Source organism: Lathyrus oleraceus, chromosome 4 (genome assembly GCF_024323335.1).
Source record: "Lathyrus oleraceus cultivar Zhongwan6 chromosome 4, CAAS_Psat_ZW6_1.0, whole genome shotgun sequence".
In the NCBI taxonomy this organism is placed as follows: domain Eukaryota; kingdom Viridiplantae; phylum Streptophyta; class Magnoliopsida; order Fabales; family Fabaceae; genus Lathyrus; species Lathyrus oleraceus.
This window is the reverse complement of record NC_066582.1, coordinates 221,910,810-221,982,898: the sequence shown is the minus strand read 5'-3', so window position 1 is coordinate 221,982,898 and position 72,089 is coordinate 221,910,810.

The following is a 72,089-nucleotide window of genomic DNA, read 5'->3' as shown; positions in this document are numbered from 1 at the left end:
CTTTCTTCATCCTCTGCTGATATAACTGACTGTGGCACATGGTAGTCAATCTCTTCTCTTCAATGAAATTCAGCTGGTCATAACGACTCTGAACCCATTTAGTATCAGTCAACTTGGCTTCCATCAGGACTCTCATTGATGGGATCTCCACCTCTACAGGGAATACAGTCTCCAATCTTGACTTAGCGATCATATCATCAACGTACAACTCAATCTCCTTATGCATCATGTCATGGAACAAGGTAGTCATAGCTCGTTGATACGCGGCTCCGGCGTTCTTCAAACCGAAGGGCATCACTCGATAACAGAATGTTCCCCAAGGTGTGATGAATGTTGTCTTCTCCATATCCTCGGGTGCCAATCTTAATCTGATTATATCTGGAAAATCCGTCCATAAACGAGAAGACATTGAATTTAGCTGTATTGTCTACCAACATATCAATGTGTGATAGGGGGAAACCATCTTTTGGACTAGCTTTATTCAAGTCTCTATAGTCCACACACATCCGGACTTTTCCATCTTTCTTAGGGACGGGCACAATATTGGCCACCCAATGAGGATATATAGAAGTCACCAGGAACCCCGCATCAATTTGCTTCTGAACTTCTTCTTTGATCTTCACTGCCATATCAGGATGAGTTCTTCTGAGCTTCTGCTTTACAGCCATGCACTCAGGCTTTAGAGGTAGGAAATGTTGCACAATATCAGTATCTAGACCAGGCGTGTCTTCATATGACCAGGCAAAGACGTCAACATATTCTCGTAGCAACTTAATCAACCCCTTCTTAACAGATTCTTCCAGGAGTGCCCCAATCTTTACCTCTCGCACACAATCTTCAGACCCCAAGTTGACTGTTTCCAGATTCTCAAGATGCGGCTGAATGATCTTCTCTTCATGCTCAAGTAGCCGGGTGATCTCATCAGGAATCTCTTCAACATCATCTTCCTCTGCCTCAAATACAGGGAATTCAAAATTGGGAGATGGTGTTGGGTCATTATGTTCAATGGGTTTAGAAATCAACCTGCATAATGATTTTTGGATATGAAAAGCTTTAGAATTCAAATAAGGCAAATCATTATGCAGATGAAAAGATTGATTTTATTCTTATTTAGGGTTTTATGTGATCACCAATTTCATGCAAAAAGCGAAAAGGGAAAATAAATGGAAAAACAAACATTTAACATGAATTTATTGAATGAAAATATCATTGTGTTTATGCTGCCAACAATGTTATCACTCCTCCTTTTGGCATGGGAGAAGGGTTTTTAAACAAAGTGATCATTATGTTGACTTATGGATAACTGTTGGAATATCCACAACGACCCAATTGTTGCAGACCCCTCCAGGGATGATGAAATTGCCAGAATCCTCTGTATCTTCTTCTAAAACGGCAGCAACCTCCTCATCTAGACCAGTGTGGATGAAACCTCCACTCTTGAATAACCCTTGCTTGTTGAAAGTACCAGAAGAAAAACCTATGCCAGCCCGGGATTTGTTGTCTTCTAACTCAATCATTTTTCCTAAACCAGTGGTTGCACCACGCTCAATGGCCAACTTTGCATCTTTGTAGGAAGCAAATGAAGGAGTTCTCTTCTCAATAGGCTCAGATATAGATAAAGCTTGGAAAGGAGTTCCAATTTCAACCTCAGCATCTATATAAGAGAAGGAAGACAAATGGCTAACCAGGAGAGCCTTTTCTCCCCATACCACCACCAGCTTCTTATTCTTCACAAATTTCAATTTCTGGTGTAGGGTGGATGTCACAGCGCCTGCCTCGTCAATCCATGGTCTGCCTAAGAGACAACTATACGATGGGTGAATGTCCATAACCTGGAAGGTAATCTGAAAATCACTTGGTCTGATCTTGATTGGGAGATCAACTTCCCCAATCACAATTTTGCGAGACCCATCGAAAGCCTTCACAACTACTCCACTCGGCCTCATGGGAGATCCTTGATATGATAGTTTTGAGAGAGTGGACTTTGGCAATACGTTCAATGATGACCCAGTGTCCACCAGTACATTGGACATGGCGTCGTCTCTACAATTCATAGATATGTGTAAAGCCAAGTTGTGGTCTCTTCCCTCCTCAGGGAGATCAGAGTCACAAAAGCTCAGGTTGTTACAAGCAGTAATATTTGCAACAATGCTATCGAATTACTCCAAAGTGACATCGTGATCCACATATGCCACATCCAACACCTTCTGCAGAGCCTCTCGGTGTGGTTCTGAATTTAAGAGTAAGGATAACACAAATATTTTGGATGGCGTTTGTAGAAGTTGGTCTACAACATTGTACTCGCTCCTTTTGATGAGCCTCAGCATCTCATCACAGTCTTCTTTCACATTGCCACTCGGGCCAACAGAAGTAGGAGTTTTCAGTACGGAGAAGGGCTTAACAGCAAGTGCCGGATTCGGAGAATTCACAGCGTTCCCAATCGGGCGTTCAACAAAATCAACATTAATTTGAGGCTTCAGCGGCGCTGAAAACACACGGCCACTACGGGTCAAACCGCTAACATCGACAATATTCACAACAGAAGAAGAGGGCAAGGACACCTCTTTCCCATTCTCTACTGCTACGGCGTTGTAGCGATAGGGAGCTGCTTTTTCAGAAGAGTAAGGCATAGGACCAGCAGGCTTAATGATCAGAGCGGGAGAAGCCTTCTGCTTGCTACCATTGTACTTGATGATAACAGGCTCGGGTATCCGGAACACTGGGGAGATCACATTGACCTCAGGCTCATTTTCATCAACACTCCTGTTTTGAAGGATCTCAATGACTCTTTCGTTCAGCATTTCCTGAACATCCTTGCGCACCTGGCAACAACCTAATCGGTTAACAGAGCAGACTCGGCATCTATCATGGTCATGTTCATAATGACTGTAGTCACATAGCAAACGATGCATCTGGACCAGAGATTGTCGAATATGACTGACATACTTGACTTTGTATTTGCCAGGGCACCCCTGGACCATGTTAACAGATTTCCCCTGCTCGGGCAATGGGTTCTTCTTCACATTAGGGCCTACGTCCTCAAAACACAGAATTCCACACCTCATAAGGTCCTGAACCTTGGTCTTCAAAGGGTAACAATTCTCCACGTCGTGGCCGGGAGAACCAGAATGGTAAACACAATGTAACTCGGGCTTATACCACCATTGGGGGTTAGCAGGTATAGCCGGTGGGTCTCTCGGAGTAATCAACTTCCTCTCTATCAAAGATGGATATAACTCTGCGTACGTCATAGGAATAGGATCGAAGGTGACCCTTTTCCTCTCGTAACTTGTATTGGTCTGATTACTGTTTCGAGGCTGGTAGGCCTGCTGTTGCGGACGGAGCTGTTGTTGCTGATATTGTTGATTGTCTCTGAAAACAGGTGCTATATGAGCCACCTGGTGCTGGTTACCGGCGGGACGCTCGGTCTTCCTCATCACAGAGGGTCTTCTTGGTCTCTCATGGAAGGTCACAGCATGTGCCTCTCCATCTTTCTTCTTTGCAAACGCCCCATAACGTTTGGCAGAAGAGCCTTCTTCTCTGGTTAACCGTCCTTCACGGACCCCTTCTTCTAGATGCGCCCCCATATTTATCATCTCGGTGAAGTCAGAAGGAGTGCTAGCAATCATCCACTCATAATAAAAAGAACTTAAAGTCTTCAAAAAGATCTTAGTCATCTCTTTCTCTTCTAGCGGAGGCACGATCTGTGCTGCCACCTCTCGCCACCTCTGGGCATACTCCTTAAATGTTTCTTTATCCTTTTGGGACATGGCTCTCAATTGATCTCTATCGGGGGCCATATCCACGTTGTACTTGTACTGCTTGACGAAGGCCTCGCCAAAATCATTGAAGGATCGGATGTTCGCGCTGTTTAAACCCATGTACCAACGCAAAGCGGCACCAGACAGACTGTCCTGAAAGTAGTGGATGAGTAGTTGGTCATTATCGGTTTGAGTCGACATCTTCCTGGCATACATGACCAGGTGGCTGAGAGGACAAGTATTTCCTTTGTACTTTTCAAAGTCAGGGACCTTGAATTTCACAGGGATCTTCACATTTGGCACCAAGCAGAGTTCGGCAGCAGACTTGCCGAAAAGATCCTTCCCTCTGAGAGTTTTCAATTCCTTGCGAAGCTCAAGAAACTGATCGTTCATAGCATCCATCTTCTCATAAACATCTGGACCCTCAGACGGCTCAGAATGATAGATGGTATCGTCTACCCTGGGCAAAGTATGCACGACAGGAGGAGGAACAGCAAGGACCGGGCTAGATGCCGGCATAGAAGCAAAGGCTGGAACAAGACCCTCAGTCATGAAATTGGGAGGCATCCCCCACGGGAACCCGGTTGGCATGGTTGTTGGAACAAAGTGCGTACTGGCAGCGGGCACAGTAGAGGAGACAATCTCTGAGATAACTGTCCTCTGGGGAGGAGTTGAGGGTGTCAGAGAAGACTGGCTCTGGGCAGCCATGAGTGACTCCATTAGGGCAGTCAATCTGGCCACTTCCTCTTTCAGCTCGCGGTTCTCTTGCTCTAAGTGATCCATCAGTCTTGAAATGTTGGCTCTAGTGTAGTACCGGTGAGTCAACTTGTCTTCAAAATAAATGAAGGACACAGAGTTAGACCGCAGGGCAAGGGACCAGAAACAAAACCTGCTTATGCATATGATGCATGCAATGTTTGTGCATATGATTTGTTTTTTATTTCAAAGGAACTTTAGAGTTTTATTTGCAAATTCTGGAAATATTAAGCATTTTATCACATATGGAAATATCTCATCAAATAATATCAGGGAAAAGAAGTGCAGCATCGTCAATCATGTACAAGAGAAAAGGAAAATAATCATCCTATGGATCCCTAGAAACAATCATCTAGAGCTCGGGACACAGGTAGATAAGATGCGCGAAGCCTCTTCACCTCCCTCTCGTAGGCTGCCTCCATATCGGCCTTCTCTTTGGCGAGTCGATCATACCTCCCCTTCCAGAACTTAGAAGACTGAGGAAGTAGAGAAGTCCATACATCATCAGGGTCATCAATAACCTGATGCTCAAGAAACTCAATCAACGCATCCTTCTCCTTAATCTGCTGAAGCAACTCTTCACGTTCACGGATCCAGGCACGTGAACGGTCTTCGTCTCTCAACTCCTCTACTCCTTGATTAGGGAGGGTTGAAGGCCCAACCATAATCATAGGTGTAGGTCTCGGATACTCGTAAGGCATGAGATACTCAGACGCCCTCTTCCTAACCCAAACAGTGTAAGGCTCCAAAGCGATGCAATTCTTAGGACCCAACTCTTTCCTTCCTTTCCTATGAATCTTGCGCCAAGCGTGGACCATCCTAGCTTTCAAGCCTTGGGGATCTTTACCATCCTGAAAGAATACACCCTCTAACAGAATGTTATTGGGTTTATCCTTTAGGGGGAACCCAAGCTGCCGACGTGCCAAAACAGGATTGTAGTTAATCCCACCACATGTACCAAGAAGAGGTACATTAGAGAATTCGCCACAAGAGTCAATAATCTGCACACCATCATACACACGGTTATACCAAGAGATATCATCATTAGTGAGAGACATGAGTCTCGTGGACCACCGTAGACATCCCTTATTCTCCTTGAAAGCGACCGTCTAAGGTAAGTGAGAAATAAACCACTTATACAACAGAGGCAAACAACACACAATGGCGCCACCACCCTTTGCATTCCTCATATGCAAAGAGAAATAGGTATCGCCCAACAGAGTCGGAACGGGATTAAGAGTAGAGAAGATCCTAATAGAGTTCACATCCACAAACTTGTTGATGTTAGGGAATAACACCAGCCCATAGATGAGAAGTACAAATATGGCCTTAAAGGCGTCCTCACTCATGGCCTTTCCATACATAGTAGCTTGAGCAATGAGGAACTCAGAAGGGAGACCTTGAATTCCACCTTTGGTAGTCATATGAGCACCAACCAGAGATTCATCTATGTGTAACATGTCAGCTATCTCTTGAGAAGTAGGAATACTCTCCAAGCCACTGAACGACAACTGGTCTAGAATAGGTATACCCACAAGGTAAGCATACTCCTCAAGGGTAGGCAAAAGCTGGAAATCCGGAAATGTGAAGCAACGATACAAGGGATTGTAAAACTGCACCAATACACTCACCAATCCTTCATCCACCTGAGTAGTCAGAAGAGAAAGAAGCTTCCCAAAACGAGCCTTGAAACCCAAAGGATCTAATACATAGAATGTCAGATTCCTTAACTCTTTCAAATCTGGTTGCCTGAAGCTGTACTTCTTTGTATTCCTTCTTTGTCTTTCCATGTCTGAAAATTTTGCAAATAAACCCCTTAAGTTCCTTGAAAATTTTCTTATTTATTGATGATATGGATACAAATGGGTGCATGAATGCATGAATGCAACAATCACACTCAAGGATCAAGCAAAGCACACCAAACAAAGGTCACAGGATGGATCATGTTATCCTTAATATCAATCATCCATTTTGGTGGATTATGGTTTACACCTTATCAACACCCAAGTTCCATTGATATTAAGGATTCATGAACGGATCAACAATGAATCAAGGGTTTGTTGCAAGTCACGAGCATGGGGTTTAGGTTAAGAACCACCCAAAGGGAGTGTACTAAGGTTTAAACCTGCCAAACATGTTCTATAAAAGGTTCCCATAGTCATCATCCCATCTTTTGGATATTATCGGAGAAACGACTACTCGTATTCCAAAAAATATTCTCAAGAGAGACTCTTATGAGTGTAGTATCGCGTAACAATCGTATCAAATCTTACACTTGAACGACTTTCGCACTACATCCTAAGAATAGGCCAAGATGGGCTTGGTAAACTAAGGTCCTTGGCTTCTAAGGTCTATATTGGAAAAAGTAATGTCTAACCATAACTTACTTGTGTGACATTATTGATCCCAACATGACCTCCACCAAGTGAATGGACTTGCAAGTCAACTTGCTAAGGAATAACTTCACACAAGTCGACAAGACTATGCCATTCTCCTATCCTAAGTGCACTCGAGTCCGGGTATAGAACTCATCTCACAAAGATCATCAAGCATACAAGGAATTAATATTCAAATAATTCAATCATTACATACAATACAGTAATCCCAAATTGCACAAAAATATGTCACAAAACAAATACAATACAACTAGCATGAAAAGTCGGCAAAACCCACTAGGCAAATTCACTTCCCCAGCAGAGTCGCCACTTTTCTGTAGCGGGGTATTCGTTACCATTAGAGATATTGACTAAATCCAAGGTAAATCATGCAAGTCGAGTCGCCACCGCACTTCTATTTATCCAAAGGAATGGTTAGAAAGCGAACAAAAACCTAAAAGTTTTATCGAATCAAAAACTAGTAAAAATGTCAGAGATCTGGGTAAGGGGGTTGGTTATGCAATGGGAAGGTGTTAGGCACCCAAAGCATCCTAGGTACTCCTAGGGAGCCCTTTTCACATTTGTTGCAAAGGTGGTTGTTTTTTTTTTTGTGAAAATTTATTTGTGCAAATATGATTGAAGGGATGAGAAAAGAATATACAAATTTATTTACATTTTGTGTTTGAATGGATGAACCCATTGCCTACGTACCATCTTAAAAAAAGATTAGGATCAAAACCTCGTAGTTCGGGGTAAAAAAATTCAAAAAAAAGTTAGTGAATTGATTGGTCCAAAAACCTTAAGGTCTTTTGTTATCAAAGGGAGAAAACTCAACCTAAAACCACAAATCCACCATGTGAGGATAGCTTCAACATGCTAGTGAGGGGTTAATCCTATAACAAGCATGGAAGACTCATTGTCCATCACTAAGGATAAAGGTGAGTATTATATCTACCTCAAGGATAACTCAAACCTAATAGCTAATGGTTATAAAAAAAAAGGTTTGATTAAGAAGGTGGCCATTGAAACCACAAAAAGTATTTGAATGGGTTATATTTACCAATTAAAAGTATTTACAAAAATATGGTTAAAGTGGATTAAAAGGTTCAATTCAAAATAAGTGTTATGAAAAATAAGTTTGAAAATCAAAAACATAAGGCTTAGGTTTCTAATGTTGAAAACAAAAGTTATTGTTTGCACAAAAAGTTTTGGCTTGGGTTAGAATGGGGAGAAAAAAAGAAGGGTTAAATTCCTAAACATACAAGAGATAAGGGAAAAGAAAATAAAACCACATTGGGAGTTCCCCTCTTGAGATCATATTAATGATCCAAGTAGCTCCCATCCTTTGGAATAAGCAGTCACAAATAAATATCTCAAGCCATTAAGCACAGGTAATCGAAATAAACCTCCAGGGGGTATCCCACAAATAAAGTGGAACACCAGACCATCTCTGCAAGAGTCATGTGAGCCCTCACAAAAAAAACTCAACAAACAGGTTAGAGAAGAAAAATAGGGTAATCAAGGGTTGCCCCCAAATCAAAATGTAACCACATGAATCATGCCATTAAAATTCACAAAAAAAGCTCACAAAAAGCAACCAAGGGCAGGAGGCCTAAACCTCTTGTCAAACACATACATTAAAAGGGTATCAAAAAATTTCAGGTTGAAAGTATAAAGTAGTGGAAATAGGGCATACCTGATTGGGGAGGATCGATTGAAATTGAGTTGCACCCTTGAGGTTTGCAGAGCAATCTGAGGGTTTATATGAGAGGGAATTGGTTCTTTGCCGATGAGTTCCCTTCAGCCTCTGGAGGTTGCTCTGAACTCTGTTAGCTCTTCTCTCACTTTCTTTTTCCTGCCAGGGTAATAGGAATGGAATGTTTTTGTTTCACTGAAACTCTGAATTTATAACCTGGTTTTTGTGGACCTGTGGGCTCAAATGAGAGAGGCCCAAGTCCAATTTTTTTTTGTTATATTTTATTTATTTTTTTATTTATTTTTTTCGTTTATTTTTTTTTATTTCGTTTATTTTTTTTTTCTTTTTTTTTAGTAAACAAAAGTAAGAGAAACAATGATGTATAATTCAAGCATGCTTGGTGATCTCAAACCAATCTCAAGGAGTCCCACCCAAAGGCAAAGGGAACCAAGATGCTCATGATCCTTGAGGCTATGCAAATGCAATGTTATGATGCCATGAGGGATCTTAGGGTCAAAATTGGGGTATTACAATGAAAATAAAATAAATGGAAAAAAGTATGCTTAAAAGAACCACTTGAAATAAATAATTAAAATAAAATATTAACATTAAATAAAATATGAAAATAAAATTTTTAATAAATTAAATAAAACATTAAGGAAAGTAAAAAATATTTTTTGGTATTTTTATGAACAAATAAAATATTTTTATTAATTAAAAAACAAAACAGAAAAATAAAAATGGAAATAAGAAAAGAAATGAAAATAAAATGAATGTGTGTTAGTGGGCCTGGCAGGTGGTGTGTGGATAGCAGGCGGAAAAGGCCCAGCCCAGCGGTTATTCAGCATGTGACAACAAAAATAATGTGCATTTAATATAAATATGTGGACATTAAATCAATTGGTCCAGCATCACTTAAAACACTAAAGACAAAAAAAAGAACAAACGCCCAGGATCGATGCATGGCCGCGCGATCGGACGGTCTCGGTGACGCCACGTATGGCTCTTTCCATACAACGTGAAGATAGCCTTCAAAGCATGCTGGAAATGCGACACGAAGGTTATGCTCGCTCATCTTCCAACCACAATATCTCAAGCTACGGTTCACGGAACGGCAAGAGGTAAAAAGCAAACTTCTAGTACTAAATGAGTAGAGCGCAATGGTCTTTTATTTTATGCAAAATGGTGACTTTAACATGAAGAAAAATGAACAGCAAGGCAAGCATATGAACATGGACATGAGTGAAAATTCAAAATTACAAAGTTTAAGTTTAATGAACATGCTTCAATGGAGAGTCCATAAGACAAACATAGCATAATATTAACAACAAAAATTAGCATGAAACAAGCATGGCATAGTGGAAAAATACATGAAGTATGGATGGACATCATGAAATGAACATGGAAAGTATGATGAACAAGCAAAGTATTCATGGCCATGGAAGGTTGGAATAAAGAGATTACCTAGTGGAGAAAGTCCATTGCTTCTTGTTAGTGGAAGAATGGAAGGAAATGAGATGCTCTTCAATGGTGCTTCAAAGTTTGTGAAATAGAAAAGGAATGCAACATGAAATGAACCAAGCTTGCCTTGCCCCAAAGTTCTGCAGCCACTACCTCTCAGATTAGGGTTTTAGAAGCTTTAAATATGTAGGTCTAATGTGTCTGAATGGGCTCAAGTGGCTTGGCTTGGTTCATGACAAAAAGTGGGGTGGCATGACCAAACATAACTCTCTCAATTTTAATCCAAATGAAACAAACTTTATATCTCTAGAAAGCTTGGAACAAGAGGAACAACTTTCATGTTGGAGAAATTTTCAAATGGAGCTTGCATCTTGATGGAAAATTGGCTTAAAGTGGGTGCAAAAACCATAAAAACTTGCCTTAAATGGAAAGTCAACTATTTCCAAATTTAGTAACTTTTCCAACTCTTGATTAAATGATGAATCCATGATCCAACCTTGATCAAATTTCACATGTAGGCTCCCTTAGGCATGAATTCTGAGATTCCACTTTCAAAATGTCAGGAGTTGACTTTTCTGGCCCCGCAGTTGACTTTTCCCAAACTGTCTGATTCCCGATTCCAATGATCAATTGAAGCACCTCTGGCTCAAATAAATAGCCGATTTGTTGTGTGTAGACCCTTGTGGACATATGGAGGGCCATGGAAATGAGTCTCACCCAAGGAATCAGAAATAAACCGATTTTATGCAAAATCCTAGTTTTAGGGCAAAATGATCAGGAACTGATTGCACTGATTGCCAATGGATCTTTCTGTGATAATTGTGAATCTTCCTAGGCCAAGATGCCTCTTTAATCATGACATGAATGAGCCCATTCACTTCCAACCAAACATTGCTTGTTGCAGATAACCACAAAACCCTGATTCCTGATTAAATCCAGATGCACACTCTGAGAGCTTTGAATCTTCCACTGATGAACTGGGGACCATAATAAGACATATGGAACCCCTTGAGACTTGTATATTTGGAGAATGAAGTTCAATTCTCATTCTTGCCTAGTGTGGGCTTCTTCTGGTAAGGAGTGATCAATCAAACCCTGATTTCCCAAGTCACTGATGCAGTATGCAATGAGTATGACCTAGTATGATGCTAATGCAATGTGAAACACAATCCCATGCTTCCAAGGAAAATGAAGGGTAAATTTTAGGGTATTACAGCTGCCCCTATTCAATCAATTGGAGACCCGAAAGGAAGATAGCAGCGACTTTCGCACTTTTGAGGTATCGAGGGATTGAATACAATAAAAACCCGGAAATTTACACTGAAGTGAAGTGAAGTAACAATGCCTGTCAGAATCGGCAAGGAGGTGGTCTTGAACACAAATTCGTCCGGTACAGTGAGAATCGGTCTGAGTACCGAAAAAGAATGTAAGTCTGAATAACAAAATAAATGGTCACAGAGAAATAACCCATGGCCTAAATGCCGCTCATCAGTCTGACTACTGGAAATGACTTCGATCTGAGCATCGAAAGATATGAGATTATTAACATCGGTCTGAACACCGGTAAATTGGCCTGAATGCCACTTCGGTCTGAATACCGGGAGACTGGCCTGAATGCCACTTCGGTCTGAATACCGAAAAATTTGCCTGAATGCCACAAGTTGCATCGACCTGAATGTCAGAAACTTCTTCGATCTGAACATCGGGAAATTGGCCTGAATGCCACAAGTTGCATCGACCTGAGCGTCGGAAACTTCTTCGATCTGAACATCGGAAAGTTGGCCTGAATGCTACAAGTTGCATCGACCTGAATGTCGGAAACTTCTTCGATCTGAACATCGGAAAGTTGGCCTGAATGCCACAAGTTGCATCGACCTGAGCGTCGGAAACTTCTTCGATCTGAACATCGGAAAGTTGGCCTGAATGCCACTTCGGTCTGGATACCGGGAAATTTTCATGCCTGTCAGCATCGGCAGAAATAAGAAAAATGATAATTGAGGCGGCACGTGGGCCAACGACCTATGCTGGGGATAATAAGTCATGAACAACCTTCAGTTTGAGTACTGGAAACAAGCTTCTGGTTTATCATTTGGGATACCGAGAATGTTTTATGCTTCACATGCGTATGTTTGAATTTTTCAATGGCGTAATGCCCCATGAAAATGGAAATGCTACGCGATTTTGGAGGATGTAATGCAATATGATTCTACATGCAAGGGATGCGAAATGCTGGGGAGAATGCCAAGCCGAGGCAAGGAATTCTGCTGGGGAAATGATCACAATCTTCTTGACCCAAGCACTGCGGAGATGCACAACACCATGAACTTTGTGGGGAAATGACCGGCCACGCGGTGTTCTAGCAATAAGAAGATACCGAGACTCTGACCGAGGGGAGAATGGCACTGAGAGCTTGTTGCTGAGGAAAGCGACAATGGTTCTGGCAACCATAATCTGTGAGAGAGATGACTCAGAAGGGGAAGCAAACACCGATACGGTACCGAGATCCTGCTTCAAGGAAAGAGACCGTGGGTCTGGCGTCGACATCATCGATCTGACATCGAGCTCTGAGGAGCAGCGACTTCTGCTGAGAAGATACAGTTAGGCACTGTCAACTCCGCTAGGGATATACAGTCTGACACTGTCAACTCTACTGGGGAGTGTATAGTCTGAAACACATGCTTGGGGAAGCACCGTAGTGAGAACCTGCTGGGAATTGAAAAATCCAATGCTCGGGCCAGCTCTGCAGGGATAAGGTACCAAATACCACCTGTTGAAGAGAAACATCCGTGATCATCTGCTGGGAACCTCAAGGAAATGCCCCAAGTGTACCTGTTCTGAATAGACGATCCAAAGCACTTGAAATTTACAGCAATTTTAAATGTTTATTGAGCATGTTCCTGTAAAGCTCTTATGTTTCATGTTGCAATGTTTTATCAAAAATTCGGACGTCATTTTTGCAAACAAAACAGTAAAATGAAAATGAACACCGAGATATTATGAATAACATGATTTCATTGATTGAATGGCCTCTGAATAGACATTTACATCAGGAAACAATCCCTGGAAAGAGGTAATCGCACAAAAGATAAAAAGTCATGAACAACCTTCAATCTGAGTACTGGAAACAAGCTTCTGGTTTATCACTTGGGATACCGAGAATGTTTTATGCTTCACATGCGTATATTTGAATTTTTCAATGGCGTAATGCCCCATGAAAATGGAAATGCTACGCGATTTTGGAGGATGTAATGCAATATGATTCTACATGCAAGGGATGCGAAATGCTGGGGAGAATGCCAAGCCGAGGCAAGGACTTCTGCTGGGGAAATGATCACAACCTTCTTGACCCAAGCACTGCTGTTGGAGATGCACAACACCATGTACTTTGTGGGGAAATGACCGGCCACACGGTGTTCTAGCAATAAGAAGATACCGAGACTTTGACCGAGGGGAGAATGGCACTGAGAGCTTGTTGCTGAGGAAAGCGACAATGGTTTTGGCAACCATAATCTGTGAGAGAGATGACTCAGCAGGGGAAGCAAACACCGATACGGTACCGAGATCCCGCTTCAAGGAAAGAGACCGTGGGTCTGGCGTCGACATCATCGATCTGGCATCGAGCTCTGAGGAGCAGCGGCTTCTGCTGAGAAGATATAGTCAGGCACTATCAACTCCGCTGGGGATATACAGTCTGACACTATCAACTCTACTGGGGAGTGTATAGTCTGAAACACATGCTTGGGGAAGCACCGTAGTAAGAACCTGCTGAGAATTGAAGAATCCAATGCTCGGGCCAGCTCTGCAGGGATAAGGTACCAAATACCACCTGTTGAAGAGAAACATCCGTGATCATCTGTTGGGAACCTCAAGGAAATGCCCCAAGTGTACCTGTTCTGAGTAGACGATCCAAAGCACTTGAAATTTACAGTAATTTTAAATGTTTATTGAGCATGTTCCTGTAAAGCTCTTATGTTTCATGTTGCAATGGTTTATCAAAAATTCGGACGTCATTTTTGCAAACAAAACAGTAAAATGAAAATGAACACCGAGATATTATGAATAACATGATTTCATTAATTGAATGGCCTCTGAATAGGCATTTACATCAAGAAACAATCCCTGGAAAGAGGTAATCGCACAAAAGATAAAAAACAGAAATTAATCTAATGGCAATGTGAAATGGACTTCTATCGGGTTCCAATTCTGCTATGACTCGCTTGTCTTCAAGATCCTCCAGATGATCAACTATCTGAAAAAGTGATTGGACTGTTTCTTATCCTTCGAAAGTTTCCAGTTATCGACACGGGATGAACTTCAGAACTACTCAGAACGCAGTTATTCGCTTAATCCCTAATTTTTGCCTGGATCGCCCTTTCGGGTTTTCAATCCACCGGGATACCCATTTTTGCCTAAGTTGCCTTTTCAGGTTTTCAACTTAACGGGTGTACAATCATTTTTTAATCCCTAACTTTTGCCCGAACCTTTTTCATTTTCTTGGTTCGTCGGGATGCCCATTTTTTGCATAGACCACTCTTTTTATTGTCCAGCGGGTCTATTTTATGCGAAGTATTTTTTAATTGCGTCTGAGTTCACAAGGGAAGTGAAATCTTCACCATCCATAGTTGCAAGCATTAAGGCCCCACCATCGAAAATCTTGGTGATAATGTATGGTCCATCATAGTTAGGAGTCCACTTGCCCCTGTGATCTGTTTGAGGAGGAAGGATCCTTTCCAACACTAAATCTCCAACTTGGAAGCATCGAGGACGCACTTTCCGATCAAAGGCTCTCTTCATCCGACTCTGATACAATTGCCCATGACAGATGGCTGCCATTCGCTTCTCTTTGATAAGACCCAGCTCATTGAACCTTGTCCGAATCCATTCAGCTTCGTCTAACTTGACATCCAACAGGACTCTTAGAGAAGGAATCTCCACTTCAACAGGTAGGACTGCTTCCATACCATACACAAGGGAGTAATGGGTTGCCCCGGTCGACGTACGTACTGAAGTACGGTACCCATGCAAGGCGAAGGGTAGCATCTCATGCCAATCTCTGTACGTGACGACCATCTTCTGCAAAATCTTCTTTATGTTCTTATTTGCTGCCTCAACAACGCCGTTCATCTTCCAACCACAATATCTCAAGCTACGGTTCACGGAACGGCAAGAGGTAAAAAGCAAACTTCTAGTACTAAATGAGTAGAGCGCAATGGTCTTTTATTTTATGCAAAATGGTGACTTTAACATGAAGAAAAATGAACAGCAAGGCAAGCATATGAACATGGACATGAGTGAAAATTCAAAATTACAAAGTTTAAGTTTAATGAACATGCTTCAATGGAGAGTCCATAAGACAAACATAGCATAATATTAACAACAAAAATTAGCATGAAACAAGCATGGCATAGTGGAAAAATACATGAAGTATGGATGGACATCATGAAATGAACATGGAAAGTATGATGAACAAGCAAAGTATTCATGGCCATGGAAGGTTGGAATAAAGAGATTACCTAGTGGAGAAAGTCCACTGCTTCTTGTTAGTGGAGGAATGGAAGGAAATGAGATGCTCTTCAATGGTGCTTCAAAGTTTGTGAAATAGAAAAGGAATGCAACATGAAATGAACCAAGCTTGCCTTGCCCCAAAGTTCTGCAGCCACTACCTCTCAGATTAGGGTTTTAGAAGCTTTAAATATGTAGGTCTAATGTGTCTTAATGGGCTCAAGTGGCTTGGCTTGGTTCATGACAAAATAATGCAAAAAGTGGGGTGGCATGAGCAAGTTCTAAAAGTAGCAAAACTTAAGTGAGTGATCATAAAACAAATGGCCAAATGAGGAAAAGAGTGTGTTGGTTGGTTTGTGCAACATGACATGGTTTTTCTGGTGCAGCATGAAAACAACCCAACTAGGTGACTTTAAGGCATTGTAACTTGATGAATAAATGTCCAAATGGCAAGGCAATGCAAACAGTAGAAAGAGGGCATGGAACTTAACATTTTTCATGTTTAACACAACTTGAAATGGTGAGTGGAAAGAGGTGAAAAATGGCCATAAAGTTCAGGTCTCATGGCTGCAAAATGGTTGGGCCAGTTTGGCCTAAATGCTGTCAAAAAATTCAGCCTACGATACCAACTTTAGATGAGTGTATCTTCCAAACCAATGATCCAAATGGGGTGGTTCTAAAAAGGTGTGAAAGAGGACATATCAAGGTACAACTGTCATGAAGAAAGTGTTTTCAAAAGATGCCTTGAAGTGCAAGAAATCTGGCCCATAAGTCTTGACAAATTTTGCAAATTTTGGACTTAGAAAAATTTCTAAGTGTTCTAAAATAATGTCTTACTTTGACCAAACATAACTCTCTCAATTTTAATCCAAATGAAACAAACTTTATATATCTAGAAAGCTTGGAACAAGAGGAACAACTTTCATGTTTGAGAAATTTTCAAATGGAGCTTGAATCTTGATGGAAAATTGGCTTAAAGTGGGTGCAAAAACCATAAAAACTTGCCTTAAATGGAAAGTCAACTATTTCCAAATTTAGTAACTTTTCCAACTCTTGATTAAATGATGAATCCATGATCCAACCTTGATCAAATTTCACATGTAGGCTCCCTTAGGCATGAATTTTGAGATTCCACTTTCAAAATGTCAGGAGTTGACTTTTCTGGCCCCGCAGTTGACTTTTCCCAAACTGTCTGATTCCCGATTCCAATGATCAATTGAAGCACCTCTGGCTCAAATAAAGAGCTGATTTGTTGTGTGTAGACCCTTGTGGACATATGGAGGGCCATGGAAATGAGTCTCACCCAAGGAATCAGAAATAAACCGATTTTATGCAAAACCCTAGTTTTAGGGCAAAATGATCAGGAACTGATTGCACTGATTGCCAATGGATCTTTCTGTGATAATTGTGAATCTTCCTAGGCCAAGATGCCTCTTTAATCATGACATGAATGAGCCCATTCACTTCCAACCAAACATTGCTTATTGTAGATAGCCACAAAACCTTGATTCCTGATTAAATCCAGATGCACACTCTAAGAGCTTTGAATCTTCCACTGATGAACTAGGGACCATAATAAGACATATGGAACCCCTTGAGACTTGTATATTTGGAGAATGAAGTTCAATTCTCAGTCTTGCCTAGTGTGGGCTTCTTCTGGTAAGGAGTGATCAATCAAATCCTGATTTCCCAAGTCACTGATGCAGTATGCAATGAGTATGACCTAGTATGATCCTAATGCAATGTGAAACACAATCCCATGCTTCCAAGGAAAATGAAGGGTAAATTTTGGGGTATTACAGCTACGACGCTGATCTATGGGATATTGTCACAATTGGCTACACACCACCTGTGACAGACGCCAGAGTTGCTATTCCCAGAAGCAGAATGTCAGATGATCAGAAGCGTGAATTTAAAAACCATCACAAAGCCAGAACGATACTACTCAATGCTATTTCCTACAATGAATATGAAAAGATCACCAACAGGGGAACAACTAATGAAATATTTGACTCCCTGAGGATGACTCACGAAGGAAATTCTCAAGTCAAAGAAACAAAGGCTCTGGCTCTAATCCAGAAATATGAAGTCTTCAAAATGGAGGACGATGAAGCTGTAGAGGTAATGTGTTCTAGATTTCAAACTTTAATTGCAGGACTCAAAGTGCTGGATAAAGGATATACAACTGCGGATCATGTCAAAAAGATTGTTAGAAGCTTGCCAAAGAAATGGAGACCCATGGTCACAGCCTTAAAGCTATCAAAAGATCTGAACAATAATAGCCTTGAGGAACTCGTCAGTTCACTCAGAAGCCACGAGATAGAACTGGAGGAAGATGAACCTCAAAAGAAGATCAAGTCCGTAGCACTAAAATCCAGATCCGAAAGACGCAAACCAGATAGAAACAAAGCCTTCTAGGCCGAAGAAGAAGACAATGATGACTTTGAGAAGGAAGACTCTGACGACAAAGAAGAATAATCTCTTTTAACCAGAAGAGTAAAAAAACTCTGGAGAAAAAGGAATAATAACTTCAGAAGACCAAGACCCAAGGGGGATCGATCAGAATCAATTCCAGAGGTAAGTCTAACAAAGATATAACATGGCATGAATGTAAGGAAATAGGTCATTACAGAAACGAATGTCCCAGGTTGAAGAAAGAAATCTCTAGAAGAGAAAATTTCAAGAAAAGTTCATTCAGAACCAAAAAGGGACTGATGGCCACCTGGGACGACAATGGATCTGATTTCTCAGAATCAAACTCTGAAGAACAGGCAAATGTTTCACTATGGCTACCACCTCCAGAAATACATCAGATGGAGAATCTGAATCTGAAGAGGTATTTTCTGATCTTTCTCGCTCTGACCTTGAATCATACCTTTTTGAAACTCTAAACTCATACCAGAAACTTAAACAAAAATTTAAAGTTGTAAAAGAGGTTCTTGAAGAAACCATCGAAGAATGTGGTAAACTTGAGATGACAGTTTCAGAACTAAAAGATGAAAATCAAACTTTGATATTAGAAAGAGACTCCACAAATAAACAATGTTTAAAACTTGAAGAAGCGTTATCTAAAGCTCCACAAACTTCGAACACAATAATTTATGAAGATGAAAAATCTTTTCAAAAGTTTCTGAAAAATGGGGTAGAGAGAAGCAGAATGGCATCCATGATTTATGGAGTTAGTCAGAATAATAAAAGAGGAATTGGGTATGACCCTAGTGAAGATAAATCTTCCATAAATGACAAACCTAAATCTCCGTTTTCTTATCACTACACACATACACAAGCACAACATTTTGATAATGCTAGAAAACCCAAAGTTCTAAGAAACTCTGGGAAAACTAATCATAAAGGACCCAAAAGATTCTGGGTACCAAAGGATAAGATTATTTATGTTGTAGATATCTTATGCAACAGAGTTAAGACACCTGTCATGGTACCTGGACTCTGGATGCTCGCGACACATGACGGGAAGAAAGTATATGTTCCAAAGCCTGGAACTTAAAGATGTTGGCTTCGTAGGTTTCAGAGGAAATCAGAAAGGAAGGATCAGAGGCTCCAGAACTATTGGTAATGGAACTCTTCCCTCTATATCTGATGTTCTCTATGTAGAAGTATTAATGTATAACCTGTTATCAATAAGTCAATTAAGTGATAACGGCTATGATGTAGTCTTCAATCAAAAACATGTAAAGCAATTAATCAGAACAATGGAACATCCTATTCATTGGCAAGAGGAAAAACAATATTTACAAAGTAAATCTTTCAGACTTAAAAGAACAAAATGTAAAATGTCTGATGTCTGTTCATGAAGAGCAATGGGTATGGCATAGGCGCTTGGGCCACATTAGCATGAGAAAACTATCTCAGCTAAATAAACTCGAGTTAGTCAGAGGTCTACCCAAGCTGAAGTTTTCTTCAGATGCTCTATGCGAGGCATGTCAGAAAGGGAAATTTTCCAAAACATCTTTTAAAAAGAAAAATATTGTTTCCACCTCTAAGCCTCTAGAACTTCTTCACATTGACCTGTTTGGACCTGTTAAAACAACATCAGTCAATGGAAAGAAATATGGACTAGTTATTGTTGATGATTTTAGTCGCTGGACATGGGTAAAATTCCTAAAGCACAAGAGTGAGTCTCGCTCTGTATTCACTAGCTTCTGTTCCAAAATGCAAAACGAATTTGACTCCAAAATCATCAGAGTCAGAAGTGATCATGATGGAGAATTTGAAAATAATTTTTTTGAAGAACTATTCGATTCTAATGGAATATCTCATAATTTCTCCTGTCCTAGAACTCCACAACAAAATGGAGTTATAGAAAGGAAGAATAGGACACTCCAAGAGATGGCCAAAACCATGATCAATGAAACAAATGTGGCTAAGCACTTTTGGGCTGAAGCAGTAAATACAACATGTTATATTCAGAATAAAATCTCTATAAGACCTATTCTGGAGAAGACTCCCTATGAATTGTGTAAGGGAAGAAAACCCAACATTTCTTATTTTCATCCTTTTGGATGCTCTTGCTTTATTCTGAATACTAAAGAACATCTGAACAAGTTTGATTCAAAAGCACAAGAGCAATTGATTAGCTCTGAGCAGAGAGAATTTTCTCAAAAACACGAAGAACCCTAGTTCTTCAAAGTAAAATTAAATGGTGAATACTGAAAATAAATGCCAAGCAAGAGAGGGCTTTTGATAAATGGAACAAGATAAAGAGTGTGATAACTTGCTTGCTCAAGGTTGTAACTCGTATCTACTTGTTCGAATGAAGCTTTAGAAATCAACCATAGTGGATTTGGGAGCAAGGTTATAGAAGGATTTAGGATAAGGAAATGCTTCAAACACCTTTAGAGGATGCCGATGAAGGATTATGGGCAAAGAAATGGAAGTAAAAGAACTTGAATAAAAAAAAAGCTTGACTAGTTATTTTAGGTATCGGGCTTCAATGGTGGAAGGGTTTCTTTGGCTCTCAAAGCTTGAAAATGAAGGCAAAATCTTCCTATATTTATATGGAATGTGTTGGGATCCAAATACGTGTGAAATGGATATGAATTCGTGTGAATTGACTTGGAAAATTTCAGATCCCGATAGTGAGAAATGTTGGTGTCAAACTCGTGATTTTGAAGCTTCTCAAGTCGTTTTAAGTTGTCATCAGATGCGTTTGGTCACGGGAAATTCTTTTACACGTGTGAGAAGTGGTCCCAAGTGGATTTATGCAAGATTCAACATTATAGGTCACGGTGCCAAACAGAGTTAGGTCACCATGTTCAAGCTTAGGCCAAATCCAATCCACTCGTGCGTTTTCCAATTTTCTTTAAGCCAAATGATCACTTCATGGAGTAGAACATGATGTAAAAAGAATCAAGTATAAAAGAGATTTGAGGTCAAAGTTATATGCTTGTGAAGTTGAGGCCATGACCTGGTTTTTAGGCTGGGCAATTGGTCAAGCACTTTGCAGCATGCTAGGTCATTTTTAGGTCCTATGTTCATGATGCCCTAACTTTTGATTCCATCGTGAATTTTGAGCAAAACTTGGGACAAATGATCTTTGACATAAGTTTAACATAATGTAAAAAGAATGGGATCAAAAGAGTGCTTGGACTGAAAATGGTAAGGGTGAAAAGTAGGGGTCATGGCAAGGTTTTAGCCCATTTTGGCAACTTGGTCCTTTGCATAAATGATGTCTTTAATGGATGAGTTGATGTCCGAACCTTGAATAAAAGTTATAGAGGATCCTAAAAGGCATATTTGTCTCAAATAATCTTGGCAATTGGGTAAAAATTGAAGGAATTATGTAGTTTGGACCAAAGGCATGGCACACTTCCAAATTAGGTCAAACCATCTTGCACCCCTTTGTGAAAAATTGATGTCTTCTTGCATTTTAAACCATGATGATCATGGAATGAGCACTGCTTAATGAAATCTTCATTAGGGATTGAGTTATATGGGGCATGTCTTGAATATTGAGGGTTGTGGCATGGAAACCAACACATGATCCACCTTTGAATCAACATGATAAAACTTGCATTTCTTTTGATCAAAGACCTTGACCTTGCCTTGATTTGAAACATGATTACCTACTTGAGTAACAAGAACAAACAAGTTCCATCTCTTTATGAAGTTAGGGTTAGTTTATAAGTAAAACAAAGTAAAACCCTAGGGTTAAGATATCATACACAATGTGGCCATGCCTGTGATTCCATGACCAAATGCAATGGTAATGCATGATATGATTTGATGTATGCAAATGAATTATGCAAAAGGGAGGGTAAATTTTGGGGTACGACAGGAGCCTTGCTACTTTAGCCAATAATTCACAATCTTCCTCACTGTCATCTTTAGTTTGGTTGATTGGAAGTCCAAATTTACAATGGATTTATTTTCCCTGCATGTTATGAGCTTATTTTAGAATGCTTTTTGAAAAATGGAAAAAGAAAGAAACTTTTGCCAATTTATTTTTAGTGAAAAGTAAACTAAGAAAAAGGAAAATAACATGATTTTGAATGAAAAATACTTTCTTTTATTGATCACATAATGTTTCAAAAATAAGCAGGCCCTTACAAGCTACCCTCTTGTCTCGGGCGAAGACAAGGATTAGGAAAGCAAAATGCTTTATGTTTTTTCAGAAAAGACCATAAGGACCACAAAGGTCGTCCAATTGTTAAGCTTGAATCAGAGAGGACACTTGCGTACGAATCTGGGGTCTTATTTTCTATTGCAACTAGAATCATCAATAATTTCCATAATATGATCATTTTGAAAGCCCGCACTATTGAATTTAATAGGATTGAAACTCTTTTGCTTCCTCGAACCTGATTGATGTGCTAAAGGGTGATAACTAATGCCAAAGCGGTCATGTTTCTCAACCACATTAACAATCTAACCCCTATTAGAGAGAGGACCCTTCTCAAGGGTTTCCCTGACGCTTTGTACTGATGACAAAACCATTGTTGATGACTAGTCTTGATTGGAGATAACAGAACCAACATCTTCAAACTCTAAACAATGGAGTGGGACCTCAACTATCCCCTCCTTTGTCTCAATATATTTGAAAGACGATAATTCTTCGACCAACAAATCTTCCTCGCCACATACAATAACCAGCTTATCCTCGAACATGAATTTGAGCTTCTAGTGTAGTGTGGAAGCCACTGCCCCAACAACATGAATACCATGATCTACCTAATAAGTAGCTATAGGCTGGATTAATGTCCATTATCTAGAAAGTGATAGTGAAATGATGTGGCCCAACACATATGGGTAGATAAAACTCGCTAATGACATGTCTCCTAGAGGCATCAAATGCTCTCACGACCAACACACCGGATCTCATCTTGGGTCCCCTACTTGCAATTGACTTAATGTATATTTGGGAATTACATTAAGTGAAGAGTATGTATCCACTAGCACTCGAGAGAGTAAGGTATCTACACATGTGACTGATATGTTCAAAGCTTTATTACAGGCCTTCCCCTCAAGAGGTAGCTCAACCTCGTTAAATCCTAAATATCTGCTAGCAGTGATGTTGGCAACCACATCATCTAACTGATCAACTGTGATGTCCTGCATCACATGGGTAGTATTTAGAACCTTCAATAGAGCCTTTCTATGAGCCCTAAAACTCAACAATAAAGATAAGATTGCGATTTTAGACGGGCTCTGACCCAATTGGTCCATAATTTTGAAGTCACTTTCCTTTATTAACTTGAGGAATTCCTGACCTTCCTCTACAATTATACGCTTCTCGTGACCTTCAACTTGCTCTTGTTCATTCACCGTCTCTTTACCTTTAGAAGTTTAAACCTCTACAAATTTGCTAGTGGTACCCTTTGTTATAAATGGAACATGCATCACAACCGGAGTGGTAGGAGCATATGCCCTTGCCTGTGGAGGAGGAGTTGGAACAACCTTCCCCCTAGGAGGAACAACTGCTGGTGATTGAGCTGCCTTTGAAGTGTATTTGAGAGAAAATACACGACCACTGCGGGTCATGACTCCTATTCCATCTATGTTTACAATTTTAGCATCAAAGAATTATATTTCCTTGCTACCAACATATGCGGTAGTCTCGTATCTCCAAGGCAATGATTAGGTGTCTTGATAGGGGAAAGGACCAGGAACACAAATGTGGATTGGGTGGATCCTCCTTACAGGAGTTTCAACCTTCTTTTTATTGTATATAATTATTATTGGTTCAATAACATAAACTTCTTTAACAACTTTTGATCTGGTAAACTGCACAATTCCCTGGTTCAATAAATCTTAGACACATTCCTTTAACTCAACACAACTTTCAGGTTTTTCTTTACAAATAACACAATCATCGTGAAGACCTTATAGAAAACCATGTTCCCAGAGCTTCTCTAAAACTATTGACATGTGAGTCTTCACTTCTGCAACGCCTCTGACTGATTATGTACTTTCTTCCTCAATAACTACACTGACTGCCGGCTCATTATGAGTAGGTAGAAGATTCGTCTTTACATTAGGCTTTTCTTCTGAAAAAGACAAGATCTTATGGTCTATGTGATCCTGTATCTTAGCTTTGAGAGGCCAACAATCCTTGGTAGAATGGCCTACATGCCCTACATGGTAGGCATATGAAGCATTTGGATTATATGTGGCATGATAAGGAGGAATGACTGGTTGAATTTCTTTCGGTACAATAGGCCTCACATGGACAAAGTAAGGTACCAACTAAGCATAATGTACACAAGTTTTTTCGTATTGAGGATGTCTTCCATTCTGATTAAAATTCCCACGACAGTTCTGCCACTGGCCCTGACCCCTATTATTCTGAGATTGTTGATTCTGAGCAGCTTGAGCTTATGAAGGTTATTGATATTGAGGTTATTGAGCCTAAGAAGGCTGTTGAATATGATGCTGAGGTTGATATTGAAACGATTATTGCTGATACTGAGCGACATTAATATACGGATGTGAACAATACGACATGGGATCCATGGGAGCTTGGAACTGAGGATGGACATTTGCCATTACACCAATTGCCTCCCCTTCTTTCTTCTTTGAAAAACCACCCTGTTAGTTTTTGGCTACTGTTTGCTGACTAGCATTACCAGCAATATTCCCTGATTTTAGTTTGTTTTCAATTCTCTCTCCAATAGTCACTATATCAGCAATGTTGGAAGATAAACTACGAACCATCTTCCCAAAATAGAGACTGTAGCGGTAAATTCGTGACCATCAAGCTATGGATAAACTTGATGTCAATAAAACCAGAGTCGCCATCGTGCTTTTATTATTTTCAAAGGAAAATGGCAAAAGCACGAACAAAACCCAAGGATAAGAAGTTTTCAAATCAAAACTAATAAAATGCCAGAGATTACAAGTAAGAGGGTTGGTTACACAGAGGGAAGGTGTTAGCACCCAAAGTGTCCTAGGTACTCCTAGGGAGCCCTTTTTATGTGTGCATATATTTTTGGGTATAAATGATGTTTGATAAAATATATAGTGTAGGGATGAGAAAATAATTTATTGATTAAATTTTTGTGTTTGATAAGACCTTCGGTCTTGTGCGTACGTACCAACATGAAAATGAGGGATCAAAACCTCGTAGTTCGTGGTAAAAATTTGAAATAAGTTAGTGAATTGATTTTTAACACAAATTTAAGCAGAGGGCACAAAAGGCCAAAGTTTTGAATGAGGTTGTTAGTTCTTTTTGTCTTTTGAAATTTAAGTCAACATGGTTAAATTTATTCACATATTTGATTAAGAAAAGATTTTTAAAATTCATTGGCATAAGGCCAAAATTTCTAATTATTAAAACATGTAGTTTTGAAATCACAGGCAAATAAGGTTTTTGAAAAGAGGGAGAGATTTTGAAATTTAAGAAGTGGGAGGAGATGAAGAGGCTACCCTAATAAATTTTTTAAAAGTTAAGAGTTGAAAAGATATGACCAATGGGATGCAATCCAACAGACAAGAATTCCATATAGAAACCCATTTTCCTTTGGACTTTTACAAGAAATAAGAAATAAGCAATGAGCAATATCCAGACATCATGAAGATCAAGGCATCAAATAAAGATAGCCATATCCAAGCAAGTATTCCAATAGCTAGCAGTCCTCAGTGTCTTCCCATGTAGCAGCTGAAATATTCATTGATCAACTCAGAACAAAACATCAGACATAGACCATAACAAAATAACAATTAAGCACAAAGACAAAGTAGCAGATGAATCCATACGATCCCAAGTCTTGCATCAGATGAAAGTAACTATCAAAGATAGCCCAGTCTCCAAATGTTGGCATATGCCAAGTCCTTTAGGATAGAGAATTTTGCCTAATTCTAAGTCCAAAATTCAGATCAAGTCCCAACAGTCGATTTTTTTTAGGGTTTTTGTTGTTATTAGGTGTTTTAGGGCCCCAAGATCACAAACAAAATCAAAACACACAAACAATATATACAATCATAAGATATGGCTCAAATGAGCAAAGTGAAAAAGGACTTGGCATATGCAATCACAATATATACAATCACAAGATATGGCTCATATGAGAAAAGTGAAAAAGGACTTGGCATTATACGAAATGTAAATGGCAATGGATGATAAATGACTGAAATTTAACTTGCATAAAGTAAATGACTTTAAAGTAAAAACATAATGAATAAAAGCTAGTCAATGGTTAGTCAAATGTTAGTGTTGAGTTTTAATTGATTAAGTCATTCTTTGGAAAACACTCGACCATTCATTCACAAGTATGGATCCTTGAACCAAGACATCTCCCATGAAAGTAAAAAAGGTCAAGTCTCCACACAATGCAATGAAGAATGGGAGACTTACAATCTCACTTACTAGAATGCTATGCTTTGAGGGTCAAATTTAGCTCTATGTTAAGCAATCGTAATTAGACTTATGTAGAAGTCACAACTATCTGAGGCTGGGCAATAAAAATATAGGTGTTAATGCATGTTAGATTTGGTACAAAGAACCAAACTCCTAAAATATACCACACACTAAAAGAAAATAGGAGGGACCTATCTCAGTCAGACTCATATTGATTCATCTGATACAAAGTCATTGATGAATCAATTAACATTTAGACATTAGAGATTTCATTGGTCAAATGAGGGAATATGAAAGAATAGGGATGAAGATGAAGAGGGAAGGGGAAGTAGAAACTCATATTGACCATGACAGGAATTTCATTTGATCAAAACCATCCATTCATTTTGGGAGATGAAATGTACATTTCATCAATCCCCTAAACTCAATGGTTTTGATCAAACAAAAGTCAAATCAACCATAACCAAGGCCCAAACAGAAAGTCAAACATCACCAGACCATAAAAATGACTCAACATAATTTTTAAACATTTAATAAATTAAAAACCAATTTAAATATGAATTAAAATGCATTTTAATTTGGACAAAACCTCAAATCCCTTCAAAACACCAAATAAATGGTCAAGGGATTTATCCTAGGTTAAACAAGGTCAAAGGACCTTAGACCAAAAATTTCATGATTTTTAAAAAGTTAGAAGTATTTTTAAACAATTAAAAATATGCACAAAAACATTTAATTCATGAAAAATACCAAAATTAATCCAAAAATTAATTTTAATTCAGAATATAGAAGAGAAAAATATTTAAAGATTTTTGGTGAAAGTCCCATATTTTTTAGATTAAAAATGGATTTATTACGAATTAAACAAAGTAAGGCGATTAAGTAAAAAATCAGAAAATATGAAAAGTCAATGGCCATCAGATCTCCCTCATTAATTGAGGTGGAAGATCTGATGGCCAAGCGTGCGCTTCCATCAAACACCTCATTCAACGCATGTACACGTGTGGTATTCAAAAACAAGGGTCAGGATTAGAACGTGGATACATGATCAGATGGCCTGGGCAATGCCAACACACCACCGGAGTCCTAGCTCCGGTCATCTTCTCCGGTGGACCTCACCGAACTGGTCCATCATAAACCACCACCAAAATAAAAAGCAAGGACATGGTTTTAAAGGAAAAACGCCCTGGAGCTCAAATCTGACCTCAATTTCTTCCAATTCCAAAGATATTGAAAGATACATGGATTTGAATTTTGAGGATCATGAATCGAGTTGCTTTGATTTGACCTCAAAGTAACTCAATCTTTTTGCCTACATTGGTAGAACTTCAGCCAACCAAAATAAAAGATAATAGTGAAGAAATGAGAGAGAATCGAAAGCTCAAAGTTTCTGAAAAATCACCTTCGGGTAGCTTGAATCTGGCTTGATCTTAGTCTAAATTTGCTTGGTTCTTCCTCCTCTTGCTTGCAGTGACAAATTAATATGAAAAAGACAATGAATCCTTGGAGTTTGAATCTCAAAACAAAAGGTGAAATTAAAACTCGATTTCAAAGAAACCTTCAAGGAATTTTATGGTGTGAGGTTCTGGGATCACTTGGCAAAGCTTGGGCAAGGTGTATATGTTAATCTTGAGTCAATGCACTTGTTTATATAGGCAATGGAATTCACTTTTGCACCCTTTGAAATTTTGCCAAAATTAGAAACAATGGTGCGTAGATGCATGGGCAATGAATTAGGTCCAATAAATGATGCAATCCAAATTTAATTCATGCATAATGAATGCTGAGGTCATCACATGGAAGCATGCAAATAGAAATGATCATTTGAATTCAAAATATGCCAAAATAAACCCAACAAAGTAACCATACGCAAGTCCCTCAAATCTTGTCCAAATGAAGTGATCTTGGAATTTTTGGAAAGGTGACATCAAGGGGAACAACTTTTATGTTTAACACTTTTCCATTTGAATTTTGGATCATGATGAATTCTGAGGTGGAAGTTTGAGAAATCAAACATAATTGAAATTTTTCTAACTACCAAGTCAAATATCCATTTCTTCCATCTTGAATAACTTTTTCTATGAGTTTCAAATGGAAATGGTTCCTTCATCAAAGTTGTACTTATTTCATCCCTATTAAATTTTGTCATAAATTTGAAGTCATTTTAATTTGGAATGAGGGACTTATGCATTTTAAAAGTTGAGGAAATCTGTTTGTTCAATGGTAATGGTCGAAAATGACCTATAATGTTTCCTCTTGGCACATGCCCTTTCATGTTTAATTTGACATTTCTTAAAGAATAAAAGTTGGAGAGTACATCATGAAATTGATCATGGAACTTGGATGACCTTCATATTATAAAAAGTGAGCAAGTTATGGTCCTTAGAAGTTGACCTCCTAACTAGGGCACATACAAAATGACCTATAATCTTTCACCATAAAAAGTGAATTTCTAAGAAAAAATAGATCTTGATGTCAACATGAAAGTTGTTTGTAATGTCATAAGGAGTAAAGTTTATCTTGGAATAATTTTCATATGACAACAATTGTAGGAGATAGCGTCTAGTGAACCCCAGTTTTGACCAGTTGACTTTCTCTGGTCAACCTCTTTGAATCAACTTGCAAACTTGAAATTATCTTGATCTTTTGGACTCATGAAGGATAATATATGCATAATATGATATGAAATGAATTATCCCTTGATATACTGGACCAAATGTTGAAGAAACTTGCTGAGTAAGTTACCCAAGATACCCAGATGAATTAGGGTTTCCAAGGCAAACAAGCTTAAAACTCTTGATGATTTCTTGATCCAAATGATAAATGAAGATCACGGGGATCCATATATGATGTATAGAACTATTTTTCACCATCTCTTGATTGATCTCCTTACACTAAGGGTCTCAAACCCTTGCACATGGTAACATGGCTTCTTGGACAACTCAAGCCCTTATACTTTGGAAAATCTGGCACCTTGAACTTCTCGGGAAGAACCACATTAGATACCAAGCACATTTCTTTAGAATCCATACCATAAGTTGAGAAACCTTTAATTTCTCTTATCCTTTTATCCAACAACTAACAATCCTCCGACTTATTCGGACTTGCCCCAAGAATACCCTGACTAGTAGGTCGGAGATACATCTAATGATTCGGGAACTGAACAACTTAAGAAGATGCCTGAGCAAGAACTGATGGAGGAATTAACGGAGGGTACATCTGAGTTGGGTACATCAAACCAGGATCGACTTCCTGAGAACCAGGATTAATATCTTGAGAATACTGACCCCTAGGCTGAACATTAGGAGAAAAGGGTGCCCCAGAATGTGTAAGCTGGAGTGCAGTGTTGACATTCAACTATGGCATCATAGTAGCAGATGCCCCATGATAAGTAGTGAGCATACAATAATAAACATTCTAAATAGACTGATAAGGATTCTGAACAACAGGATGAACAACTTAAGGATGAATATGAAAGTGAAGGCGGAGCCTCAGTATTCAGTTTCAATGTCATCAGGAATTTCAGCAGCAACTGGCACAAAAGTCTGATGAGTCTGTCCCTGAGGAATTTCATGGTTGTCATCATCAACCACTTGAGGAGAATGATGAGTAGGCATGTCCTATGATAAGGAAACAAATTTCTCATTAGCAGGAGGCACAAAAAATGGTTGATGTGGAACAAAAGCACTTCCATTAACCATTTGAGGAATATAGTTTAGAGGCATCCCCCAAGGGTATGCAACAACTTGCCTACTTGGACCATCCTGAAAGATTGGCTGACTCACGACCGGTTGAATCACAGTCTCAACTGGGGTTTCAACATAAACAATAACATTAGTTGTAGCAACGGTATCATTAGTGACAACAACAACAGTAGGATTGACAGAAGTAGTAACATTCTAATCTTGAAGGTACTCCATAATAGCATCCATGTTTCCTTGGAACAAATCCATCTTTCCTTGGAACTGGGCCAAGGTTTCCTTGTAGGTAGCATTTTCATGTTCAATGTCTTCCATGATCTTTTATTTTTTTGCTCAAGTAAAGTACTTGTAGCAAGCCGTTGTCTTTTCTACAAAGAGGAAGATGGTGTAAGCATTTTGTTTTTTTGTAAAGGGATATGAATGCATGAATGAATAAGATGCATGCAAAAACGATTTTTTTTCCACATTTATAGGGAATCCCAATATTTTTGAATGTTCAACACAAACTAAATATTTTTGGATTCCATAGGATGGAACATGCTAAATTGGTTTTGATATGATGCTATGAGATGCAACATCATAGACCCAAAAGTCTAGAACATATGCATAATCTATCCACACTTCTCAACATAGGTTCAAAGGTCCAACGTATCGAGGTATGAAGAGGCTTGTTTTCCTGCATAAAACCCGTATACCCTAACAAGGTAGGTTCTAATACTTTATGAATATTCTTGGAGTCACAGATCCTGAGCCGAAAATATCGTTGTTGTCACAAAATAACTTCTGAGCCAACAATATCTTCAGGAGGATATACTCTAAGTGAGGCCAAACCTCAACTTTAAAAGTCATAGATTAACTAAAGGTCCCTAGAGTCATGGATCATCTTTGAAAGAATTATTTTCAATGCAAAATGACTTACGTGCCAATAAAACTCCAAAAGGAATCTACGCTAGGCGGGGTCTTCGTACCTTTCCATCAAGTCAACTACTTCCAACAAGTTAATACAAAGATCCCAATCTATCTCAAGTGAACTCTCAAAGCCCGGGTATTGGACTTCTCACTAAATATCATCACGAAACCCATCCCGCAAGAGAAATATAATATATATATCGAGGATATAACATATGAAGGCAGTAAATTATGTGATGATAATAATGTAGTAAGTAAAACAATAAAGATAGACACCAAAACAAACAGTGAAGCAAAAAAAACTAGGCTCGACCCATACTTGCCAAAGCAAGGACTCCCTAACAGAGTTGCCAGGTGAAACTACACAAAAAATACACGAGTGCATCACACGCTCGAAGATACAACCGAGTCGCCATCGAACTTTATTTATTCCCGAAAGAAAAGGAAAACATCGATAAAACCCCGGGGAAGAGAAAACGGGGTAAGGAAGCCCATTATGAAAGAGAAAGGTATTAACACCCCTCACATTCGTTGTAATCAACGAGAACCATTTTTCTTGTTCTTTGCTCAGATGGGTGTTACTATCTAAAGATTACTCACAAAAGGAAAAAGGGAAAAATAATGGAATAAACAAAGTGCTCGGTGAGAATCAGGGCCATCATGCCTAGGTATCCTTATAGTGCAATAAGGAATTCAGAGCTCCGTTGTTCATAGAACTAATGGTGGAAGGTGAAAGAAGTTATGATAAAGGTATGGTTGAACCAAAGGATAATGTTGTTTGAACCCATATGGTAGGTATGTGTAAGACCCCAATTTTGGCCCTAAGATCCCTCATGGCATCATAACATGTCATATCATTGCCTCAAGGATCATTGTACCTTTGCTTGCCTACTAGTGGGTGGGTTACCTTTTGAGAGTGGTTCTTGATCACCAAGCATGTTTTGCATTTGTATATCATTTCTTTTCATTTGTTTACTAACCAAAAGTACAAAAATATTGTCATCTAACCTTGTTACTTGCAGATGAAGCAAACTAGGTCAAACAGTCAAATCATTCATTGAGCCATAGATGGTGGCCATTCTGAAGAATTTGGGCACCATGATCATTCATTAAGAGTTCATATGAGTTGTGACATCATTTGGAATCAAGATCTCAAGTGGTAGAGGCTTGAAATTCATCAAAGCATTGTTCAGTCAACCAAAACCCTAGCAAAGTCAACTGTGGTCAACTGTGCATTTAATCAGGGATTTGAAGGTGTGAGATGGTTGGAAAGGTCTCATTCATGTCCATACAAGTCTCAATTAACATTTCAAAGATCATCATTGAAGAATTGGAGGTCAGACAAAAAGTTTCCAAAAATAGTAAGTGACCTGTAATTTCAAACTGCTAAAAATGGAAAGGTCTTCTCCTCAACTTTACATCATCAAGCAAGCTTCAAATCAAATTTTGTCCAACATGAAAGTTGAATATATTGCTCTTACCTTTCCAAAATGTCCAAGAACATCCATTTCTCATTTATGGTTGACAAATTATGATCAAATCATTTTCAAGAAAAGTTGAACTTCAAGGAGGCATAACTCTTGAACCATTTGGCCAATTCTTGTGATTCTTTTTTGAGCAAACTCCATTTGACATGCTTTATCATAATCCATCATCACATTTCATCAAAAATCATCACATCAAAAGTCCATTTTTCAAGTGAACCAATTTAAATTTTGGTGGGAAAAAAAGTGATTTTAAAAAGCAAGCACAATTTTCACTCCAAACCAATGCCAATCACTTCAAAACAGAAATTTGGACTTGCTGCAAGAGGAATTTCACTGTTCCATTGGTTCCATTTGAAAAAGGGCATTTTGGCATTTTTACATAACATGAGCATTTCACTAATCCAATTCATTTTTACCTAATCATGTTTAACAGTTGGATTAACGGGTACTATAAGACCTTAATCATAACAGAAAATTGGGATCAACAATTCATTCTCTCAGATCCAAACTCAAATTCACCAAAATTCTCTCAAATTTGTTCAAACTTTTTCAACTTTCTTCCATCGAATTTCATCATTCTTTTGGCTTGTGCTTGTGTTGATCATCATCTGCAGGTATAATTGAACATCTGTTGAAGCAAACATTGGAAGATCATTGAAGAATCGCATCTGTTGAAGCCTTGCACCTTCCATGGCATTTTGAGATTTCTTCGAACCTGAGCATTGTTGAGCTGCATACTTGACTTCATTCATCTTCTGCATCATCATAGGAGATCTGTTTTCATCTTCCAAGCCTTGAGAAGCTCGAATCCAGCTGCTGCATCATCATCAAGGTAAATTTCAATCGTTCCAATTCTTGAAATCTTGATGTGGCTTTTGTAGATCTCAGCATGTGTAGCATTCTGCAACTTAGATCGTTTAATTTCATTAAGTTTTGAGCAAGATATCTTGATTTGAAGTTTGGATTATGAAACTTGTTTCGCTCGATTCATCTGATGTAGTTAGATTTAGAACGAATTGATGCTGGATATGTGTTATGCATGTTGAGATGAATCGATCCATATAATTTTTGTTGATTTCTGTGATGAAAAGTTCATGTTGATGATGAACAGCAAGAACACGTGATGAATGCTTCAATTTCGTTTCCAGATTCTAATTAGATCCATTTCGCCTTCATTTTGCATGGATTTGGTGTTTATGAATCATGTGGCCAATCAGAGCGCGCCATGCACTTAAGTGAAACGCAGCGTTTCACTTAAGTGGCGCTCATTTTTGAATTACTCAGGGGTTCGATTCCCCGCTTCAGCATCCATTCCAATTGCCTTGCTTATTTTTCCACTTATCCATATCATGTTACATGCTTCCTTCCATGTTTTTTTATTTGTTTTCCACAATCAAAAAATCATAACTCATCCATTAATAATCCAATTTACATGCAATTTTTTCCACCATGATCCTCATCATGTCCTTTATTTTTTGATGATTTTTAATAAATTTGTGCACGTGTAGAAAAAATAATTGCCTAGGGTTTGTTTTCACATGTCATTTCTTGCACAATGCTTGCTATTTCTTTCATGAAATCATGATGCTTAATTGGAAATTCTTGAAATTTTACATGCATGATCTAGACTCACTCCTGGTCATTTTGGTATATGGTTTTCTATTTTTGCATTTCTGGATTGTGAGATATGATGTGATCTTTGGAGGTGTGACAATGTATGTCACACCATTTCTTGTTCATTGTTCTTGATTTTATTTTCCATGCTTATTGAACTTTAAATGACCTGGATTTTTGCATGTTGATACTTATGGATGTCTAGTTTGCATGTGATTTTTCCTGGAAGTTTTGAATGCATTTTCTATTTGTTTGAGATTTTCTCCCCTGTTTGACCAATTGTGAATCTTTTGTGAGTCATGATATCATATGATTTGTGAAATCCTTGGTGTTTATTGGATGACTTTGAAATTTGGCATGTGTATTATAGACATCTTGAAGGTTGCCATGGCTTTGATTTCATTCATTTATCATGTTTGGTCACTGTTTTATGATTGCTTGAAGTTGATGTATGATTTGTGGTCTTGTATGAGCTTGTATGAACATGCTTTGACTTGTTGATTTTAATTGACTTGCTTCCCTTTATCCAAATGCCATGATTTTTGGTGTGTTGCTCATTCAATGTGTTCTATTTAAGCATGATTTTTCCTGGAATTTATTGAGCCATTTTGGTATTGATATGCTTGTGTCCATTCTGTTTACATCATTGAGTTCTTAACTTGCCTAGTTTGACATGATTTGCTTATGAAATGCAATTGATGAATAGTTTTGATATGGGACCAATTGGAATTTGTTCCTAATTGATAAATATTGATTTTGATCAACTTTCATGTTCTGTTTTAAATTTTTTCTCCTCCTTTGACCTTAGGCTTTGGCCTAAGGGTTTACTTCTCACATTTGAATTTGATTTTCAGGTTGAAGAAGCAATTGCTTTAAGGAGATTAATTCAAGTTGATTGAGTTTGGTTTACTTGGTTGTGATGAACTAACTTGGTTTGTTTTGTAGGATTGTAGCTCATTTGATTTGAGTTTGTGCTTTGCACATGTGATTGATTGTGTTGACTGTTGGTTCTTATCTTGTCTGTTTTGACTTTGTGACTTGAATACTGATTATATTTGATTGATTTCAGGTACCATAGTTGCTTTAGTTCCTTTGTGAACTTGCTATTGCTTTGCTTGATAGCTTAAGCATTGAGGTAGAATCTCTTGTCTCCATGTAGTCTGGAAGACCTGGCTTGTTATTTAGCCAGGCACCTGTCTGAAGTCCTCCTTAAGAGGCAATGTTTGTGATTGTTTATTTTTTGTCCCCAAGCAGGTAAAGTCCTTTAATAAGGCAATTGGTAGACAAAAGAGATGTATAGTCCATCTCCTACTATTCTGTGTGTCACTCACCTTGCTCACACCACATGTGTTGATGCATAGTGAGTAAAAGCCCAAGATCTATCGAGTCATTAACTTGTGGAGAGAGTTCCAACTTTCTGAACTCCCACACCTTCTGATATTCAATGCTCTCCCTGACCAGGGATAAGAGCAATGAGGCACACCCCTCATATCCTTTCATCTGCTTCACCTTGGCTCTCAATGTCAAGGTTAAGAGCACCATTTACCCTATTCCAGTTGACTTTATAGTCCAACCCTTTGATTGAGCCTAATTGCTTGGTTATAGAGTGTGCTAAATGACTTTGTTTGATTGATTGCTTCATCTGTACATGTTTGCTTGCATACCTTTGTGCATTTATCATCATTAATTGTTCATTATTGCATGATCATCATTTCATATCTTTGTGACTTGTTTGAGTTTGCCCATTGAGGAATCAGCTATAAGTCCATTCTTTGGCCTCTGTTCCTATGATTTGGAAGGGATTGAGTGTAAGACCATTTCATTGGCCACTCATGTCCTCTTTGTTTAATGCTTCTGTTTGATTGTTGTATGTGAGGATGCAAGTGTAAGTCCATGTTGTTGGCATTTGTACTCCCATGATCATCTGTTGGAGATTAGAGTAAGCCCAGATAGATTGGCATCTGACATCCATTTTTTTTTGTTTTTGTTTTTTTTGTTTGTGTTTGTTGTATGTGAGGATACAATTGTAAGACCATGTCGTTGGCATTTGTACTCCTATGATCATCCTTTGGAGGTTGGTATAAGCCCAGATAGATTGGCATCTGACATCCATGATTTGTTTTGTTTTGTGAGATTGGAGTAAGACCATTTATTGGCTTCCGGTATCATTGTTGTGTTTTAGGAGATTGGTGTAAATCCATTTATTGGTATCCGATATCCGCTTTTGTTTGTGAGATTGGTATAAGTCCATTGATGGCATCCGGTATCATCTTGCTTTTATTTTTGCTTGTTTGTTTTGTTGCCTTATTCCAAAGGACACACTTGAATAATCTTCTATATGATTTCAAGAGGTGAACCTCTAGGAAGTTTTACACTCCTCCATTCACCCTTTTTGTTTCAAAATCCCTTTTCACTTGTTGACTTTTTAAACTTGTAAATACATGTTGTGCAAACATTCTCATCTCATTTCAAACTAGAAACCTGGACCCTAAGTCCTTGACTTTTCAAACTTCACTTTTCATAACACTTCTTTGAATTGAATCTTAATCATACCTTGACCATATTTTGTGAATACTCATAATCAATTAACTTCACCCATTCAATTGTTTTGGCTTTGTCCATTGTTAATATGTTTTCATACATTAGCCATAGGTTTCAATTACCATAGTGGTTGATGTAAATCTTACCTTATCCTTAGTGAGTTGATTGTAAGTCTTCCATACTTATTATAGGGTTAACCCCTCACTAGTATGTTGAAGCCATCCTCGCATGGTGGATTGTTGATTCAGGTTGAGTTTTCTCCCATTGGTAATGAAAAGCCTTAGTGCTCTTGTTTTAAAAATGAACTCACTAATTTTTGGAAATCTTTTAGCCGAACTACGGCGTTTTGATCCTTACCTTTGATGGAAGGTACGTAGGCAACGGGTTTATCCGTTCAAACACAAAAATAATAAAAATGTACATTCTTTTCTCATCTTCCCAATCATGTTTGCACAATATGTCATAAACAAATAAATATTTTCATTCAACAAGTGTGAAAAGGGCTCCCTAGGAGTACCTAGGACGTGATGGGTGCCTAACACCTTCCCATTGCGTAATTTACCCCTTACCCAGATTCTCTGATCTTTTCATTAGTTTTCTATGTGTAAAACTTCTTAGGCTTTTGTTCGCTTTTTAGCCAATCCTTTGGATAAATAAAAGTGCAGTGGCGACTCGATTCTTTGTATGCTTTGCTTATGGTTTAATCAATAAATCATATAGCGACGAATACACCGCTACAGTATGCCTGAACCAACGAGAAAAACTAGCATATTGGCCGAGAAAAACTCTTGAAACACATAGAAAACCGAAAAATGAAAGTAAAATACAACAAATGAAAAAAAATACTAGAATAAAAGATCAAACCAAACCCTTAAAAATGATAAAAATGCAAGTTATCAAATTCCCACATACTTGAATTATTATTTGTCCTAAATCAATTAACTCATATAAGAGGTATAAGGAAAAATCAACTATACATAACATTTTTGAATACATGCATGTACTTGGACTCACTCAAAATCCACAGGTCCATTAATCCTAAGTTTAAAGCATTTGAAGCTCGTTTATTTTAAAGGTTCTTATAAAAGCACATTTTTTTTATCGATATAAAAACACTTAACTAGATTCTCTCTTAAAGATCAAATATGCGCTATAAACTTGACTATAAACCTCCGTACCTACAGTTTCTCCTTTTAAATACAACCATGATTTTTCTAAGGAAATTTATATGATGCAACACAGAGATTCCAGTTAATGCAATGCTCACTTGAGATGAATTTTTTTTCAATCTTTATTTAGGGACCAATCAACTTTTGGAAAGGATAACCAAGTGAGTGATTCCACTTACTTTGACTAATCTCCATTTATTCATGATACACACACACACACACAAACACACACACACACACACACACACACACACACACACACACACACACATACACACACACACACACACACACACAAACACACACACACACACATACAAACACACACACACACACATTTTCCAGGTAGTAGGGTTCAACTCATTGTTGGATTGAGTAACCAGGCGAGGGTTACCCTACTTACTTAGTGAAGTTGCCTTTTGTTTCCTTTATTATTTTATTCATTTCTATTTTACAACTCAAGCACACAATATTAAAAATATCTCTTCTAGATTCATTGTGTTTTGATGAAGACAACCAATATCAAATAGAAGAAAAAATGAATACTTCAAATGATCAATGGAAGACAAAAGGGCAATGATGATCATAATAAAGGTTAATCAAGTATTTATCTTTAATATGTCATAATTCATATTCTATATTGCTTAAAAGCTTAAAAAACTAACATTCAATCTTAACCTAAAATGTTTTCAAATATTATTCATTGAAACCACTAAAGCAAAGCTATGAAAAATGTGATTTTTTCAAAGATATTAGGATGGTAATCGATTACTGCATCATGGTAATCGATTAGAAAAGTATTTTTTTTTTTTAAATTTAACGTTCAAGGGTGGTAACCGATTACCATGTATGTGTAATGCATTACCACATGAAAAATGCACTTTTCATGAACCAATGGCAGTGCAAGGTTTCTAATGCTTCATGGTACCTTTCCAAAGTGTTCTATATATCCATCAAGGTTTCTATGTTTGTATATAAACCGTTTTACATCATAAAACAAATTAACCTCTTGAAAAATTATATTTTACACAATTCAAGCAATATTTTCAAGTGTTCATAATTATTCAAGTGTTCATTAACATTTGAGAAGTCATGTCTTCACAATCTCCCCCTTTTTGATGATGACAACCCTAAAAAAATGAAAGTTCGACCCAAGCATGTTTCTCTAGCAAATGCTCCCCCTTAATTTATGATTTAAGGAGTCTTTTGAAATCTGCATTTTTCAAGTTCAACCAATTGTTAATGATTTCAAAATGAGAAATCATTAACAATTGCCTCCATAAGAAGCGATCATGGTGGAGAATTCCAGAATACTTCTTTTGAAGACTTTTGTGAAGATCAAGGAATATTTCACAACTTCTCGGCTCCAAGGACTCCTCAACAAAATGGAGTAGTTGAAAGAAAGAATAGGTCATTGGTGGAACTTGTAAAATGCAGATTTCAAAAGACTCCTTAAATCATAAATTAAGGGGGAGCATTTTCTAGATAAACATGCTTGGATCGAACTTTCATTTTTTTAGGGTTGTCATCATAAAAAAGGGGGAGATTGTGAAGACATGACTTCTCAAATGTTTTGATGATGACAAAATTGGCTACAAGTCTAAGATTGATTAACAAAAAGGATTGATCAATTTTCAAGCTCATGAAGGAAGTTTTCAACTAAATGATCAAGTCTCGATGAAACTCATGAAGATTCGTATTTCAAATGAATAGGTATAACACTTGACCTCTAGATGATTATACAAATGTTCAAAACATGTCTCATTCATGCCATAATCATTGGAAGTAATTTTATGCATCAAAGAAATCATAACACTTCATTTTTTAAGCTATTTTTCAAATCTGGGATGAAGTAACCGATTACCCATTTTAAGGTAATCGATTACTCTGTGAAAAATTCAAATATTTTTTCACGTTGGAGGCTAGTAACCGATTACCCATATTAAGGTAATCGAGTACATCTGAACCAGAGGCAAAAATCTGTGCATCTCTTCATGGAAACGTTTCTATTTTCTTTACCATGAACCATGGCATCCTTTGGGTAATTGCATCCATTTGAGGAGGTGTTTAGACAACATATATACATCATTTTTTTTCAGATTTCAAATTAACTTCCTTGAAAAACTTCAAATCAATTACTCATATTCTTTCAAACATTTTTTAAGTGTTCTTCCAACTTTTCTTAAGAGTGAAACCTTGCATAAACCTTCTTTTTAAGCATCATAGTTTCATTCCATACAAAGAACACTTGTATAATTGTTGTGAGAATTAAGTGTTACAAAGGAGAAGATCAATTGATAAATTGATATACTTCAAATTTTCAACTATTTCATCTTCTACAAAAATCCATAATTGTATCTCTTGATTATAACTTATTTTTAGGATTGTTAAGAATAAGTTTGTAAGGTTTTATCCTTGCTATCCGGTGTGTGGATGCAAGAGGTCCTTTTATGAGAATTTGAGTCTCGATTGGACTTTAAACATTATAAATCCAAAAGGGTTGTTCTTGGTGTGTTAGAATTAGATAGAAAGGCCTTAAGGTGTCTTGTCTAGGAATCTAACATTATAGTGAATTCTCTTTCGTGTTGAAAGGGGAGTGGAGTACTCTCGATCTGTGAGGGGAACCACTATACATCGTGGTGTTCTTTACTTTCTGCACTTTACCGCTTTTCATCACATACGCATCTCAAGAAAGTAAAAATCAATAAACCGTAAAAAATCCGGAAAATCGTCTAAGTGCCTCATTCACCCCCCTCTAAGGCACTCCTTAAACTTACAATTGGCATCAGAGCAGGTTATAGGTAACCTGTTACTAAAAGATCCGCATGGCTTCCGCAAGCACGAATCCGGTTTTCAAAGACGGTGAAAGTAGTAACAAACCACCACTTTTCTCTGGAGAATATTTTAATTTTTGGAAGATCCGTATGAAGGCACACCTAGAAGCCCAAAGAGAAGGCATATGGGAAGCTATTGAAGATGGTCCGCATAATCTTATGAGTATGGTCAAGGGCATTGGTACTCAAAAGATAAAGAGTTCGTATGATGAAGATGATAAGAAAAAAATCTTAAATGAAAAGAAAGCAGTAAACATTCTTCAGAGTGCTTTAAGCATGGACGAGTTCTTCCACATATCTTAATGCAAATCGGAGAAATAAATATGGGACACCTTAGTGGAGACACATAACAGCAGCGCCGAAGTAAAGAGATCAAGGTTGAATACATTAAGTCAAGAATATGAGATGTTTAGAATGCTGCCCGGAGAATCCATCGTGGCGCTACAAAAGAGATTTTTTCACTTGACTAACCACTTGATTGCTCTCAGATTTTTTTTTTAAAAATGACGATCTCAATCTTAAAGTGCTAAGATCATTGACTCGAGAATGGCAACCGAAGGTGACAGCTATCTCCGAAAAGAAAAGCCTTTCAACAATGACGTCCGCATCACTCTTTGGCAAACTTCAAGAACATGAGTTAGAAGTTGGTAGGCTTGAGAAACATGAAAGTCAAGAAAAGAAATCTAAAGGAATTGCCTTGAAGGTAGACTCAAGAGAAGATAAAGATGATGACGCATTGGAGGAAGATGAGAATTTCATGCTCCTTTTTAAAAGGCTTGGTAAGTTCTTTAACAAAAATGATAAATCCTTTAACGCTAAATATCATTTCAGGAAAAAGGAGACCACCACATCTATGCAAGATATAACATGCTACGAATGTGGAAAGCAAGGCTGCATAAAGCCAAAATGTCCTAAAATTTCAAAGAAAGGCGGATTCAAGAGCAAGAAGGATTTCAAGAACAAAAAGGCATATGTTGCATGGGAGGACAATGAAATTAGTTCTTCATTCGGATCGGATAGCGAGGAATGTGCAAACTTGGCGCTAATGGCTTCTCACCATTCGGATGAAGAAGAAGAGGTTAGTAATGATTTTTCTCTTTTTGATGATGATCCATAAGGTGCAATTAATGAATTAGTAAATGAATCCAAAATTATTTATAAAACTATATCATCTCAAAAGAAACAAATTTCTTCCTTGGAAGAAAAGATTGAAATTTTTGAAAAAGATTTTGAAAATGAAAAACAAAAGATGATTAGTGAAAAGAAGAATTTTGTATGTCTAAAGTGTGAGTCTCTCTCTTTCCAAATTGTCCAACTTAAAAGAGTCCTTGAAAGGTATGAAAAAGTACAAATTGGTTTGGATGGGGTTCTTAGTCAACAAAGGTACTCAAATGACAAAAGTGGACTTGGTTACTCCAAATTTTCTAAACCAAGTTCAAATAAAACTATCTTTGTTAGGCCTAAGGATCAATCTCCAAAAGAAAGAGTCAACACACCAAAAGTTGTGCATCAACGTCCTAAAAAGAAAAGGTTTACAAAGAAAAAGTCTTATGTTCCTAGATATAAAAGCAATTTTGAACCAACTTGTTTTTATTGTGGTATTATTGGCCATAAACCTAATGCTTGCTATGTTAGAAACTTTAGTGTAGCAAAGGGGCATTATGTATGGGTTGAGATAGGTACTAATTATGAAGGACCCAAAGAAATTTGGGTACCTAACAAAACTTAATTTTGTTTTATAGGTATGCTTGAAGGCCACATCAAATCTTTGGTATTTGGATAGTGGGTGCTCCAAGCATATGACTGGTGATGTGCACAAATTTTAAGATCTAATGCTTAAGGCTAAGGGTTATGTTACTTATGGAGATAACAACAAAGGAAGAATTCTTGGCATAGGCAAAGTAGGTGCACCAAATTTCATATCCATCGAAGATGTGCTATATGTCGAAGGACTAAAGCACAACCTCTTAAGCATAAGCCAACTTTGTGACAAAGGATTCAAAATAAGGTTCACAAAAGATGAATGTTTAATTCAAGACGAAGTCACACAAGAGGTAATGCTTATAGGTAAGCGAATTAATAACATTTTCATGATTTCCCTTGATGATGTTTCTTTGAAGGTTAAGTGTCTTATGGCAAATAACAACGACTCATGGTTATGGCATAAGATATTTGCTCACATTCACATGGATCACTTGAATAAGTTAGTAAAACATGACCTTGTCATTGGATTGCCAAAGATAAAATTCATCAAAGATAGACTTTGCGATGCTTGTCGAAAGGGGAAGCAAACCAAATCAACTTTCACATCCAAGAATGTGGTGCCCACTTCTTGGCCACTACAATTGTTACATATGGACTTATTTGGTCCATCAAGAACAAGAAGCTTCAGAGGTAACTTATATGCTTTAGTTATTGTCGATGATTATTCTAGATATACTTGGACACTCTTTTTAGTGCAGAAAAATGATGCATTCAAAGTGTTCCAGAAGTATGCAAAGCAAATTCAAAATGAGAAATCATTAACAATTGCCTCCATAAGAAGCGATCATGGTGGAGAATTCCAGAATACTTCTTTTGAAGACTTTTGTGAAGATCAAGGAATATTTCACAACTTCTCGGCTCCAAGGACTCCTCAACAAAATGGAGTAGTTGAAAGAAAGAATAGGTCATTGGTGGAACTTGTAAATGCAGATTTCAAAAGACTCCTTAAATCATAAATTAATGGGGAGCATTTGCTAGAGAAACATGCTTGGATCGAACTTTCATTTTTTTTGGGTTGTCATCATCAAAAAGGGGGAGATTGTGAAGACATGACTTCTCAAATGTTTTGATGACTACAATCTTCGCTACAAGTCTAAGATTGATTAACAAAAAGGATTGATCAATATTCAAGCTCATGAAGGAAGTTTTCAACTAAATGATCAAGTCACGATGAAACTCATGAAGATTCGTATTTCAAATGAATAGGTATAACACTTGACCTCTAGATGATTATACAAGTGTTCAAAACATGTCTCATTCATGCCATAATCATTGGAAGTAATTTTATGCATCAAAGAAATCATAACACTTCATTTTTTAAGCTATTTTTCAAATCTGGGATGAAGTAACCCATTACCCATTTTAAGGTAATCGATTACTCTGTGAAAAATTCAATAATTTTTTCACGGTGGAGGGAAGTAACCGATTACCCATATTAAGGTAATCGATTACCGCTGAACCAGAGGCAAAAGTCTGTGCATCTCTTCATGGAAACTTTTCTATTTTCTTTACCATGAACCATGGCATCCTTTGGGTAATTGCATCCATTTGAGGAGGTGTTTAGACAACATATATACATCATTTTTTTTTTCAGATTTCAAATTAACTTCCTTGCAAAAATTTCAAATCAATTACTCATATTCTTCCAAACATTTTTTAAGTGTTCTTCCAAATTTTCTTAAGAGTGAAACCTTGCATAAACCTTCTTTTTAAGCATCATAGTTTCATTCCATACAAAGAAAACTTGTATAATTGTTGTGAGAATTAAGTGTTACAAAGGATAAGATCAATTGATAAATTGATATACTTCAGATTTTCAACTATTTCATCTTCTACAAAAATTCAGAATTGTATCTCTTGATTACAACTTATTTTTAGGATTGTTAAAAATAAGTTTGTAAGGTTTTATCCTTGCTATCCGGTGTGTGGATGCAAGAGGTCCTTTTGTGAGAATTTGAGTCTCGAGTGGACTTTAAACATTATAAATCCAAAAGGGTTGTTCTTGGTGTGTTAGAATTAGATAGAAAGGCCTTAAGGTGTCTTGTCTAGGAATCTAACATTATAGTGAATTATCTTTCGTGTTGAAAGGGGAGTGGAGTACTCTCGATCTGTGAGGGGAACCACTATACATCGTGGTGTTCTTTACTTTCTGCACTTTACCGCTTTTCATCACATACGCATCTCAAGAAAGTAAAAATCAATAAACCGTAAAAAATCCGGAAAATCGTCTAAGTGCCTCATTCACCCCCCTCTAAGGCACTCCTTAAACTTACAATTGACATCAGAGCAGGTTATAGGTAACCTGTTCCTAAAAGATCCGCATGGCTTCCGCAAGCACGAATCCGGTTATCAAAGACGGTGGAAGTAGTAACAAACCACGACTTTTCTCTGGAGAATATTTTGATTTTTGGAAGATCCGTATGAAGGCACACCTAGAAGCCCAAGGAGAAGGCATATGGGAAGCTGTTGAAGATGGTCCGCATAATCCTATGAGTATGGTAAATGGCATTGGTACTCAAAAGATAAAGAGTTCGTATGATGAAGATGATAAGAAAAAAATCTTAAATGAAAAGAAAGCAGTAAACATTCTTCAGAGTGCTTTAAGCATGGACGAGTTCTTCCGCATATCTTAATGCAAATCGGAGAAATAAATATGGAATACCTTAGTGGAGACACATGACAACACCGCCGAAGTAAAGAGATCAAGGTTGAATACATTAACACAAGAATATGAGATGTTTAGAATGCTTCCCGGAGAATCCATCGTGGCGCTACAAAAGAGATTTGTTCACTTGACTAACCACTTGATTGCTCTCAGATTTTTTTATAAAAAATGACGATCTCAATCCTAAAGTGCTAAGATCATTGAATCGAGAAAGGCAACCGAAGGTGACAGCTATCTCCGAAAAGAAAAGCCTTTCAACAATGACGTCCGCATCACTCCTTGGCAAACATCAAGAACATGAGTTAGAACTTGGTAGGCTTGAGAAACATGAAAGTCAAGAAAAGAAATCTAAAGGAATTGCCTTGAAGGTAGACTCAAAAGAAGATAAAGATGATGACGCATTGGAGGAAGATGATAATTTCATGCTCCTTGTTAAAAGGCTTGGTAATTTCTTTAACAAAAATGATAAATCCTTTAACACTACAAAGAATAGACATTTCAGGAAAAAGGAGACCACCACATCTATGCAAGATATAACATGCTACGAATGTGGAAAGCAAGGCTGCATAAAGCCAGAATGTCCTAAAATTTCAAAGAAAGGCGGATTCAAGAGCAAGAAGGATTTCAAGAACAAAAAGGCATATGTTGCATGGGAGGACAATGAAATTAGTTCTTCATCCGGATCGGATAGCGAGGAATGTGCAAACTTGGCGCTAATGGCTTCTCACCATTCGGATGATGAAGAAGAGGTTAGTAATGATTTTTCTCTTTTTGATGATGATCCACAAGGTTCAATTAATGAATTAGTAAATGAATCCAAAATTATTTATAAAACTATAACATCTCAAAAGAAACAAATTTCTTCCTTGGAAGAAAAGATTGAAATTTTTGAAAAAGATTTTGAAAATGAAAAACAAAAGATGATTAGTGAAAAGAAGAATTTTGTATGTCTAAAGTGTGAGTCTCTCTCTTTCCAAATTGTCCGACTTAAAAGAGTCCTTGAAAGGTATGAAAAAGTACAAATTGGTTTGGAAGGGGTTCTTAGTCAACAAAGGTACTCAAATGACAAAAGTGGACTTGGTTACTCCAAATTTTCTAAACCAAGTTCAACTAAAACAATCTTTGTTAGGCCTAAGGATCAATCTCCAAAAGAAAGAGTCAACACACCAAACGTTGTGCATCAACGTCCTAAAAAGAAAAGGTTTACAAAGAAAAAGTCTTATGTTCCTAGATAAAAAAGAAATTTTGAACCAACTTGTTTTTATTGTGGTATTATTGGCCATAAACCTAATGCTTGCTATGTTAGAAAGTTTAGTGTAGAAAAGGGGCATTATGTATGGGTTCAGATAGGTACTAATTATGAAGGACCCAAAGAAATTTGGGTACCTAACAAAACTTAATTTTGTTTTGTAGGTATGCTTGAATGCCACATCAAATCTTTGGTATTTGGATAGTGGGTGCTCCAAGCATATGACTGGTGATGTGCACAAATTTTCAGATCTAATGCTTAAGGCTAAGGGTTATGTTACTTATGGAGATAACAACAAAGGAAGAATTCTTGGCATAGGCAAAGTAGGTGCACCAAATTTCATATCCATCGAAGATGTGCTATATGTCGAAGGACTAAAGCACAACCTCTTAAGCATAAGCCAACTTTGTGACAAAGGATTCAAAATAAGGTTCACAAAAGATGAATGTTTAATTCAAGACGAAGTCACACAAGAGGTAATGCTTATAGGTAAGCGAATTAATAACATTTTCATGATTTCCCTTGATGATGTTTCTTTGAAGGTTAAGTGTCTTATGGCAAATAACAACGACTCATGGTTATGGCATAAGAGATTTGCTCACATTCACATGGATCACTTGAATAAGTTAGTAAAACATGACCTTGTCATTGGATTGCCAAAGATAAAATTCATCAAAGATAGACTTTGCGATGCTTGTGGAAAGGGGAAGCAAACCAAATCAACTTTCACATCCAAGAATGTGGTGCCCACTTCTAGGCCACTACAATTGTTACATATGGACTTATTTGGTCCATCAAGAACAAGAAGCTTCGGAGGTAACTTATATGCTTCAGTTATTGTCGATGATTATTCTAGATATACTTGGACACTCTTTTTAGTGCAGAAAAATGATGCATTCAAAGCATTCCAGAAGTATGCAAAGCAAATTCAAAATGAGAAATCATTAACAATTGCCTCCATAAGAAGCGATCATGGTGGAGAATTCCAGAATACTTCTTTTGAAGACTTTTGTGAAGATCAAGGAATATTTCACAACTTCTCGGCTCCAAGGACTCCTCAACAAAATGGAGTAGTTTAAAGAAAGAATAGGTCATTGGTGGAACTTGTAAATGCAGATTTCAAAAGACTCCTTAAATCATAAATTAATGGGGAGCATTTGCTAGAGAAACATGCTTGGATCGAACTTTCATTTTTTTTGGGTTGTCATCATCAAAAAGGGGGAGATTGTGAAGACATGACTTCTTAAATGTTTTGATGACTACAAACTTCGCTACAAGTCTAAGATTGATTAACAAAAAGGATTGATCAATATTCAAGCTCATGAAGGAAGTTTTCAACTAAATGATCAAGTCACGATGAAAATCATGAAGATTCGTATTTCAAATGAATAGGTATAACACTTGACCTCTAGATGATTATACAAGTGTTCAAAACATGTCTCATTCATGCCATAATCATTGGAAGTAATTTTATGCATCAAAGAAATCATAACACTTCATTTTTTAAGCTATTTTTCAAATCTGGGATGAAGTAACCCATTACCCATTTTAAGGTAATCGATTACTCTGTGAAAAATTCAAATATTTTTTCACGTTGGAGGCAAGTAACCGATTACCCATATTAAGGTAATCGAGTACCGCTGAACCAGAGGCAAAAGTCTGTGCATCTCTTCATGGAAACTTTTCTATTTTCTTTACCATGAACCATGGAATCCTTTGGGTAATTGAATCCATTTGAGGAGGTGTTTAGACAACATATATACATCAGTTTTTTTCAGATTTCAAATTAACTTCCTTGCAAAAATTTCAAATCAATTACTCATATTCTTTCAAACATTTTTTAAGTGTTCTTCCAAATTTTCTTAAGAGTGAAACCTTGCATAAACCTTCTTTTTAAGCATCATAGTTTCATTCTATACAAAGAAAACTTGTATAATTGTTGTGAGAATTAAGTGTTACAAAGGATAAGATCAATTGATAAATTGATATACTTCAGATTTTCAACTATTTCATCTTCTACAAAAATTCAGAATTGTATCTCTTGATTACAACTTATTTTTAGGATTGTTAAGAATAAGTTTGTAAGGTTTTATCCTTGCTATCCGGTGTGTGGATGCAAGAGGTCTTTTTGTGAGAATTTGAGTCTCGAGTGGACTTTAAACATTATAAATCGAAAAGGGTTGTTCTTGGTGTGTTAGAATTAGATAGAAAGGCCTTAAGGTGTCTTGTCTAGGAATCTAACATTATAGTGAATTCTCTTTCGTGTTGAAAGGGGAGTGGAGTACTCTCGATCTGTGAGGGGAACCATTATACATCGTGGTGTTCTTTACTTTCTGCACTTTACCGCTTTTCATCACATACGCATCTCAAGAAAGTAAAAATCAATAAACCGTAAAAAATCCGGAAAATCGTCTAAGTGCCTCATTCACCCCCCTCTAAGGCACTCCTTAAACTTACAATTGGCATCAGAGCAGGTTATAGGTAACCTGTTCCTAAAAGATCCGCATGGCTTCCGCAAGCACGAATCCGGTTTTCAAAGACGGTGGAAGTAGTAACAAACCACCACTTTTCTCTGGAGAATATTTTGATTTTTGGAAGATCCGCATATAGGCACACATAGAAGCCCAAGGAGAAGGCATGTGGGAAGCCCATGAAGATGGTCCGCATAATCCTATGAGTGTGGTCAATGGCATTGGTACTTCAAAGATAAAGAGTTTGTATGATGAAGATGATAAGAAAAAAATCTTAAATGAAAAAAAGAAATAAACATTCTTCAAAGTGCTTTAAGCATGGACGAGTTCTTCCGCATATCTCAATGCAAATCGTAGAAACAAATATGGGACACCTTAGTGGAGACACATGAAGGCACCGCTGAAGTAAAGAGATCAAGGTTGAATACATTAAGTCAAGAATATGAGATGTTTAGAATACTGCCCGGAGAATCCATCGTGGCGCTACAAAAGAGATTTGTTCCCTTGACTAACCACTTAATTGCTCTCGGTTTTTTTTACAAATGACGATCTCAATCTTAAAGTGCTAAGATCATTGAATCGAGAAAGGCAACCGAAGGTGACGACTATCTCCGAAAAGAAAAGTCTTTCAACAATGACGTCCACATCACTCTTTGACAAACTTCAAGAACATGAGTTAGAACTTGGTTGGCTTGAGAAACATGAAAGTCAAGAAAAGAAATCTAAAGGAATTGCCTTGAAGGTAGACTCAAAAGAAGATAAAGATGATGACGCATTGGAGGAAGATGATAATTTCAAACTCCTTGTTAAAAGGCTTGGTAAGTTCTTTAACAAAAATGATAAATCCTTTAACACTACAAAGAATAGACATTTCAGGAAAAAGGAGACCACCACATCTATGCAAGATATAACATGCTACGAATGTGGGAAGCAAGGCTGCATAAAGCCAGAATGTCCTAAAATTTCAAAGAAAGGCGGATTCAAGAGCAAGAAGGATTTCAAGAACAAAAAGGCATATGTTGCATGGGAGGACAATGAAATTAGTTCTTCATCTGGATCGGATAGCGAGGAATGTGCAAACATGGCGCTAATGGCTTCTCATCATTCCGATGATGAAGAAGAGGTTAGTAATGATTTTTCTCTTTTTGATGATGATGCACAAGGTGCAATTAATGAATTATTAAATGAATCCAAAATTATTTATAAAACTATATCATCTCAAAAGAAACAAATTTCTTCCTTGGAAGAAAAGATTGAAATTTTTGAAAAAGATTTTGAAAATGAAAAACAAAAGATGATTAGTGAAAAGAAGAATTTTGTATGTCTAAAGTGTGAGTCTCTCTCTTTCCAAATTGTCCGACTTAAAAGAGTCCTTGAAAGGTATGAGAAAGTACAAATTGATTTGGAAGAGGTTCTTAGTCAACAAAGGTACTCAAATGACAAAAATGGACTTGGTTACTCCAAATTTTCTAAACCAAGATCAAATAAAACTATCTTTGTTAGGCCTAAGGATCAATCTCCAAAAGAAAGAGTCAACACACCAAAATTTGTGCATCAACATCCTAAAAAGAAAAGGTTTACAAGAAAAATTCATATGTTCCTAGATATAAAAGCAATTTTGAACCAACTTGTTTTTATTGTGGTATTATTGGCCATACACCTAATGCTTGCTATGTTAGAAACTTTAGTGTAGCAAAGGGGCATTATGTATGGGTTGAGAAAGGTACTAATTATAAAGGACCCAAAAAAATTTGGGTACATAACAAAACTTAATTTTGTTTTGTAGGTATGCTTGAATGCCACATCAAATCTTTGGTATTTGGATAGTGGGTGCTCCAAGCATATGACTGGTGATGTGCACAAATTTTCAGATCTAATGCTTAAGGCCAAGGGTTATGTTACTTTTGGAGATAACAACAAAGGAATAATTCTTGGCATAGGCAAAGTAGGTGCACCAAATTTCCTATCCATCGAAGATGTTCTATATGTCGAAGGACTAAAGCACAACCTCTTAAGCATAAGCCAACTTTGTGACAAAGGATTCAAAATAAGGTTCACAAAAGATGAATGTTTAATTGAAGACGAAGTCACACAAGAGGTAATGCTTATAGGTAAGCGAATTAATAACATTTTCATGATTTCCCTTGATGATGTTTCTTTGAAGGTTAAGTGTCTTGTGGCAAATAACAACGACTCATGGTTATGGCATAAGAGATTTGCTCACATTCACATGGATCACTTGAATAAGTTAGTAAAACATGACCTTGTCATTGGATTGCCAAAGATAAAATTCATCAAAGATAGACTTTGCGATGCTTGTGGAAAGGGGAAGCAAACCAAATCAACTTTCACATCCAAGAATGTGGTGCCCACTTCTAGGCCACTACAACTGTTACATATGGACTTATTTGGTCCATCAAGAACAAGAAGCTTCGGAGGTAACTTATATGCTTTAGTTATTGTCGATGATTATTCTAGATATACTTGGACACTCTTTTTAGTGCAGAAAAATGATGCATTCAGAGCATTCCAGAAGTATGCAAAGCAAATTCAAAATGAGAAATCATTAACAATTGCCTCCATAAGAAGCGATCATGGTGGAGAATTCCAGAATACTTCTTTTGAAGACTTTTGTGAAGATCAAGGAATATTTCACAACTTCTCGGCTCCAAGGACTCCTCAACAAAATGGAGTAGTTGAAAGAAAGAATAGGTCATTGGTGGAACTTGTAAATGCAGATTTCAAAAGACTCCTTAAATCATAAATTAATGGGGAGCATTTGCTAGAGAAACATGCTTGGATGGAACTTTCATTTTTTTTGGGTTGTCATCATCAAAAAGGGGGAGATTGTGAAGACATGACTTCTCAAATGTTTTGATGACTACAAACTTCGCTACAAGTCTAAGATTGATTAACAAAAAGGATTGATCAATATTCAAGCTCATGAAGGAAGTTTTCAACTAAATGATCAAGTCACGATGAAAGTCATGAAGATTCGTATTTCAAATGAATAGGTATAACACTTGACCTCCAGATGATTATACAAGTGTTCAAAACATGTCTCATTCATGCCATAATCATTGGAAGTAATTTTATGCATCAAAGAAATCATAACACTTCATTTTTTAAGCTATTTTTCAAATCTGGGATGAAGTAACCCATTACCCATTTTAAGGTAATCGATTACTCTGTGAAAAATTCAAATATTTTTTCACGTTGGAGGGAAGTAACCGATTACCCATATTAAGGTAATCGATTACCGCTGAACCAGAGGCAAAAGTCTGTGCATCTCTTCATGGAAACTTTTCTATTTTCTTTACCATGAACCATGGCATCCTTTGGGTAATTGCATCCATTTGAGGAGGTGTTTAGACAACATATATACATCAGTTTTTTTCAGATTTCAAATTAACTTCCTTGCAAAAATTTCAAATCAATTACTCATATTCTTTCAAACATTTTTTAAGTGTTCTTCCAAATTTTCTTAAGAGTGAAACCTTGCATAAACCTTCTTTTTAAGCATCATAGTTTCATTCCATACAAAGAAAACTTGTATAATTGTTGTGAGAATTAAGTGTTACAAAGGATAAGATCAATTGATAAATTGATATACTTCAGATTTTCAACTATTTCATCTTCTACAAAAATTCAGAATTGTATCTCTTGATTACAACTTATTTTTAGGATTGTTAAGAATAAGTTTGTAAGGTTTTATCCTTGCTATCCGGTGTGTGGATGCAAGAGGTCTTTTTGTGAGAATTTGTTTCTCGAGTGGACTTTAAACATTATAAATCCAAAAAGGTTGTTCTTGGTGTGTTAGAATTAGATAGAAAGGCCTTAAGGTGTCTTGTCTAGGAATCTAACATTATAGTGAATTCCCTTTCATGTTGAAAGGGGAGTGGAGTACTCTCGATCTGTGAGGGGAACCACTATACATTGTGGTGTTCTTTACTTTCCTCACTTTACCGCTTTTCATCACATAAGCATCTCAAGAAAGTAAAAATCAATAAACCATAAAAAATCCGGAAAATCGTATAAGTGCCTCATTCACCCCCCTCTAAGGCACTCCTTAAACTTACAATTGGCATCAGAGTAGGTTATAGGTAACCTGTTCCTAAAAGATCCGCATGGCTTCCGCAAGCACGAATCCGGTTTTCAAAGACGATGGAAGTAGTAACAAAGCACCACTTTTCTCTGGAGAATATTTTGATTTTTGGAAGATCCGCATGAAGGCACACCTAGAAGCCCAAGGAGAAGGCATATGGGAAGCCCATGAAGATGGTCCGCATAATCCTATGAGTGTGGTCAATGGCATTGGTACTCCGAAGATAAAGAGTTCGTATGATGAATGTAGCGGTGTATTCGTCGCTATATGATCTATCGCTTAAACCATAAGCTAGAGATACATTGAAATTTCGAGTCGCCACCGCACTTTTATTTATCCAAAGGACTGGCTAAAAAGCGAACAAAAGCCTAAGAAGTTTTACACGTAGAAAACTAATAAAAAGATCAGAGAGTCTGGGTAAGGGGTAAATTACGCAATGGGAAGGTGTTAGGCACCCACTACGTCCTAGGTACTCCTAGGGAGCCCTTTTCACACTTGTTGTATTAAATTGTTATTTGTTATGACATAAAGATTGTGCAAACATGATTGGGATGATGAGGAAAGAATGTACATTTTTTATTTTTGTGTTATTGGGTTTGAACGGATGAACCCGCTGCCTACGTACCTTCCATCAAAGGTAAGGATCAAAACGCCGTAGTTCGGCTAAAAGATTTCCAAAAGTTGGTGGATTCAGTTTTAAACACAAGCACTGAGGCTTTTCATTATCAATGGGAGAACACTCGACCAAAAACAACATCCACCATGCGAGGATAGCTTCGACGTACTAGAGGGGTTAGCCCTGTTTTCAGTACGGAAGTCTTACTGTCGACTCACTAAGGATAGGCAAGATTTACATCAACCACAATGATAATTGAAACCTATGGCTAATGCATGAAAAGATTAATAATGGACAAAGCCAAAACAAGTGAATGAGTGAAGTTAATTGATTGTGATTATGAAAAATGAAGTCAAAATATGATTAAGATTGATTCAAAAGAAGTATTATGAAATGGAGTTTGAAAAAGTCAAGGACTTGAGTCCAGGTTTTTAGTTTGAAAACATGAAGATGTTTGCACAACACTTATGTCAAGTTTGAAAGACAAAGTGTGAAAAGGTTTAGGACATAACGAATGATGAATGGATGGAGATGGATTGTAAAACTTCTTAGAAGGTTCACTTCTTGAAATCATATAGCAGATGATTCAAGGGTGTCCTTTGGAATAGCAATGGATAATAACGAACAAACAAAGAAGAAAGGCGGATACCGGATGCCAATCAATGGTCTTATACCAATCTCCTAAAATAAAACTGGATATCAGATGCCACTCAATGGTCTTACACTAATCTCCTCAAACAAAGAAAATAAAAGGCGGATACCGGATACCAATAGATGGATTTACACCAGTCTCCTAAAACAGAACAGGATATCAGATGCCACTCAATGGTCTTACACTAATCTCCACAGGCAAAGAAATAAAAGCGGATACCGGATACCAATAGATGGATTTACACCAGTCTCCTAAAACAAAACGGATATCAGAAGCCACTCAATGGACTTACACTAATCTCCTCAAAAGAAAACAAAGATGAAACATGGAAGTCAACTGCCAATCTGTCTGGACTTAGGTTAACTCCACAGATATGTTCATAGGAATACCAATGCCACATTACAGGGACTTACAATGGATCCTCACATACAAGAACAAAAGCAACAATATGATCACAGGAATGCAAATGCCAACTTACAGGGGCTTATAATTGCAACCTCACATACAACATCAAACAGATCATATTATGATCATAGGACAACAGATGCCAACTTACAGGGACTTATAACTGTATCCTCACATACAAACAGATAATCAGAAGATATGAGTGACCAATGAGGTCTTACACTCTATCCTTCCATATCATAGGAGCAAATGCCAAAGCAATGGACTTACAATTGTCCTCAATGGGCAAGCAACAATGATAAAAGTCACACAGACAAATGATATGATCATGCACTAATGGCAATTGATGATGATAAATGCATAACATACAGGCAAACAAGTGCACATGAAGCAATCAAACAATCAATGAATATCAGAAAGCACACTCTATAGCCAAAACAAGGGGGCTCACACAAGAGGGTTTGACTTTGAAAGTCCACTGTAATAGGTAAAGGTCGCTCTTAACCTTGCCATTGAGAGGCTAAGGTGAAGCAGATGAAAAGGAGATGAGGGGTGTGCCTCATTGCTTCTATCCCTGATCAGGGAGAGCATATCAGAAAGTGTGGGAGCTCAGAAAGTAGGAACTCTCTCCACATTATTGACTCGATTAGATCTTGGGTATTTATCTCAATGCTTCAACCATGTAATGGGAGCAAAGAGAGGACATACTGAATAGTGGGGGATAGATTGCTTATCCCTACCTTCCACCAATTGCCTTACTTGAAGGACTTTTCCTGCTTGGGACAATTTTAAACATACACAAGCATTGCCTCTTAAGGAGGACTTCAGACAGTTTGCCCGGTCAAATAACAGACCGGGTCTCCAGACTACATGAAGAAGAAAGGTTTATACCTCAAAAGCAATTGCTAAAAAGCAAAGCAAGCAACTAAAGCAACTAAAGTGTACCTGAAAAAGTCAAACTCATTAGTAAACAAGTCAACAATCAAAATCAAAAGAAAATGAACCAATAGTCAACCACAGAGGGACCAATTGTGCAAGGCACAAAGACTCAAGTATGTGAGTCACACCTACAAAACAAAGGTTAGCACAATATATAATTCAACTCAAACAAATTTGAATGGTCTTTGAGGCATTGGTGCTTAACCTGAAACAATAGCTCAATTGTAAGCTCAGAAGACCACTAGGACTAGCCTAGGGTCAAAGGTGAAAGAAAAAAGTCAAACAGCAAAGGAAAGTCAACCCAATTCATGTTCAAACATTTAATAAGTAATCTCAATTGGATTCATAATCAAATCATGCATCAATGTCATTTCATACATAAAAGAATGCAAAGCATGGCAATAAGAAGCACAAATAGGTCAACAGCAAGACCTCATTCAAAAGTCAACTCAAACAATCTCAAAAATCATGAAATAAATCACATTCAATCCTAACATCTATCATGGTAAGCATGTCAAATTTCATGGCATTTGGATGAGAGGAAGGCAGTCAATTAAAATCAAGAAGTCAAACCAAATTCAAGCATGCACAATGAAGGTCAACAAGCATGGGTCAACTTCAAAAAATCATATCAATTTGAAAACAGAAAAGAAATGAATGAGATTAACACCAATGCAAAGCTTGAGATGTCTAGTTATCACATATGAAATTTCATGGTCATACAATAAGATTTGAGAATTTCACAAAAGATATGGCAATGTGTATCACAAAAAGTCAACAAATGACTAAGCATGGAAGAAAATTCTCAAATAAATTGGAAACAGCATGGTAAATTCCAAGAAAATTCATACACAAACTAGACATGTGATAGATGATTCATGAAAAATTTCAAGCTCATTGGATACAACATGAGTATTTCACAATTGAAATGGCAAAGGGTATCAATTATGCATACATGTCAAGAAAATAATTATCAATTAAAATCCAGCCAATGGAAAATTAATTAAAAATCATGATTAAATAATAGACATCTTTGTGATCATCATGCAAAAAATTTCATAATTTTTGGAATTAAAATGAATGAGAAATTGATTTTTTGAAGTTGAGTGAAGTTTTTGAAGCAAACATGAACAAGTAACAAGGCATGGCAAGTCAACATAAGTTGACCGATGGCACAAATGTAAATATTGTCTTCATTGATCTAAACGCAGAGTTTAGGGAAAGAGAACCAAATGTTCTCATTGGTCCATTCGATGGAACAGTAATCTGACCAACAACATTCAAATGTTCTGGGTTTTCAAAAACCCTAGGGTTTATTGTATCAACAGCCATGGCATTCAACATCAATGTTCATCATCATATCGAAATTAAACATGGTAAACAGCAGGGGAGTGACACAACCATGTTCATGCATACCTAGATAGCAATAAACCAACACACATTCATGCAAAATTCTGGCAAGTTTTAAGGTTCAAACACAGCAGTATTCGTCATCATCTTCAAGAATCGACCATGAACAAAATCCCCAGAAAACAACAATCAAGCATGGCAATACACTCATTAAACATTGTACATCATAAATCCATTAACCATTTTCATCAAAACACACAAACAAACAAAGCAATGAGCAAAAACACACATGAGCATTAAACTTTAGATCAGCCTATCTTAATGAACACTGGACCATTTTTAACCATTTGAAGCTCATTGAAATCAGCGCAAAACAAGCTATCTAAGACATATCATAGCATGGTAAAAGGAGGAGGTCGATTACTTACTTGTTTTGGGAGAAAATCGAGCAACAGTGGTTGTTTGAAGGTTTCAAGCTCAAACAGCTGTTCTTTTGGCCTTGCAATGATGGAGAATGAAGTATGTTAGCTCAGCACCTCTTGAAAACTTCCAACACTTGACCTGCCATTGTTATGGCTTGAAGAAAAACCAGAGCACAATCCTTGCTTCCAGTTGGTGTTTTCTGGTGCAAAAAGTTTCCAAGTGGTGGTCAAAACACGGAGGAAGCAAGAATGCTTGAGGGTATTTGGAGCTTTTGGCAGAAAAATGTAAATCGAGCCAAAATAAGAAATGAGAGAATGAATATTTTCTGTGATGGCTGCTGAGTTTTTTCTTGTCTCTAGGGTTGCAAAATGCTCAGAATCATCCTTATATTGTCTGTTTTAAGTTAGTTAATCAAGTGCTAAGTTGGTTTTGTTTTTAATGAATCATTTGCCTTTTTGCTAATCTTTGCAAACATGGAAGTGGAGGGTGCAAAACCCTGGTCGAACTGGGCCTCAACAGGCTGTATACAGACCAATACTCTTGCTGTTTTTGGTTGTACATGAAAGGCTGTCCTTTGTTTTGCTCTTTTCAAGCCATTTGCAAAAAATAACAACTTGTGCAACTTTGGTCAAAATGAGGTGTAAAGGTGGTATGATGATGATTTAGGAATTGGAACAAGTCACAAATATGATTTAACACATTTCCCAATTGGCCAAATTAAGAAAAAGTCAAAGAATCAAAAAGTCAAACTTGAGTCAAACTTGATTTTAAATGAAATAGGTCCAAAAATGCCATTTTGAATGGTAGGGTTTTGATGAATGAAATTTATATTTTTGGAAAGAGGATGAAAAATGCGGTTTGTAGGAAAAAAACCCCACCAAATTTGGCCTTATGGTTTGTGAGTTATGGCTCTTTGAAGTTCACAAATTTCTGAAATTGAATTGATCATATCTTGACAACCACACATGGGATTTGAGAGTTCTTGGACTTTTTGAAAATGGGAGAACAAGATCTTCAACTTTCATGTTGGGCAAAAATTCATTTGAAGCTTGTATCATGATGTAAGTTTAGGATCAAGAAGTTTCCATTTTTGGCAGTTGAAATTACAGGTCCACTTTCTATTTCTGGAAAATTTTCTGATTGGCTTGATTTTCTTCCATGATGAGGTTGAACATGATAGATGAGGCTTATACAAGCATGAATGAGCTTCTTCAAATCAATTCTATCCATCAAAACCTTGATTAAATCAACAGTTGACCAAGTTTGACTTTTCTAGGGTTTTGGGTGACTGAAGCACTTCTGATGAATTCCAAACCCTAATCCCTTGAGATCTTGACTTCAAATGATGTCCCAAGTTGTATGAACTCTTGATTATTGATCATGGTGCCCAAATTCTGCAAGAATGGCCACCATCCATTGCTTTGACTGACTGTTGACCATCTTTGACCTAATTGCTGATGATTACTTTAACTGCAAGCAAAAAGGTTAGACTGACAATATTTTTGTACTGTTTGGTTAGTAAACATATGAAAGGCAAAGATATACAAATGCAAAGTATGCTTGGTGATCAAGAAACAGACCCACAAGGCAACCTACCCACTAGGAGGAAAGCTAGGGCATGCAGTGATCCTTGAGACAATGATATGAGATGATATGGGCCATGAGGAATCTTAGGGCCCAAAATTGGGGTCTTACAGATGCCCCTATTTAAGGTCATTCTAGCCGGAGAAGTGAAGTTTAGAAATCTTCATCTCGACGCGGTAGAATGGGCTTAAATAACAGAAATGAGACAAATTTTGGTCCCTAAGAGACCTCATGATGCAAATGTATGCATGCAAAAGACACAAATTCTGTGGGGAATATGATTCACACAGAGGAAAAGACGATCCATCGGAGTAGTACACTCACCAGGAACAGAGACTCTAACAAGACTCTATGGGGATAATAAAAGAAAAAGAAATGTGTGAACAAGACACGACTCCAAACTGGGGAAAAACAAAACTGACACAGCGTGAACGAGACACGACTCTGATTAGGGAATACGGAAAAAAGATTGGAGAACTCACTGGGGAGTGAAGGACTCACACTGGGAAAAGAATTCCAAATGGAAAATAAATCCATTGGAGAGACACAAGCTGACTCCTGAGGAGAAGCAAAAGAAAACTCCACTGGGGAAGTAACAAGCAAAATGAGATGCTACCGGTAAGGGTAACAAACTCAGGAAGGAACACCAAGGATACCGGGTTGTAGGTATGTAACAGGTGACCGACCAAAGACGTGAATTGGTGTGTGTTCCAAAACACTCATCATCCTGAAGAGAGCGAAAGCAAACTTGTTTATAGGATGGATATTCAATTCCACAAGGAATATGAATCTTACTCTGAGGGGAAAGCAACGAAGGATTGACCCAAGAGTGAACGAGACATATTATTCATTACCGGCAGACCGTGAATAATATACTCAAAAGGAAAATTATCCTGAACCGGTTACTGGGTTGTTTATAGGATAAGATCCGAAATCGTGAATTGGTTTGTGTTCCAAAACACTCATCATCCAAAACGCAAACTGGTTAAAGGATGGGCAAAAAGACGTGAATTGGTGTGTGTTCCAAAACACTCATCATCCGAAAGAAAGCTAGAACAGCAGACTTGTTTAAAGGATGGCTGAAAAACGTGAATTGGTGTGTGTTCCAAAACACTCATCATCCAAAACGCAAACTGGTTAAAGGATGGATAAAAAAGCGTGAATTGGTGTGTGTTCCAAAACACTCATCACCCTGAAGAAAGCTAGAACAGCAGACTTGTTAAAAGGATGGACAAAAAACGTGAATTGGTGTGTGTTCCAAAACACTCATCATCCAAAACGCAAACTGGTTAAAGGATGGATAAAAAAGCGTGAATTGGTGTGTGTTCCAAAACACTCATCACCCTGAAGAAAGCTAGAACAGCAGACTTGTTAAAAGGATGGACAAAAAACGTGAATTGGTGTGTGTTCCAAAACACTCATCATCCGAAAGAAAGCTAGAACAGCAGACTTGTTTAAAGGATGGCTGAAAAACGTGAATTGGTGTGTGTTCCAAAACACTCATCATCCGAAAGAAAGCTAGAACAGCAGACTTGTTTAAAGGATGGAGAAAAAACGTGAATTGGTGTGTGTTCCAAGACACTCATCATCCGAAAGAAAGCTAGAACAGCAGACTTGTTTAAAGGATGGAGAAAAAACGTGAATTGGTGTGTGTGCCAAAACACTCATCATCCGAAAGAAAGCTAGAACAGCAGACTTGTTTAAAGGATGGACAAAAAAGCGTGAATTGGTGTGTGTTCCAAGACACTCATCATCCAAAACGCAAACTGGTTAAAGGATGGATATTCGATTCTACAAAGAATGCGAATCTTGCTCAGCTGGGGAAAATCAACAAAGGATTCCAACTAAAGAGCGCATGAGACCTATTATTCATTACCGGCAGACCGTGAATAATATACTCGCAGGGAAGATTATCCTGAACCAGTTACTGGGTTGTTTAAGGATAAAAAACCGAAAAGAAAGGTATCGGGATACCAGAATAGGTATATAATGATGGCCAATCAAAAGGAGCAACAGACATTACCAACAAAAGGGTAAATGAGAGGCGATCTGCTGAGGATAAATTGCAAGCATCCGGCAATTATCGACAGGGACTAGCTGGGGATGCACTGGTAAACAACCAATGATCCGGGGAACAAATCACTAGCATACGGTGAAAAGACCCACTGGGGATAAAATTGCTAGCGTACGGCAATTATCCACAAAAGACTTGCTGAGAATATAAGTGCTGATCTGAGCAACTTATACAAGCAAAAGGAAAAATCAACATCAAAGACTAGATGAGGATAACCACAAAGAGAGGGTTGTCATCGGTTGGGATGAACAACAAGGTTAACTCTGCAAGGGGAGAAAACGGGGTTTACGACTACCGGTTTGTAGGTAGAAAACCGCAAAGATAGGACTTACGACTGCTGGTTTGTAGGCAGAAGGCCAAAAACTCTGGCTGGAGAATGAAAGGTGTATAACCACAAATTCTGTCAAGAAAGCCAGGAAAAGTAGGACTTACAACTGCTGGTTTGTAGGCAGAGGCCCAAAAAACATTCCGCTGGGGAACAACCCACTGGGAAACACAAGATATCTGACAAATAGCCAATTCGGGAACAATCCGAAAGGCAGACTAAATAAAGACATGTCCTAATGAGGATGTAACTCAAATAGGAAAATCCATCCCAATATATGTGTTGGGAGGAAACGGAAGGAACCGTCATCCACGAGGATATATCTCAGTGGGGAACTGTAGAAGAAAAGACAGACATTTTCTGCTTATGGGGTTGACTCTATATGGAGAGATTTTAAACACCCGACATCTGCTTGGGGAGATCTGTAAAGAGATCTATATCACCATAGCAGGAGACACGCCAAACAAAAGATATATGGCAAGAAATGCAACATGACTATCTGAATGTTTATGAATATGCATGAATATGCGTGATTTATGTTTGATGAATGCTGACAAAACAGACAATTCTAACACAAACAGGTTCAGGAACTAAACGTCCGGTATTATACTTCCAGGGGAAAAACCAACTGGAGAGCCAATCTGCGGAGATCTACATGCTGAGAAGCAAAGATCTGCGGGTACTGCTGAAGAAGCAGCGAATCATAGATATCAGGAAACAACCCAATCAGGGTACAGAAAGTCACAACGGGCATAACAGCCACCAAGACAAATCTGTAGGGGAACAGGAGAAATCCCAAAGTATCTGCAGGGGATCCCCAGTGTTAACTGAAAAACAAAGAGTGCATAAGCACAAACTGCTGTAGAAGCAAATCCACATAACTCCGCTGGGGGAACAACCCACTGAGGGAGAATGATATCATCCAGATAGAATCTAACTGCATAAGCAACTCTACTGGGGAAAACTGTCGGCTGCTCTCTTGGGGAATGAACCACTGAGGGAGGACAGATCAAACAAATAGATTCTGCAACGAACCGCTCCACTTGGGGAGAATATACATAGCAAACTGATCACAACAAGTAGATTCTGCAATATAAGCCACTCTACTGGGGAACACAAACAGTCAGGAAATCAATCCACTCACTGGAGGCAAAAGCCATCATCCGACCATATCGGGGATTGAAAGAGTATTCAACAGGCGAAAATGCCACAACATACATTCTGCAGACTAAGCTGAGGAAAAGATGGTTGAAATATACCGGGATGTCAACCCAAACAACCACTGAGTAGGAAAATAAATCCTGCTCTGCTGAAGAGAATAACTCTGATGGAGAGATAGCAGCAAATCCACAGACGACTTCGCCGGGGAGAAGGTAAAGTACTGGGTATCAAACCACTGACTTACCGAGTCTTCAAAAGAAAACAAACGTGCTGAGGAAACAGACAAATCCTACTGGCACACTGCATGGGGAAAAAGCGGTAACAACTCCACTTGCAACCCTGGTGGGGATATTAATAACAGCTCTACTCGCGACTCCAAGGGGAGTATCAATCAATCAGTTATACTCATGACTGTGCTGAGGAGGCAAATAAAGTTTGGGGCATACGACCCACTGGAGAAAGTGACGGGGCACCAAGATGACAAACCATCAACCACCGAAACTTCTCAAGAAAACACCCATGCTAGGGAAAAACTGCTGCTGGAGAAACGAAGTCTTCAACAACAAATTACTTGCGACTGTACTGGGGAACAGCCCCAACAACAACTCTATCTGAGGAACAGCCTCAACAAAGATCTGAAGAAAGAAGATACCACCAAACCAGGAATATGAACAAATGTCTTCTTACCTGTTGGAAATCATGCCACCCTCGGGAGAGCACTGAGATATTCTTGAGTATCCTTTCAATCTTGTGAATGTTCACTTTGTTTAAAACAAAAATTTTGAAAAATTTGATTTGTTTAAAACAATGACATTTTATCAATTTAAAACATGCAAAACATTTGTTGAATTGAAACAAATAAGAGTGCAAATAATTGGATAAAAAGCTCAAATTGATTTGATAGAATGGTAGCCTGCAAATGGCAAGACTCCATAGATCTGTACAAATTTGAAATCAGTGATATATATTGGAAGAGGGCTACATTGAACATAATGATCCTTTCTCTACCAATTTGAATCTCGATGTATCCGAAGCTTCAGTTGACGACGAATCGAGAATCTTCTGACGAAATGACGACTGATGAACAGAAAGTCTTGTCAGGATGCAGTTACTTGCCAAATCCCTAATTTTTGCCTAGATTGCCCCAGGGTGAGGTACTCAATCTAGCGGGATGCAAATATTCTCTTTTTTTCAAATCTCTAATTTTTGCCTGGATTACCCTTGCGGGTTCTCCACCGAGACGCTCATTTTTGCCTAAGCCGCCCTTTCGGGTTTTCAACTTAGCGAGCTATTCTGTTTTTTCATTTGTTTTTTCATTTGCATATACTTTTTTTTTTAGGCAAAGTATCTCTTAACTGCATCTGAATTCACAGGACGAGTGAAATCCTCCCCATCCATTGTTGTAAGCATCAAAGCTCCGCCTGAAAAGGCTCTCTTAACAACATATGGACCCTCGTAGTTTGGAGTCCACTTGCCCCTGGAATCGGGCGCGAAAGACAAAACTTTCTTGAGCACGAGGTCACCTTCTCGGAACACACGAGGCTTGACCTTCTTGTCGAATGCTTTCTTCATTCTTTGCTGATATAGCTGACCATGACACATGGCAGTCAATCTCTTCTCTTCAATCAAATTCAACTGGTCGTAACGACTCTGAATCCATTCAGCATCAGTCAACTAGGGACTTAAGGGTATAATTTTTCTTTTTTCCTTTGGAAAAATTTTGCTGATTTTTGATTTTTTCATTCTTTTTCACCCTCTTCTTTTTTCTTCTTTTTTTTTTTTTTTTTTTTTTTTTTTTTTTTTTTTTAATCCCCAGTTTAACTGTCTTGCTGATTCTTATGATACAGTTGAATGAGCTTCTTTGGTGCTCAAGAAGGCTGGGAAATCTCGTCAGGAATCCCCTTCAACATCATCTTCCTCTGCCTCAGATACAAGGACTTCAAGATTGGGAGATGGCGTTGGATCATTATGTTCAATGGGTTTAGAAATCCCTGCATAATGATTCTGGATAATGAAAAGCTTTTGAATATTTAAACAAGCAAATCAGTTATGCAGATGAAAAAGCTGTTTTTGTTTTTCATGGTTTTTTGTGATCACTGATTTCATTACGAAAAGCAAAAAGTGAAAACAAATGGAAAAACAAATGTTTGACAATGCATTAATTGAATGAAAACATCATTGTATTAAAATGCTGCCAACAATGTCATCACTTCTCCTTTTGGCATGGGAGAAGGGTTTTGAACAAAGTGAACAAATCACGCTGACTTATGAATGACCGTAGGAACATCCACAGCGACCCAATTGTGGCAGACACCACCAGGAATGATGAAATTGTTCAGATCTTCTGCATCCTCTTCTTTAATGATAGCAGCAGCCTCTTCTTCAGGTTGATCAGCATGGATGAATCCTCCACTTGTGAACAAACCTTGCTCCTTAAGTGCCCCAGAACCATAGCCAATGCCAGCCCGGGATCGGATAACCAGGAATAAATCCATCAAAAGGAATAAATCCATCAACAGGAATAAATCCATCAACAGTAATAACTCCATCAACAGGAATAAATCCATCAAAAGCACATAGGCTGGCAAAATCCTCCTTTGAGGTCACAGTTCTCTTGCTCAGGATGATCCATCAATCTGGCAGAGTTGGCTTTGGTATAATACCGGCAAAGAGCGTCTTCAAAATAAATGAAGATCGCAGGGTCAGACCACAGGACGGGAGACCGGAACAAAACACCTGTTTATGCAAATGATGCATGAAGTGTTTATGCATATGCTTGTTTTTATATCAAAGGAACCCGAGGGTTTTATTTGCACACTTTGAAATTTTAAGCATTTTGATCATACATGAGAATATCTCATCAGATATATCAGGTGAAAAAATTTTCCCGGTTTTTTCATGTTTTGAAATTTTTTGCAAATAAACTCCTTTGAGTTCCTTGAAAATTTTCTTCTTTTTTTTTCTGATGATATGAATGCGGATGAATGCGTGAATGCATGAATGCAACAAACACACTCAAGGATCAAGCAAGGCACGCCAAACAAAGGTCGTGGGAAAGCTCTATGTATCCCTAATATCAATCATCCATTTTGGTGGATTTAGGTTTTCACCTTATCGACACCCAAGTTCCATTGATATTAACGGTACATGAACCGGTTCAAACATCCTTAATATCAACCAGCCGCTTTGATGGATTTAGGTTTTACACCTGATCCGGGATCCATTGATATTAACAATGTTTGAACGACTCAACCACGAATCAAGGGTTTGTTGAGAGTCACGAGCATGGAGTCTCGGTTAAGAACCACCCAAAGGGAGTGTACTAGGGTTTAAACCTGCCAGACATGTTCTATCAGAGGTTCCCATAATCATCGTTCCATCTTTCGAATATTATCGGAGGAACGAATACTCGTATTCCAAGAATATTCTCAAGAGAAACTCTTATGAGTGTAGTATCGCGTAACAATCGTATCAGAACTGACATCTGAACGACCTCCGCACTACGGTCCTAAAAATAGGCCAAGATGGGTTTGGTAAACTAAGGTCCTTGGCTTCTGCGGCACATGATTGAAAGAATAATGCCTATCCACAAATAACTTGTGTGACATTATTAGTTCAACATGACCTCCACCAAGTGAATGGTCTCGCAAGTCAACTGGCTAAGGACTACTCCACACCAGTCAACAAGACTATGCCATTCTCCTATCCTAGAGTGCACTCGAGTTCGGGTATAGAACTCATCTCACAGATCACCAAAGCAAACAACAATTGTATATCAAGCAATTCACACATTACAATCAATACAGTGATCCCAAATTGTACAAAAATATGTCATATAACAAATAATAATATAGCACAACAAGGGTGAAAAGTAGGCACTACAACCAGGGATGTATGTTCTCCCCAGTGGAGTCGCCACTTTTCTGTGATATATCCCCAGCAGAGTCGCCACTTTTCTGTAGCGGTGTATTCGTCGCTATATGATCTATCGATTAAACCATAAGCTAGAGATACATTGAAATTTCGAGTCGCCACCGCACTTTTATTTATCCAAAGGACTGGCTAAAAAGCGAACAAAAGCCTAAGAAGTTTTACACGTAGAAAACTAATAAAAAGATCAGAGAGTCTGGGTAAGGGGTAAATTACGCAATGGGAAGGTGTTAGGCACCCACTACGTCCTAGGTACTCCTAGGGAGCCCTTTTCACACTTGTTGTATTAAATTGTTATTTGTTATGACATAAAGATTGTGCAAACATGATTGGGATGATGAGGAAAGAATGTACATTTTTTATTTTTGTGTTATTGGGTTTGAACGGATGAACCCGCTGCCTACGTACCTTCCATCAAAGGTAAGGATCAAAACGCCGTAGTTCGGCTAAAAGATTTCCAAAAGTTGGTGGATTCAGTTTTAAACACAAGCACTGAGGCTTTTCATTATCAATGGGAGAACACTCGACCAAAAACAACATCCACCATGCGAGGATAGCTTCGACGTACTAGAGGGGTTAGCCCTGTTTTCAGTACGGAAGTCTTACTGTCGACTCACTAAGGATAGGCAAGATTTACATCAACCACAATGATAATTGAAACCTATGGCTAATGCATGAAAAGATTAATAATGGACAAAGCCAAAACAAGTGAATGAGTGAAGTTAATTGATTGTGATTATGAAAAATGAAGTCAAAATATGATTAAGATTGATTCAAAAGAAGTATTATGAAATGGAGTTTGAAAAAGTCAAGGACTTGAGTCCAGGTTTTTAGTTTGAAAACATGAAGATGTTTGCACAACACTTATGTCAAGTTTGAAAGACAAAGTGTGAAAAGGTTTAGGACATAACGAATGATGAATGGATGGAGATGGATTGTAAAACTTCTTAGAAGGTTCACTTCTTGAAATCATATAGCAGATGATTCAAGGGTGTCCTTTGGAATAGCAATGGATAATAACGAACAAACAAAGAAGAAAGGCGGATACCGGATGCCAATCAATGGTCTTATACCAATCTCCTAAAATAAAACTGGATATCAGATGCCACTCAATGGTCTTACACTAATCTCCTCAAACAAAGAAAATAAAAGGCGGATACCGGATACCAATAGATGGATTTACACCAGTCTCCTAAAACAGAACAGGATATCAGATGCCACTCAATGGTCTTACACTAATCTCCACAGGCAAAGAAATAAAAGCGGATACCGGATACCAATAGATGGATTTACACCAGTCTCCTAAAACAAAACGGATATCAGAAGCCACTCAATGGACTTACACTAATCTCCTCAAAAGAAAACAAAGATGAAACATGGAAGTCAACTGCCAATCTGTCTGGACTTAGGTTAACTCCACAGATATGTTCATAGGAATACCAATGCCACATTACAGGGACTTACAATGGATCCTCACATACAAGAACAAAAGCAACAATATGATCACAGGAATGCAAATGCCAACTTACAGGGGCTTATAATTGCAACCTCACATACAACATCAAACAGATCATATTATGATCATAGGACAACAGATGCCAACTTACAGGGACTTATAACTGTATCCTCACATACAAACAGATAATCAGAAGATATGAGTGACCAATGAGGTCTTACACTCTATCCTTCCATATCATAGGAGCAAATGCCAAAGCAATGGACTTACAATTGTCCTCAATGGGCAAGCAACAATGATAAAAGTCACACAGACAAATGATATGATCATGCACTAATGGCAATTGATGATGATAAATGCATAACATACAGGCAAACAAGTGCACATGAAGCAATCAAACAATCAATGAATATCAGAAAGCACACTCTATAGCCAAAACAAGGGGGCTCACACAAGAGGGTTTGACTTTGAAAGTCCACTGTAATAGGTAAAGGTCGCTCTTAACCTTGCCATTGAGAGGCTAAGGTGAAGCAGATGAAAAGGAGATGAGGGGTGTGCCTCATTGCTTCTATCCCTGATCAGGGAGAGCATATCAGAAAGTGTGGGAGCTCAGAAAGTAGGAACTCTCTCCACATTATTGACTCGATTAGATCTTGGGTATTTATCTCAATGCTTCAACCATGTAATGGGAGCAAAGAGAGGACATACTGAATAGTGGGGGATAGATTGCTTATCCCTACCTTCCACCAATTGCCTTACTTGAAGGACTTTTCCTGCTTGGGACAATTTTAAACATACACAAGCATTGCCTCTTAAGGAGGACTTCAGACAGTTTGCCCGGTCAAATAACAGACCGGGTCTCCAGACTACATGAAGAAGAAAGGTTTATACCTCAAAAGCAATTGCTAAAAAGCAAAGCAAGCAACTAAAGCAACTAAAGTGTACCTGAAAAAGTCAAACTCATTAGTAAACAAGTCAACAATCAAAATCAAAAGAAAATGAACCAATAGTCAACCACAGAGGGACCAATTGTGCAAGGCACAAAGACTCAAGTATGTGAGTCACACCTACAAAACAAAGGTTAGCACAATATATAATTCAACTCAAACAAATTTGAATGGTCTTTGAGGCATTGGTGCTTAACCTGAAACAATAGCTCAATTGTAAGCTCAGAAGACCACTAGGACTAGCCTAGGGTCAAAGGTGAAAGAAAAAAGTCAAACAGCAAAGGAAAGTCAACCCAATTCATGTTCAAACATTTAATAAGTAATCTCAATTGGATTCATAATCAAATCATGCATCAATGTCATTTCATACATAAAAGAATGCAAAGCATGGCAATAAGAAGCACAAATAGGTCAACAGCAAGACCTCATTCAAAAGTCAACTCAAACAATCTCAAAAATCATGAAATAAATCACATTCAATCCTAACATCTATCATGGTAAGCATGTCAAATTTCATGGCATTTGGATGAGAGGAAGGCAGTCAATTAAAATCAAGAAGTCAAACCAAATTCAAGCATGCACAATGAAGGTCAACAAGCATGGGTCAACTTCAAAAAATCATATCAATTTGAAAACAGAAAAGAAATGAATGAGATTAACACCAATGCAAAGCTTGAGATGTCTAGTTATCACATATGAAATTTCATGGTCATACAATAAGATTTGAGAATTTCACAAAAGATATGGCAATGTGTATCACAAAAAGTCAACAAATGACTAAGCATGGAAGAAAATTCTCAAATAAATTGGAAACAGCATGGTAAATTCCAAGAAAATTCATACACAAACTAGACATGTGATAGATGATTCATGAAAAATTTCAAGCTCATTGGATACAACATGAGTATTTCACAATTGAAATGGCAAAGGGTATCAATTATGCATACATGTCAAGAAAATAATTATCAATTAAAATCCAGCCAATGGAAAATTAATTAAAAATCATGATTAAATAATAGACATCTTTGTGATCATCATGCAAAAAATTTCATAATTTTTGGAATTAAAATGAATGAGAAATTGATTTTTTGAAGTTGAGTGAAGTTTTTGAAGCAAACATGAACAAGTAACAAGGCATGGCAAGTCAACATAAGTTGACCGATGGCACAAATGTAAATATTGTCTTCATTGATCTAAACGCAGAGTTTAGGGAAAGAGAACCAAATGTTCTCATTGGTCCATTCGATGGAACAGTAATCTGACCAACAACATTCAAATGTTCTGGGTTTTCAAAAACCCTAGGGTTTATTGTATCAACAGCCATGGCATTCAACATCAATGTTCATCATCATATCGAAATTAAACATGGTAAACAGCAGGGGAGTGACACAACCATGTTCATGCATACCTAGATAGCAATAAACCAACACACATTCATGCAAAATTCTGGCAAGTTTTAAGGTTCAAACACAGCAGTATTCGTCATCATCTTCAAGAATCGACCATGAACAAAATCCCCAGAAAACAACAATCAAGCATGGCAATACACTCATTAAACATTGTACATCATAAATCCATTAACCATTTTCATCAAAACACACAAACAAACAAAGCAATGAGCAAAAACACACATGAGCATTAAACTTTAGATCAGCCTATCTTAATGAACACTGGACCATTTTTAACCATTTGAAGCTCATTGAAATCAGCGCAAAACAAGCTATCTAAGACATATCATAGCATGGTAAAAGGAGGAGGTCGATTACTTACTTGTTTTGGGAGAAAATCGAGCAACAGTGGTTGTTTGAAGGTTTCAAGCTCAAACAGCTGTTCTTTTGGCCTTGCAATGATGGAGAATGAAGTATGTTAGCTCAGCACCTCTTGAAAACTTCCAACACTTAACCTGCCATTGTTATGGCTTGAAGAAAAACCAGAGCACAATCCTTGCTTCCAGTTGGTGTTTTCTGGTGCAAAAAGTTTCCAAGTGGTGGTCAAAACACGGAGGAAGCAAGAATGCTTGAGGGTATTTGGAGCTTTTGGCAGAAAAATGTAAATCGAGCCAAAATAAGAAATGAGAGAATGAATATTTTCTGTGATGGCTGCTGAGTTTTTTCTTGTCTCTAGGGTTGCAAAATGCTCAGAATCATCCTTATATTGTCTGTTTTAAGTTAGTTAATCAAGTGCTAAGTTGGTTTTGTTTTTAATGAATCATTTGCCTTTTTGCTAATCTTTGCAAACATGGAAGTGGAGGGTGCAAAACCCTGGTCGAACTGGGCCTCAACAGGCTGTATACAGACCAATACTCTTGCTGTTTTTGGTTGTACATGAAAGGCTGTCCTTTGTTTTGCTCTTTTCAAACCATTTGCAAAAAATAACAACTTGTGCAACTTTGGTCAAAATGAGGTGTAAAGGTGGTATGATGATGATTTAGGAATTGGAACAAGTCACAAATATGATTTAACACATTTCCCAATTGGCCAAATTAAGAAAAAGTCAAAGAATCAAAAAGTCAAACTTGAGTCAAACTTGATTTTAAATGAAATAGGTCCAAAAATGCCATTTTGAATGGTAGGGTTTTGATGAATGAAATTTATATTTTTGGAAAGAGGATGAAAAATGCGGTTTGTAGGAAAAAACCCCACCAAATTTGGCCTTATGGTTTGTGAGTTATGGCTCTTTGAAGTTCACAAATTTCTGAAATTGAATTGATCATATCTTGACAACCACACATGGGATTTGAGAGTTCTTGGACTTTTTGAAAATGGGAGAACAAGATCTTCAACTTTCATGTTGGGCAAAAATTCATTTGAAGCTTGTATCATGATGTAAGTTTAGGATCAAGAAGTTTCCATTTTTGGCAGTTGAAATTACAGGTCCACTTTCTATTTCTGGAAAATTTTCTGATTGGCTTGATTTTCTTCCATGATGAGGTTGAACATGATAGATGAGGCTTATACAAGCATGAATGAGCTTCTTCAAATCAATTCTATCCATCAAAACCTTGATTAAATCAACAGTTGACCAAGTTTGACTTTTCTAGGGTTTTGGGTGACTGAAGCACTTCTGATGAATTCCAAACCCTAATCCCTTGAGATCTTGACTTCAAATGATGTCCCAAGTTGTATGAACTCTTGATTATTGATCATGGTGCCCAAATTCTGCAAGAATGGCCACCATCCATTGCTTTGACTGACTGTTGACCATCTTTGACCTAATTGCTGATGATTACTTTAACTGCAAGCAAAAAGGTTAGACTGACAATATTTTTGTACTGTTTGGTTAGTAAACATATGAAAGGCAAAGATATACAAATGCAAAGTATGCTTGGTGATCAAGAAACAGACCCACAAGGCA